This window comes from Leuciscus leuciscus (genome assembly GCF_965113295.1).
Source record: "Leuciscus leuciscus genome assembly, chromosome: 24".
In the NCBI taxonomy this organism is placed as follows: domain Eukaryota; kingdom Metazoa; phylum Chordata; class Actinopteri; order Cypriniformes; family Leuciscidae; genus Leuciscus; species Leuciscus leuciscus.
In genome coordinates, this window is record NC_138723.1 from 22,646,137 (window position 1) to 22,718,225 (window position 72,089).

Sequence of the window (72,089 nt, forward strand, 5' to 3'; positions counted from 1 at the left end):
AGCCGCGCTGTCATTGACACAGAGTCTAAGTCTGTCCCCAGAAAGGACATTTTCTGGCTGGGAGACAGCGAGCTCTTGTTCCAGTTGATTTGGAGACCTAAATCCTGTAAATGGTTGAGTAATAAAGCTTTGTGGGCCATCAGCTCTGCCTCTGACTGCGCTAGAATTAGCCAGTCGTCCAAATAGTTCAAAATTCGCACCCCTTGATGTCTCAGGGGAGCGAGCGCTGCGTCCATGCACTTTGTGCGCTCATGGAGGCGCGCGCGCTCTGCACACACATAACACAATTTGTGTTTATTGATGGGTTCTCTGCACACAGAACGCATTTTGTGTTTATTGACGGGGGCTCTGAGTAAGTGTGTGTCACAGAGCGACCCGTGTTTGTGTGTAGGGGTGAGCACTGTAAAGCGGGCACCTTTTCTACATTTAAAACACACGCGGCGTGAGCCGGTTTTATTGATGTGGGCCGTGAATGAGTGTGCAACACTGAACGGGCCGTGCTTATGTGTAGGAGTGAGCACTGGGAAGTGGGCACAGAACCTACATTTATAACACCATCGGCGTGAGCCGGACAAACAGACATAATGCTCTTTTTGAGATTTATTTGGATGGCCGTAAAAACAGCCTTTGGGCACAGGCGAGCGTGTTGTGTAACGGGCTCGTTGGCTGTGAAATACACATCTCCAGTCGCCTCTGCTGAGGGAACTGAGAAAGCGAAGCGTGCTGATTTTGATGGCGGTCCGGCCGCGGCGAGACTCAACCATCTCCGTCTTCCTAGTGTGGTCAGGAAGACTTTGAGGGCTCAGGTTTCAGTGGTATCTTGGGCCTGGGTCCCCGGGGGGGAGGCGGCCTGTGGCGGCTTAAAGAGCGCGAGCGCTGCTGAGACTCTCTCAGCTGACGACGCTGTGAAGCTGGCGGCGGAGGTGGAGGAGGCGGCGGCGGCGGCGCTGATTTCCGGCTGGGCGGCTGCTTTGAGCGACCCGTAGCGGAACTAGAGCGCTTCTGTAAGAAGTGCTGCATGGCTTGTGAGGTTTTCTGCACCTCAGAATACCGCTCCGCGAAGCCCTTAACTGCCAGGCGACACAAGCTCGTCGAGGAAAGTGGCTCTGTCGGACTCTTTCATGTCGGACAAGGTTAACCACAAGTGTCTCTCGGTGACAGTGAGAGACGCCATGTTCCTCCCGATGGCTTGAGCAGCGGACTTGGTGGCTCGTAGCACTAAGTCCGTGGCGCTCCTGAGGTCCGTGAAATTCTCAGGGTTCGGGGCCGCCTCGTCCATAGTGCGGAGAAGGTTAGCCTGAAAAACCTGGAGCACGGCCATAGAGTGAAGCGCTTAAGCGGCTTGACCGGCGGCGGTGTAGGCGCGACCGATCAGAGCCGAAGTTGTCCTGCAGGCTTTCGAGGGCAGCGAGGGCTTGGACTGCCATCCATGATATTGATGTTGGTCTCGGGTCGGGTTCGGGCTGAAAAATTGCAGACGTTTTCGGGCTGGGGCCGGATTAGAGCTTGAACACCACGGGCCAGGTCTCGGTTAGGGCTGGATTTTTTGCCCCGTGCAGGGCTCTAAGCAGTATGCTAGCTGGAGCCGTTTACCTCCAGTCTTTGTGCTAAGCTAGGCTAGCGGTGGGTGCGTCAGACAGAGTTATGGCACGCACGGAGATGAAAAGGATGTGTATGGACTTATCTAACTCTAGGGGATACGGTGAATAAGCTAAAGTCTCAAAAAGTCGGCATCTTCCTTTAAATGTGTGGGGTTTTTTTTCTTTTTTTTGTCTATGTTGTTGATTACTAGCTTGATCACGGGTGCTAGGAAACCATGACGTATCTGTCTCACTATATAATATAAAAGGCAGCATTTCTGTCATTTATTTATCTGGATGAGAGGAACATCTCAGATGGATTATCATATGGCATTTTAATGTACTCTAATTGTTTTTTTTAAAATAGTTTTTAATTAACCCTTGTGTGGTGTTCGGGTCGTTTTGACCCGGAGAGAATTTTCTTTTACCCAAAAATAGTTAATGTTATCGCTTTGGACTGAAACTTAGTGACTTTATTCACAGATGGTATAACTACTTCTCAAATGTTTTTTAACAATTTTCTTACTTTTTTAGGGGGGATTTTGTCACCTTGTTACACTTGTGGTCTTCCCGGTCAAAAATGACCGGCCTACAAAAAATTGCTTATAAATCACTTGTTATGCAATATTATCACCCAATATTGGATTCAATCTTTTTGTCAACTTGTTCTCTTTCAATTAGGACTGGTTTTATATTTCTATTTGCATCTGATTAATCGTAGGCTTCATTTATTTGACAGTAGGCATCTCATTTTTTGAGTAAAAAAAACATTATTTTTTTTATAATTTTGGACTTTTTAAATAAAATCTGAAGAAAATTGGCACTGTTGATCACACTAGTCTACTTTAATATTTCACCAGGAATTTTGTTTTGAAAAACTTTTATTTTGTACAAAATGACACATTGTCACACTTGTGGTCTTCCCGGTCAAAAATGACCGGCCTACAAAAAATTGCTTATAAATCACTCTTTATGCAATATTATCACCCAATATTGGATTCAATCTTTTTGTCCACTTGTTCTCTTTCAATTAGGACTGGTTTTATATTTCTATATGCATTTGATTAATTGTAGGCCTCATTTATTTGACAGTAGGCATCTCAATTTTTGAGTAAAAAAAACATTATTTTTGAATAAATTTGGAAAAATCTAATCAAATCTGAAGAAAATTGGTACTGTTGATCACACTAGTGTACTTAAATTTTTCACCAGGAATTTTGTTTTGAAAAACTTTTATTTTGTACAATATGGCACAAAGTTACACTTGTGTTACACTGTTGCCTTTGGCTTGCTCAGTTGGGGATATTTTGGGGATATTTAATTTAATTTTATCAATCAATAAATTCCTCTTGAAACAAACTTTGTTGTATTATTTTAATTTAATACTGTGAAGCTGCTTTGATACAATCTGTATTGTGAAAAGCGCTATACAAATAAACTTGACGACTTGACTTGTGGTGTTCCACTGGGCCATTAAGGGCCATTGTGGGCCATTGTTTCAATGGGCCATTGAAAGTGAATGGGAGAGACCAATGCAAACAATGAATGGAACAACACAAAATATGTATCATTTTAAAGCTTAGAATCTCAGCTTTTTAATGTATCTAATCACTTTGATCAACTCCTAACGAGAGCTGAGTTATTACTCTAAAACAGAGTGTTAACAACCTGTGCCACCTAGCTGCGAAATAAATAATCATAATTTTTTTTCAAAACTATTACCTTGATCAACTTAAAATAGGTGTCATTTGAAATCTTAGAGTCTGAAATTTACAATGAATGTAGCCAATTTGATAAACTCCTAAGTAGTGCTGAGTTATTTGCTGATAAATAGAAAAAAAACAAATTCATAATTTATAAACTACTTTTTTGTACTACATTCAGCAATATGTCAAATACATCATACAGCTCAGATAGTCCTCTGTCATATGTCATTTGAAAGGTCTCAATGAGTAGAATACAGCAAGCATAATTGTTTCAGGCTTTTTACTAAACTTGAGTGAGGTTTTTATAAAAGAAGCCCTTCAAGAGACCCATTTTTAAACCATATATGGATGATGGAATTTTAGACACATTTCTGCTCGTAACGTCATGAAACATGCTCCGATTGTGGAAAATAACACGTCATTATTTACAGCAGATGCTTACAATTAAAATGAGTCCAAACTCAACCTAATCCATCACTCAGAACTAAAGATATTCCTCATGGAGTTCGAACACAAAAAATACCACAGACACACAGACTCACATAGTCAAGCAAGGTAGCTTAGACTTGGCCTTTTTACTTGTATCTTCATGAAACCTACATCGATCATGAAAAATGACACATCGTTATTTACAGCAGGAGCTCACGATTAAAAAGAGCCCAAACTCAATATATTCCATCAATAAGATCTAAAGATATTCCTAACACAAAAAATACCACAGACACACCTAGCCAAGTATATACTCATGAAGCTCTCATGTTTGGTTTTCGCTCATAACTTCACGAAGCATGCACAGATCGTAGAAAAATGTACATCATTATTTTCAGTTGACTATCACAATTAAAAAGAGTCAACATAATCCATCACTCAGATCTAAAGATATTCCTAATGGAGTTGTAACACACGAACCCCCACATGCGCTCACAGAGCCTTGACTATAGATGTAGCCTAGCACTTATGTCGCGTTTTAACTCATAACTCAATGAAGCATGCATAAATTGTGGTAAATGGCACATCATTATTTACATGAGATTATTAAGATTAAAAAGAGCCCAAACTCACCATAATCCATCACATGCACATATGTGTACATAAACAATGAACATGCCCCTGAAAACTTTTCAGTCTTTCCCATTCACTTTCAATGGCCCATTGAAACAATGGCCCTCAATGGCCCAGTGGAACACCACAAGTGTAACTCTGTGCCATTTTGTACAAAATAAAAGTTTTTCAAAACAAAATTCCTGGTGAAATATTAAAGTAGACTAGTGTGATCAACAGTGCCAATTTTCTTCAGACTTTATTTAATATTTCCAAAATTATTCAAAAATAATGTTTTTTTTACTCAAAAAATGAGATGCCTACTGTCAAATAAATGAGGCCTACGATTAATCAGATGCAAATAGAAATATAAAACCAGTCCTAATTGAAAGAAAACAAGTTGACAAAAAGATTGAATCCAAAATTGGGTGATAATATTGTATAACGACTGATTTATAAGCAATTTTTTGTAGGCCGGTCATTTTTGACCGGGAAGACCACAAGTGTGACAAAATGCCATTTTGTACAAAATAAAAGTTTTTCAAAACAAATTTCCTGGTGAAAAAATTAAAGTAGACTAGTGTGATAAACAGTGCCAATTTTCTTCAGATTTTATTTAAAATTTCCAAAATTATTCAAAAATAATGTTTTTTTAACTCAAAAAATGAGATGCCTACTGTCAAATAAATGAGGCCTACGATTAATCAGATGCAAATAGAAATATAAAACCAGTCCTAATTGAAAGAAAACAAGTTGACAAAAAGATTGAATCCAAAATTGGGTGATAATATTGTATAACGAGTGATTTATAAGCAATTTTTTGTAGGCCGGTCATTTTTGACCGGGAAGACCACAAGTGTGACAATGTGCCATTTTGTACAAAATAAAAGTTTTTCAAAACAAATTTCCTGGTGAAAAATTAAAGTAGACTAGTGTGATAAACAGTGCCAATTTTCTTCAGATTTTATTTAATATTTCCAAAATGATTCAAAAATAATGTTTTTTTTACTCAAAAAATGAGATCCCTACTGTCAAATAAATGAGGCCTACGATAAATTAGATGCAAATAGAAATATAAAACCAGTCCCAATTGAAAGAGAACAAGTTGACAAAAAGATTGAATCCAATATTGGGTGAAAATATAGTATAATGAGAGATTTATAAGCTATTTTTTATAGTCCGGTCATTTTTGACCGGGAAGATCCCGGGGGTTTTAGGGTTCTGAACACCACACAAGGGTTAAGGACCTAAAGAAGTAAAGGGCAATAAACATTTTACATAATATCTTCATTTTTCTTTTCAAGAATGCATGAAACTCTTTTTATATTTTTGTTAAAACTATACTTCAACATTCAGAGTTTTCATCACCTTGTCGATACAGATGCTGTCTGCATCTTTCTGCCATTTTCCTTCACTGGAGCTTTTTTAATGTGCATTTATGAGTACATTGAGGATCTAATTGATTTATTTTTTTCATCTATACAAACTATATTTTAAAATATTTGTGTCTTTATGTTATAGGAATTGGGTGACTTAAATGGCAAAAGAAAACTACACTGTGAATAATGTAGACAGCTTCATAATCACTGGATTTGATCACCTGCAGAACCAAAAGCTACTCGGATTAATCATCTTAATAACTTACATGCTCATATTGCTTGGGAACGGCATCAATCTGTGTATCATCTTGACTGACAGACATTTACACAAACCAATGTACATATTTATCTGTAATCTAGCTGTCGTTGACATAATGTACACCTCTACCTGCAGCACAACCATGATCTCAGTGCTGCTGGCTGAGATTAAAACTGTGTCATACTACTCTTGTATCTCAAGGATGTTCTTCTATCATCTTGGTGATTTCACGGTATGCATGGCTCTGACATTAATGGCAATTGACCGACTTCTTGCAATTAGACTTCCTTTAAGGTATCACAGCATTGTAACAAATTCACGAACGTTTCTGCTAATTTTTCTGACTTGGCTCATTACTATCACTCTAATGGGTGTTTTGACTTCTGTGGCAGACAATCTCCCATACTGTCAGCCTGTTATCAGATATGTCTTCTGTGAATATTCTTCCATGATTAGAGCTGCTTGTGTCAATCCTGAACCATATTTTTTCTTGCCTGCAATGTTAAGTCTGTGGCCAATTTGTGGACAATTTCCCTTTATAATGTGCACTTATGCTGTGTTGGCATATAGTGTGACCAAACTCTCCAACAACTCAAGCAAAAAGCAAATGATCAACACTTGTTTGAGTCACCTCATTGTTCTGCTCAGTTTTTTTGCACCAAAGCTAGTCTCTATCTTACTAACTCGAATAGGAGTTGTGCTAAATTTAATAGAGCGAAACGCAATTTTGATTGTATCTTCTCTTGTTCCTCCCTTAATTAATCCCACTGTTTATTGCACCAGGACTAAAGAAATCAGGAAACGATTATCAGATGTAGTTTTGCGCAAAAGAATTGTACCAAACCACTTAAAGGTTTTATCATAATATTATTATATTAATACAATTATTTATTATTGTGTTAATTATCATGGATGATTGTAAAAATGTTGGTGATGCATGTTTTGTTCACATTAGAGACATGAAATAAAGTAGATATGTTGCTATCCTGTCTGTTTTCAAAATAAAGAAAAAGAAAATAGGAAAAACTATTTGGAGATTTGTCAATATTTTTACACTTCTAAAGCTGTGCATCATAAAACAGTGTTTGTATGAGGAAGATATATTGAAATTTAAGTTGTTAATAGGGGGGGAAAAATCATACCTGATCTCTTGCAATAAGTTAAATGAATAACGTTAAATTGAGAAAACTCTTTGAGTAATTGAGTAATAACTGGAAGGTTGCTATTACTTAATGGTTTAGCTATTAAGTGTTTTTGTGTGTGTTCATTTTTTTGTTTTGTTTTTTGTTTTTTTGCAACTGGCTAAGATATCATGCATTACAATCTGGAACCATCAATCCACACACCAGTATGACAATACCAAATAATTTTAAGAATTTTTTTTCTTTATATTTTTCCACATAAATTCAAAGAGGAGTAACTAGTCTAAGCCATTTAAACAATGAGGGCCTGTTCATGACCTTTGACCTTATTCAGTCAAAATACAACATACCAAATCATATAATATTTATCTAAAATTCAAATGATCCAATAACTCATATTCATAATAATTTATAGAACACACATTACAACATATAAACTTCAGCGCATGGGTGACATTAAAAATAACAGTTGTCCACATTGCATGTCCTGATTTTGCCGAGTTACACACGTTCCTGGGTCAACATATTTTGTTGATCCTGGAACAACATTCCTGTCCATAAATTTAATCCTAACCATATCCCTACCCCAAACTTTTACCCAACCCATGAGTTATCCCTAATCAGAGGGAAATGATAGGTGAATAACATTGATGTAGCACCTAACCCTGGTTGTAAGCATAAACTATAAACTATAAACTTGTCCCCCAAATCTAATTTGTTGATTGGATTGTTTTTTCCAGGATTGACAAAGATGTTGATCCAGTAATATGCTGCACTTGGTGAAATCAGGATCTGTGTCCACATTGCCCAAACTCCACTGATGATTATTTCATGCAATTTCCATTTGCTTTGTCCATTTGTTCAATACGTTTGATCGGAGGTCATGTGCAGGCTGTCTGTCAGGCATCATTAAGTCCAAAGTATACTTTGATTGGTACGCATAAACAAGGGTGTAATTGACAGTAAATTGACAAAAATAAGGCGGTGCGCGTACAAATCTGCTGACGAAATTTGCACACTGTACGCGCTCCGCCTTATTTTTGTCAATTTACTTTGTACGTGCAAGTCGCACATGCGCATTGAATTTATTTGAAACGAATTAGTTGTTCCACATGGTGGCAACACTGGCCCGGGCCATTGTATCACAGTAGAAAACGAAACTAAAGAGATGGAACACCAACAACAAAATATCAGAGACTGCAACAGTTTACAACAGTAAATGTTTATATATAAAAGCCTAAATTCTTCTTGCCTCTGGTTCTTCTGAGAATGAGGGTTTTCATGAAGTAAAGCCTCATGAAACCTCAACCAAAAACGCCCATTGTCCTATGTTCTTCTCGCTATGGGACGAGGACGCGCTCGTTGGAATGGACGCACTAGCCCAACGTGCTGCTCTACGCATTCCCTCCCCTTTGCCTGATAATTCCTACTCTGGCCAAGGTGAGAGATCAGATGGTGATCAATGTGATTTTAATAGAGTTCAAGTGAAGCACAGAGCTTTGTGCATCTGAACTAATAATATCGTCCTCTTTAGCCTACTACTAGTTATAGCATGAAATAATTATGAATACATATTAGGAGGTATGTTGAAAGATACAGTACAGTACAGTAAGATTACTGAAATGTCTGGTGTTTTAACAGCAGAAAGACCAATAAAACAGCTTGTAAACACGTTACATTTACCTAAGAAAAGCAATTTCCTGTTGTTAGCAGTATAGCTGGCTATAAAATTAATACTAGAACAGAGCATTTTGATATATACACTTTATTAATGGTTCTCAACTTGTTTGGCCATGGTACCCAAATTTTCCCATGTCATTAAGCTGTAACCCAATTTTTTTTAATTGTATGTACAATTGAAGAGTGCTCACTACAAGCAAAATATAATGGCTGTCAGGACAGGAAAGTTATTTTTATTTCGTAACAACGTAAGAAAATAATGTTAGAATACCTGACAACATCTCATTTGATGCAATCCACCAGTCCACCCTTTACATAACTTGAAATATACTGTCAGCTTATGTAGATTACTTTGCTTACCATAATTTAACTTCCACTTCCTTCTAATTAGTTGTCTTTTTCTTTCCTGCTTTTTCTGTGTCATTGTGTTTTATTTCTATTCTATGGTGTTCTGAACCAACTTCCCAGTTTCACAACTGCTAGGTAACAACGAGGTACAAGCTGTCAGTCATCTCATTTAGATTCATGACTTACAGGCATTTAATGACTTGCTGGAAACTCATTGAACCTGCATCCCACAACATGATTCGTGTGACCAGAGCAAGAGCAATGAGGAGTAAGGAGTGAATGAGGAGTGACGAGGAGTGAATCTGGAACAAGAGGAATTATTACAACCTGGGCCAATTTTTTGTACACCATTCTTGGCTCTGTCCGCATATGGATGTCTGAGGAGGAAGTCAAGGCTCATCAACCCAATGAGTACCAGGACTACCCAGACACACAAGTGGTGATCGACTGCACGGAACTGCATTGCCAAACTCCATCCTCTCTCCTGCTTCAAAGTGAAGTCTTCTCCAAATCAAGTCCCACTGCACCTTCAAGGGGTTCATCGGCACGGTACCACATGGTGTGGTCACATGGATTACATGGTTAAATCCCTGTAAACAGGATCTGTCAGTGACAAGGAGCTTTTTAAGCAGTCTGGGATTGTGTCTCTGTTGAAACCTGAAATGGCAATAATGGTCGACAAAGGTTTTCTTGTTGATGACTGTGTGCTTTGCAAAGTCTACAGACCTGCTTTCCTGTCAAAAAGGAAATAGATGACGGCTGATGAGGTGAGGAAGACACAGTCCATTGCTCGGCTGAGGGTCCACGTCGAGCGTCTCATCCGCAGGGTGAAGGAACACAAGCTGTTCGACACAAGTCATCCCTCTTTCCATCACAGGGAGCATCAACCAGCTGTACACAGTTCCTTGCCTCCTTGTAAAATACCAGAATGGCCCCTTAGTAAAAGCATGGGCAAAGGATTAAAGACAAGATAACATTGGTTGGGGATTGATGAATTTGGATTTATTTTTGTTCAAATATAAATAATATAAACGTGTATATAAATAACTTTGTACATTTGCACTGCAGGACTGTAAATATAAATAACTTTGTACATTTGCACTGCATGAATGTAAACATGTAAATATAAATAACTTTGATACAGTGTTAAACATTATGTACAGTGATGTTGTGTAATAAATACAATTCATATTGATAGAAGGTGACATGTTAGTCACGCTGATCTTATTTTGATGTGTCTGTCTTTATCGTACAAAACCTGATGTATTCTTCTTTTATGGTGATATTCTCTGAGAATTGCTCGAGTAATCTCCCGGCCGTGATTAAAGCATTTAAAGGACATTTGCTGAAGTCTGTCTGTTTATTATTGCTGCGCAGCAAGCTAGTTAGGGGACGTCGATTGTAGACGAGACCCAGGTAGACTTAGGTCAGGTGCAAAATAGAGAAAAATATACTACAATCTGTAGGCATCTTGGCAAGTAAAAGTAAAGAAAGAAATTGTCAACTTTCTCTTGAAAGGTCTGAAACATTTTGATGTCTCTGTATATGCACTGGATCATCATGTCATCCTGTGCATAAACGAAAAAATCACACCAGTCCAAATTACATGGAAACCCTTAGCATCTCATCTCTAATGCATTACTCACTGAGGACCTCTCCTCTCAAAACACATAATCATCAAACTGTAAAAAAAAGAAAGAAAATAAGATTATGTAAGATGTATGTAAATTGTGTAAGAATATAGGCTAGTGTTTCTACAAGCCAAATCATTCATTTAGAAATGAACATAATTTCTTGCTTATGGTCTTGTGATTTGCCAGATTATTGTCTTGTACCAGTTTTTAATAATTCTTGATTTTGAAAGCATGATTAGTTGTGTTACAATGTAATCAGACTTTTGTGATACAGATTAAATAAACTGTATATTGAGCTATATTAAAATTGCTGAATGTTCAGTAATTTGTAACAGTGAAAGTAAAACAAGTAGCTTCTGCTCATTGTAATTGCTTTGCTTATTAAAAATATGCCACAGTGCTTCCACCTTATTAATATACACAAGAGCCCTCTTAATTATGTTTAACTTCTGGCATTCTCTCTACGAAAATGATCAGCCTAGCAAGGTTTTGACAGAGTCGGAGTAACGGTGTCGCCCGCGCACTCGCAGTAGTGGCAAAGAGCGTTGAGTTGAATGGCAGGTGACGAGAACCAATCAGATTGGATAAAATAACATGTATCCAATTCTGATTCGCCAGGGACGCAGCAACCTGCGTCCGGAGGAGAATCTTTCAGAAACCAATTAGAGACCAGCTTCAGGTCACATGCTGCCCGAAAATTTAAAGACTCCATAGACATCCATTTGTCCGGCGTCCCTCTCACATGAAACCTATTGAAAAACATAATAAAGAAAATAGTTAACCGATTAAAGCCAGTTTTTATTAAATGCTGAGGCTCTTACTATACTTACATTGTATGAGTAAACTATTTTATTTCTTATTTTTATTTCATTTTTATATCATTTTTGTATACATGTATATTTCTGGAATTTTGATGGGGGCGGCGCCCCAGCGCCCTCTATTGACAAGCCGCTACTGATTTTGAGTAGTATGAATAATATAAATATAAATATCACCTGAGTTAGAGAATATTGCACTAGACAGTGGGAGTATTGCACTTACAGGCATATGCCTTGGGGGGCATGTTAAGTGTTCAGAAGGGAAATGGCCTGTGGAAAGAAACTGTTCCTTCTGAGCAGATAATGTTCTGTTATCTGAGCAGATAATGTTCCCTGTAGTGTTTGAGATCCCATTACACAAATGTTGTAATAAAATCAGTAAATTATGCCACTGCTGGGACAGAGGGACAACAGACTTAACAAATGTTTGTTAACATTGTTTATGTTGACACTCTTCAGACAAACAGTGACTGTTTATTGCACCGTTACATGGAAACCCTTAGCATCTCATCTCTAATGCATTACTCACTGAGGACCTCTCCTCTCAAAACACATAATAATCAAACTGTAATAAAAAGAAAAAAGATTATGTAAGATGTATGTAAATTGTGTAAGAATATAGGCTAGTGTTTCTACAAGCCAAATCATTCATTTAGAAATGAACATCAGCTCTTGCTTATGGTCTTGTGATTTGCCAGATCATTGTCTTGTACCAGTTTTTAATAATTCTTGATTTTGAAAGCATGATTAGTTGTGTTGCAATGTAATCAGACTTTTGAAAATGGCCACTTATTTGTGATACAGATTAAATAAACTGTATATTGAGCTATATTAAAATTGCTGAATGTTCAATCATTTGTAACAATGAAAGTAGTAGCTTCTGCTCATAGTGATTGCTTTGCTTATTAAAAATAGGCCACAAAATGTGGAAGACCTTATTAATATACACAAGAGCCCTCTTAATTATCCATTAATAGCTGAGCAGATAATGTTCCCTGTAGTGTTTGAGATCCCATTACACAAATGTTGTATTAAAATCAGTAAATGGTGTCACTGCTGGGACTGAGGGACAACAGACTTAATTTACGTTTGTTAACATTGTTTATGCTTCACAAAGGTAGACATATGTATCTACAAACAGTTTTGTTTAACCTTCTGATGCATAATGATTTGACCATTTCTTATTATTCTATATGACTGTCCTCTTTATATGTCAGTTAGTCAAGTATGACAATTTCAAAATGGCTCCTCCTAAGTCCCTCTAAAATATCTAATGTTATCTTTAAAGGCCCCCTGAAATCAAAATTGAAGTTGTTTTTTAGCTTTTAGTATGAATATGTTAGCCTTAGGTTATGAATAAGCATTGTTCCAAAACAATGACAAAATTTGCATTTAGGAGATATAAGCATTCAAAACTTACAGTCCCTCACTTCCACTAAAATGGATCTTGGATTTTTATGACATCACTGCGGACTTCAGCTTCTCATCACATCTTCTATCCAATCAAATGCTCTCTAGAATCTAAAGTAGCCCACCCCCTATGCTACAAATACCACCTGGCCAAAGTGACCGTTGACATGTCACAAAGCAATATGGGTTGGAGACATAGGCATCCTCACCACTTTCTGAAACATCTTGCGGCACGGATGTACCTAATACAAATAAGTAAAACATCTCCAGATAACTAACAGGGCATTCGTTTTATTCGTTTTTGTTATATAAAAGAGGCGGTCTAACGCTGAAATGTGTTGTTTTTTAAATCAAGCTGCTATAATGTTGGGTCTGAGTTCACCTTTGTCGAGTCCGGGTCGAGTCCAAGTCCTTAACCAATCAAGTCCGATTTGTTTGGGAGCGCCGCACGCTCAGTCAGCCCTCAAGGGGGCTGAATATGAGCAATGCTGTGAGACAGTTGAGAACACTGCGTTCCCGCCGATCGCTCTTTGAGGAGGGCGCCTCGGCTCGCGTTCCTCGTGGCTCACGTCCCACTTCTGCCGAGGTAGAGTGGCGGCTTGAGTCGTGGGGTTCGCAAATGGATCTGGCAGAGGGGTTAGAGACGGGCTTCGTCCCCTTTCTCTGTCTTCACCTGCCAGGTCCAGTGTCTCATCTCGTGGTTTGGAAGCACGCTTTGCGGTTACATCCACCCCGAGTTAGGCACTGGTACTGCAATTATCCAGTTCTGAGGAGCTGAATGTTGCAGTTATCAAAACAGACTCGCCACTTCATGTGAAGCAAACAGCATTTTGAATCGAGTTGATTATGGGTCTGCAATTTATTTATTATGCGGAGGAAACTGAGCTCAAGGAGTTCCCCTTCTCTCTTTTTCCTATTATCACAACTAAAATGTGTGTTTGCAAGCTATGATTCTTGAATTCTTGATATGAATATTCAGCCTGTAATTCAGACTATGAGATACTTGTCTGATTGTTATTGGCTGCATTTGAATTTGAGAAATTAAATGGAATATCTTTCTGGCCTTTTCGCTGCATACAATACTATGCACTTTCTAAAATCCATGTTCATGGTAAGGGCACACGCCGAGGGCTTCGAAGTATGCCAAGAAGTATGCCAAGAAGCCCTGACGCCAGTGGTGTCGGGCTTCTGAGGGTACACCCCTCCATGGGAAAGACGGTTTCCACCTCATTATACAGTGCCCGTCTCCCCTCGGTGCCCTCAGGTGGCCGGTCGGCCAACCGGGACTTCATGCCGGGATGCAGAGGGTCCCAGTGAGTTTTTACCTGAGGGTTGCTCGCTCCCTCCAAGGAGGGCTCTAGAGCAGCCAGGCCAGTTGTTCCCTGCCAGTGCGCCACTTCAGGGCACTGTGCCTGCTGTTTGAAATACACAGGCCAGTCTCGAGAAACTGGTATCCTAGTAGATCTTCTGGCAGATTGAAAATATCTGCCAAATATATCTTGCTGGGTCCTGCAGGCGGGGTCCTACCCACAGGGTTATGGAACTAAAAATAAAAGCTCTTCTACAAAAGGAGGCTATAGAATGGGTTCCTCCGCCCAACAGGGAGTCATACAGATACAATACAGCCGGTACTTCATGGTCCCAAGGAAGGATGGTGGGGGTTACGTCTGATTTTAGATCTGCGCTGTAGATCTAAAAAAAAAAACTCAGCTCAACAAAAAAAATCAAGATGCTTACTCTCAAGCAAGTCATGTCACAAATCAGGTCCGAGGACTGATTTGTCACGTTAGATCTAAAGGATAGTTCCAGATATCCATCCTTCCACAACACAGGAAGTTCCTGAGGTTCGCTTTTGGAGGCGAAGCATACCAATATCGTGTTCTTCCTTTCGTAGGCCAGCCACTGTAAAACAGTTTAAAAAACTGTTAGGTCTGATGGCAGCAGTGTTCAACATTATACCTGCCATCAGGTATAACATACAACATGCCCTCAGTGGGTAAGACGGTTTCCACCTCATTATACGGTGCCCGTCTCCCATGACAACATGCCATGAACAACATGCCTGTTGTACATGAGACCGTTAGAGTAGTGCCTCAGGACCAAGGGGTTCTCCCAGAGGGAAAACCCGTTCCGCATGATCAAGGTCACGTGGCAATGCCTTCATGCCTTAGTTATGTAGAAAAGAACCTCGGTTCCTGGGCCCAAGGGCCCGTGCTGGGAGCTCCTTGTCGTCGTGTCACGCTAATTTTGGATGCTTCCCTCACGGGTTGGGGGGCGATCATGAGTAGTCACCCAGCCCAAGGTCTGTGGCAGGACCATCATTTCTCATGGCATATTAACCCCCTGGGGTCGGGCGGTATCGCCGGAGATACCAGCTCGCTTTTTTTTTTTATCAGTTCAAAAGAGATTAATTTTGCTCTGTTGACTTTGATATTACAAACACGTTTCATACATCAATCGATTCTGTTAAATGTGTATTATTTTTGTGTATACTCACAATAAAAACAAAGTGTTTTGCTTTTTGCCAAATAAAGAAAAATAAACACGAAGCAAGTTCTGCCTTCTCTCTGTCAGTGTAGTCCATTCTGAAACGCGTCCGAAAATGAACCATAACTGAGCGAATACTCAGTCAAACAGGCATACAGACACACAGGCATGAAGCTTGAATTCTCTTCTTTTAAAGGTCCCGTTGCATGCGATTCCATGTTTCAAACTTTAGTTAGTGTGTAATGTTGCTGTTAGAGCATAAATAATATCTGTAAAATTATAAAGCTCAAAGTTCAATGCCAAGCGAGATATTTTATTTAACAGAAGTTGACTACAAAAAACGGCTCGATTGGACTACACCCCTCTACATCCTGCATTAGTGACATCACCAGAACCGTTTCTTGACTAACCTCCGCCCACAGGAATGCTCCCTCAACTCTACTGGCTACTTGCACACTTCTTATAACTTAGCCTACTGTGTTTACTCAGCTCTTACGGGGATTTTCTGAAGTAAAACTGACGCTTCATCTTTTGTGTGGTGTACAATAAACTTTATTAAACTCATCAGTACATGTTTGATCATCATTCAGACAGCAGACTTGTAGGCTATTAATAAATAATGGATACATAGCCTACAAGCAGATGACAAATAAGTTATAATAACCGTAATTAAACTACTAAACCATACCTGTTTCATCTCTATACAGCACTCTGACTCTGTAGGCATTATTGTCCGACTCGAAATGAACGCCGTTACAGAGAGTTTCTGATATTATCATCATTCCGTGAGATGAATTTTTCCTGACAGACTGAGCACGAGCTCATGAAGCTCCGCCCCCTGTGTCGTCCAGCAGCACCTCATTTGCATTTAAAGGGGACACACTGAAACGGCTCGTTTTTCTGAGCCCCAAAAAATGTCAATTTAAACATGCTGTAAAAAATGATCTGTTGGGTATTTTGAGCTCAAACTTCACATACACACTCTGGGGACATCAGAGACTTATTTTACATCTTGTGAAAAGGGGCATAGAACGGGACCTTTAAATGAAGTAATTTATATAAAAAACAAATATTCTCAGTTCATGTAATCTGTAAGAAAAGAGCGAGATGTCAGTCGTTCTCATCTCAGCTCATTACGTTTTAATCTGCCCCGCCCACGGAGAGCGCGCGCCATTCAAACGCAAATTACTGAGGCAATCCACGCAAGCCTGTGAACGCCCCCATATCAGCTCGAGAAAACACAAGTTTAATAGATCATTGTACTTGTTTACACCGTCTCGCAGTGCTGTGAGGAATAATAATAATGGAAAATGTACCTCAGAAGTGCTGGTATTTCGAGGAGTAACGGATGGAATACTGTAGTAAGTTTTTTTTCATTCTCAAGTAAATCGCGTTTCTGTCTGTGTGTGAATGAATGAACGGCAGAGATGCGCTGTTTACCACAACTCGCAAAAAGACGGTTTAAATTTGAATTGCGTTTCTGTGTGTGAATGAATGATCTGCTTTTAGCAAACTATTTTGCTATACTGAGTAAAAATCGACTGAAATATGTTGAAATAAAATGTATTTGTATAAGCAACGTATTAAACTGCAAATTAACATTTATATTCCTTATAATAAAAACAAAAGACCTATGTTACAGACAAATGAAAGACAACATTTCGTTGATTAGTTTTGGATAGATTACACATTTTTACTGTAAAATATCTGCCACCTCAAATAAGCTTTTGTTTGCCAATTTTTGCTAATATGTTAAATATAGTATGTTTTGTCAATGTAGGCTATATTCGAAGTAATGAATCCTTAACTTTGAAATATGTGTGATAAAATGTATACTTTAGTTTTTACAAAGAAAGATTACACTTCAATTGTTGTTGTAATTGTAACCTTTTTAATAAAAAATATATATTTACAAGGTAGATGTAAACAAATTTTAAAAGGTAAATATAAACCTTTTCTTTAAATAATTTTTATTGTGTTTTATTATTGACAAATTTGGGGAGAGGATACATATTCCAAAACTGAAAATACATTATGAGAATTAACTGCACAATTACTAGACATGTTTTCCTGGATATTATACAATTTGCAAGCACAATTTGTGAAAAAAAAATAAATAATTGACATGCTTCCAACTGTGAACCAATTTGGTAGAATATATATATATATATATATATATATATATATATATATATATATATATATTGCTCTTGCATTCTTTCTTGTGGCTATAGGTGACACACCTGAATGAATGGCTCATTAAGTATGCGGGCCCCATTGTCTCCTCAGGTGTGAATCACTAAATATGCATGATGCTGTTGAATCGTTGACGCCCCTTGCGCATATTGCCTTTACAAACAAAAAGTGTTTTACAAGATTTAAATCAATGTATTGTGTTATGTAAATGATTAGGTAGGATGATTTTCACATCATTTTGAAGAAAAAACTCTAGACAACGACATCCATTAGTCAACAGCCATTTAGTATGTGTTTTGTGGCCTTATTTCAGAAACTTTAGTTTTTAGTTTTTTTCAATAACCATGCATAAACATTATTCTCTCAAAAATACAAACATGTACATGCATGTTGCTCACATATTATGGTAGCCCTGTTTGTGCTAAATAGAGTGTAATTATACCTTTGCCATTCATATGTTTATAAGCAACTGAAAAAAGCACAAATGTCAGGGCATGTCAGAACATCTCAAGGACCCCAAAATCCCTCAGACCCCAGAGGGTTAACTGTCTAGAATTGTTGATGGGGGTTCCAGGCTCTGAAACACTTCCTTCCAGACCATCATGTGCTTGATCGGTCAGACAACACATCGGTGGTCTCCTATATAAACCATCAGGGGGGTCTGCGATCGCGCCCCTTATACAAGCTGGCTCACCAGATCCTCCTGTGGACCCAGGGGAAGCTACTTTCGTTGAGAGCGATATATATCCCAGGGTACTTAAATCAGGGGACAGACATCCTGTCGAGGCAGGGGCTGAGGCCCGGGGAGTGGAGCTCCTTTGGGAGAACTTTGGTCGAGCTGAGGCCGACCTGTTCGCATCCCAAGAGACTACATATTGTCCACTGTGGTTCTCACTCAGCCATCCAGCCCCTCTGGGGTTGGACGCTATGTTGCAGACATGGCCGAGGTCATGTCTGTACGCATTTCCCCTGATTGCTCTGCTCCCAGGAGTTCTGGAAAGGGTTTCGCCAGAATAGGGTCAGTATACTGTTAGTAGCCCCGTTCTGGCTGGCGCGGGTATAGTTTGCAGACCTAGTGTCTCTCCTCGACGGCTCTCCTCCTACTCTCTCAGACGAGTGGGTCGATCCTTCACCCCTGCCCAGATCTGTGGAAACTGTGGGCTTGACCTCTGAGGGGGCCCAGCTCATAAGTTCTGGTCTCTCAACCGAGGTTGTTGAGACCATTCTCCACTCCAGAGCTCCATCCACAAGGAAAACTTGAAGTGGAAACTTCTCACTTCCTGGTATGGGGAGCACCAGCTGGACCCAGTCAACTGCACAGTGGGTGCAGTGCTGGAGTTCCTGCAGGAGCGCTTCTCCGCAGGGTTATCCCCCTTCACACTGAAGGTGTACGTGGCGGTACTAGCTGCCTACCACGTCCCTTTGAGTTGAGTATCTTTAGGGAGACACCCATTAATAACTTGTTTCCTTTGTAGCACTTTGAGGCTGAGGCCAGGAGTCTGCACGAGGGTGCCGACATGGGACTTGGCTGTTGTACTAAAAGGCCTCTCCCTAGCTCCATTCAAGCCCATTGAGGAAGTTTCTGAGAATATCTCCCTAAGACTCTCTTCCTCCTCGCTATTTCGCCTCTCAAGAGAATTGGAGACATATCTCCCTCGTGCATGGAATTTGCTCCTGGTATGGTAAAGGGTTTTCTTCACCCTAAGACCAGGTTACGTTCCTAAGGTTCCTACTAATACTGTAAGACCTAGAGTACTGCAGGCATTCTGTCCTCCTCCGGATGTCAGAAACGTTATCTGCTCTGCCCAGATAAGGCCTTAGAATGCTTACGTCCATAGAATTGTGGAGAAATAACACTGTGCTTTGGGGTACCCGCAAAGGGGTGCCCGGCATCTAAGAAGAGGTTGAGAAAGTGGGTGGTTGAGGCCATCTTACTTGCTTATGAGTCGGCTAGTCAGCCTTCACCTTTAGCTGTATGGGCCCACTATGGCTGCTTCCAAAGTATTACTGTCAGCAGTTTCCCTCCAAGATGTTTGTGATGTGGCAGGCTAGACCCCATCCATTCGCGAGGCTTTACTACCTGGACCTCGACTCCAATCCAGGGGCGCAGGTGCTTTCGCCTAGATGTGTGCATTGATTTCACACAGACGGACACTTGCTCTTATGGCGGCGTGGGTATTAGCATTCCCACAGCGTTTCAACGCAGTTTGGGTTCCCTTGAAAGAGAACGTCGCGGTTACGTATGTAACCCTAGTTCCCTGAAGAGGGAACAAGACGTTGCGTCACCCTGCCATACTCCTGGCCTGCCTGTGATCAACTTCAGCCTATCAGTAGCTGACGCTGTTTGGTTCAGGTGTGCTTTATAGTTTCCTGGTCGATGACGTCACATGATGTTCCTTCGCGTTTCATACATGCTTCATGACGCAATCACGCAGATGCATTCCCACAGTGTTTCAACCCCTCTTCAGGGAAATGAAAGCTTTAGCATTAAGTTCTGCCAGGAAGACTTAATTGTTACGTCACTCTACCTTTTCATCTATCCAATCACATTCCAACACTTGTGGTATAAAAGTTCGGTACTTACTCATGTTTGAGTTCGCAGATGCTGACGCTTCAATTCACCACCATCCTCCCCACCTCCTCCGAATCGAATCCTTCCCTCCATCCTCCTCACCACCACCACCAGGATGGTCCCTTCCATACCTCACAGGGGTCGGCTGCGCCCCTGCCTTGATCTTCAGGCAGGATATGCAGAGTCCGGACCCTCAGATTGCGAGCTACGGACGGGGCCTACGCCAAAGAACTTTATTGCTTGCTGGGTTGCTAATAAATGGATAATTGTCACAGTATTTGTTCTCCCGAGTCTTTCTGGTAGAACTAGTGTTACATATGTAACCGAGATGTTCAAATTCACTGAATGGTTTGGTTTGTTTGTCAGACAAAAATGGCAGTATATCTGAAACTATCTTTCCTGTAGCTCAGTGGTAAGAGCATTGCATTAACAACGCAAGGTTGTGGGTTCGATCCCAGGGGATTGCACATACCTATGTATAAATGTATAGGATAATGCAATGTAAGTCGCTTTGGATAAAAGCGTCTGCCAAATGCATAAATGTAAAATCTGCATTATGATTGGTCAGATCGCCTGTCAATCAAACTCCTGCGAAAGGTCTCAACACTGAGCTCTTAAATAAATGTTTTAATCTTTACAAAAGGATTGCATGTATAGTTGCAGTCATACATTTATCTACTGAACATTATTCAGAATCTGCAAGGTTATACTCAAGAATTCAATTCAACACGATGCATTAAGAGCCAGGGGTACTTTTGAGAAAGATGATGTACACATTGTTCTTATTTTCTTTTACATGTTAATATCTTATTTAGCCTCTGAAGGGCAGTACTAAATTAATAAATACATTTTTCAACAAAATAAGAACAATTTACACCAATCATCCCATTCAAAAGTTTACACCCCCTGGCTCTTAATGGAATGTTTCCTTCTTGAGCATCACTGAATGTTTGCAGCTTTTGTAATAGTTGTGTACGAGTCCCTCAGTTGTCACCAGTGTGAAAAGATGGATCTCAAAATCCTACAATCACTGCTAGTAAGGAGTCAAATATGCAAAAGATGCTGGAAAAGCAAAGAATGTGCAGGAGCTGGAGGATTTGTCTGAACACCATTGGGCAGTTTAACTGTTCGGGACAAACAAGAGACTCATGATCAACCACCCAAAAAAAAAAGAAAGATCATTCAGGTAATGACTAGGGATGCACCGATCCGATACTCAGTATCACTGCCGTTCTTTGCCGGATCGGGAATCGGTTAGACGAGGCCGATCCAAATCCGATATTGTTCGTATACTATTCTGTGTTATTGTTAAGCCCCACAAAAGGCACAAAAACATCATGGGCCCTATCTTGCACCCAGCGCAATTGACTTTGTACACCGACGCATGTATCATTCCTATTTTGCACCCGCGCAAAGCAGACTTTTCCCTCCTCAGACGCATGTCGGTAAGTTAGGAAATACACTTGCGCTCCCGGGGGCGGTTCAGCGCAAAGAGGAGGCGTGTTCCGGCGCAAACGTTCCTTCATGCTTTTTTGCAGGTTTAGAAAACAATTGCGACACTAACCAGGAAAAAATAGTTTAAAGTCAGTGGCGCGTTGCGCATGTTATTCATATGCTATTTTAAGGGCGCATGCTTGGCCATAATCAATGTAGCGTGTGCACAACGCGAACTTTGATTCTCTCATCTACACAGAAGCAGCAGTTTTCATTTTTGCAAATCATACATTATTACGATAGATAGATAGATAGATAGATAGATAGATAGATAGATAGATAGATAGATAGATAGATAGATAGATAGATAGATAGATAGATAGATAGGCAAGGCAAGGCAAGTTTATTTATATAGCACATTTCATACACAATGGCAATTCAAAGTGCTTTACATAGAAGAAATTAAAATAATAAAAATAAATAATTATTAAAACAGTTTAGAAAAATTAAATAAAATACAGTACAGTACAGTACAGTACAAACAGTCGGACAAACAGCGGCACAGTGCTCATTCAGTAAATGCATAGCTAAACAGAAGTGTTTTGAGTCTTGATTTGAATGTGACCACTGTAGGAGCACATCTGATCTCTTCTGGAAGCTGGTTCCAGCTGCGGCTGGCATAATAGCTAAAAGCGGACTCGCCATGCTTAGAGTGAACTCTTGGTATTTCTAGCTGATATGATCCTAATGATCTGAGTGATCTGTTGGGTTTATATTCAGTGACCATATCTGCAATGTATTGAGGTCCTAGGCCATTGAATGATTTATATACCAGTAATAATACTTTAAAAGCAATCCTAAATCTAACTGGGAGCCAGTGTAAAGACCTGAGGACTGGTGTGATATGTTCATATTTCCTGGTTCTGCTCAGAATCCTGGCGGCAGCGTTCTGTATGAGCTGCAACTGTCTTATGGTCTTTTTGGGAAGGCCAGTGAGGAGTCCATTACAATAATCCACCCTGCTGGTGATGAAAGCATGCACAAGTTTCTCTAAGTCTTGTCTGGAAACAAAGCATCTAATTCTTGCAATATTTTTCAGATGATAGTATTCTGATTTAGTTATTGCTTTGACATGACTACTGAAACTAAGGTCTGACTCTAGTGTCACACCAAGATTCCTGACTTGATGTTTAGTTGTTTGACCCCTAGAGTGAAGGTATGCGTTCACCTTGAGAACTTCATCTTTGTTTCCAAACGTAATGACTTCGGTTTTGTCTTTGTTTAACTGAAGAAAGTTTTGACATCCAACTGTTGACTTCATCAATGCATCGGCACAGGGAGTCAATGACTACGTTTACATGCAGCCAATAACCCGTTCAAAACCGGGATATTAGCAATAACCCGGTCGCGCACGGCCATGTAAACACCGGCAAAAACCCAGATATGCTCATATCCCGGTTTTTAAAAACCCGGATATTATACCTGGGGTACCCCCTTTCTAACCCGAATATTTGGTCATGTAAACGCGTATCGGCATATCCCCATCAAAAGGGACATTGATTTGTGTTCTGCGCATGTTCTATTCGCAAGGAATCTTGGTCTTTTGAGTAGGGACGGCGCATACAGAAACCCGCGTGCAGTATACCGGAAGTAAACAAGAAGTAGAGGTAAACATGGCGAGACGCAGCACAGCACCACACTTTTGGAGCGAGGAGGAAAGCGCAAACAAAGGCGATCGCTATCTGCCCCGAACTATTCATTATCCGCATGCTGCTGCTGTTGTTGTTGTCTTTGGATACAGGAAAAAGAATCGGAAATGACGCATATTGCGTCTTAAGGAAGTCCGTACGTCCAGACGCTAACCGCGCGTCGCCGTTTACATCGGGATATTGTAAATTCCATGTATACAGGGGTAACTCTCTCTGCTCACGCATGTAAACGCGTTATTCCGAATGTTTCAGAAACCCAAATAGTGACCCTAACCCGACCATAACCCGGATATTGGCTGCATGTAAACGTAGTCAATGGGGCTGTAATCGTTAGGCGATAGGGCTAAGTACAGCTGTGTGTCGTCTGCATAGCTGTGGTAAGCAATTTGGTTCTTTCTCATTATTTGGCTCATTGGGAGCATATACAGGTTGAACAAGAGTGGCGCAAGAATTGAGCCTTGAGGGACTCCGCATGTCATGGATGTCCACTCAGACTTATGGTCTCCTATACTCACATAATAACTTCTCCCATCTAAGTATGACCTGAACCATTTTAGGACTATCCCAGAAAGCCCCACCCAGTTTTCCAGCCTGTCAAGAAGTATGTTATGATTGACAGTGTCAAATGCAGCACTGAGGTCGAGTAGTACCAGCACTGATAATTTGCCTGAATCAGTATTTAAGCGAATATCGTTTATTATCTTTATGAGCGCTGTCTCTGTGCTGTGATGCGGTCGGAAACCAGATTGAAAATTGTCAAAGTATCCATTCGAGCATAAGAATTTGTTCAGCTGGTTGAAGACAACTTTTTCAATGATCTTGCCTATGAAAGGAAGATTTGAGATCGGTCTGTAGTTGCTTAATATGGTCTTATCCAGATTGCTCTTTTTCAGGAGGGGCTTGACAACTGCAGTTTTCAGGGAGTTTGGAAAACTCCCAGAGAGAAGTGAGGCATTTACCACTTCTAGAAGATCTGCTTCTAAACTGTTTAACACGTGTGGCAGTATAGATGTTTGGCTTCAGGCTACTATTGGTTGCTTCAGGTCTATTTATTAAGCCTATCACAGCTAAAGGTGGAGCATATATACCTGCCCTGTATTGAGTCACGTCACGGAGCTTCTTCCTTGCTTTTCTGGTTCCGCATGCTGTGAAGAGGCATGCGGGAAAACTGTTTGTGTGTGTTCCCATGGCATGTAGGAGAACGAGTATTGTTTCCCATGGTTGATGTGTCTGCAGCCTCTTCACAGGTAGGAACGCGGTTGTTTGTAGCGTCTATCCTTCCCTTAAAGGGCAGTGGGTAAATTGAAATGCCTTGTGTTCCATGTTACAGCGTGCGCGTTGATTTGGCACTTCGGACTGCCGTGACTGGGATTCCTCGCACCCCAAGTATGCAGGTTATTTGTATATGTGCGTCATGCTCTGATATGTCTTTTAATTAAAGTTGTTGTTTCAGAAGTGCAACGTATTCTGCCGAGTAGCGGGGAGGATTCCGTTGCTGGGGTTACCCGACGTTCGCTCGTTGATTACGGAGCGCTGCTGTTTTGCTGCTGTCTCAACTAGATCTTAAAACGAAAGGATTTGCGTCAATTTCATTCCACTCTGGCTGCGGCCGAACAAGAAACTGTTAGTGCTTTAATTGCGTATGCAGGTTGACAGGAGGAATATCGCCGCCCTGCAGTTTTAGTGTGTGTGTGTATGCGTGTATGTTTACAAGGAGAGTGTTGTGTCTTGTTTGGTAATTGTTTTCTTTCAAATGTTAATTGTTTAGCTCATTTTTGTATTTTCCTTTTTGTTATTTTGTATTAGTGTTTCGACTGTGAACTGTTTTGTCATTTGATGTCATTAGGGGTTGAGTGTCCAAAAGCAAAAAGGGGTGGGGCTTGCCTTGTGGATTATCTTGTGCTGTGCTGTGGATGTGCACCGGTGTGAAGGTGATACTGATGTGGTTATTGCTTTGGTTTTTCTTTTGCATTTTTGGTGTTACTTACTGAGTAATGTGGTGCTCATTGAGTCTCCCCCTGCTGGCCTCACTCAGTCCTGTTGTCTGATTATTTTTGAGTGCTTTTCTTTTGTCTAAGTGTATTTATTTTGTATTGATGTTGTGAGGTTTGTCCTATTTAGCACTGTAGTTTTATTTTGAACATTTTTCTTGTACTGTCTTTGTCTTGAAATATTTATTACATTTGTGTCCTTTAATAAAAAAAGAGTAATTTATTCATCCACGTCTCTTTTCCTATTATGGGAATAAATCTGTGCAGCCTATTTATTAGGTTGGTTTTCCTGGGTTGAGAATTCCCAGGTGGCGTAGTCATTACATTAGCTCTTTAGTAAAACTCCTCCTCATGCCACACACACTTTTGAAAAAAGATGTGGGAAGTGTGTCATGGGCGCATGTTGATGTTTTAAGGTGCTGTACGGTTTTTTCCAAAATTTTGCCATCAATTTCTTTGAAATCAGACAAAGTGACTACTTTCTCAGGTGGTCTGATCTGTCTGACCCCAGCGCAACTCTAGGATGTGCTGATCACCTTTCTGATATTATTGATTTTCTCAGAGAAAAAAGAAGCAAACACACTGCACTTGTTGTCTGAGAGCATTTCACTGGGAATCTGGCTTGGGGGGTTTGTCAGTCTCTCTACAGTAGCAAAAAGAGTGCGTGTGTTGTTTAAATTGCAGTTTATAATATTTGAGAAGAAAGTCTGTCTAGCTTTGCCTAGTTCCATAATGAAAGCATGAAGGCTGTCTTTGTAGATGTTATAACGGACTACAAGTTTTGTTTTCCGCCACATGCGCTCTGCTTTTCTGCATTGTCTTTTCATATTTTGCACTGCTGTTGAGTTTCTCCAAGGTGCTTTTTGTCTGCCACTCTTCTTCCTGACTTTCACAGGAGCAATATCATCAATTGCACTTTTAACTTTTGAGTTAAAAGAATCAAGGAGAAAATCAACAGAGTCAGCAGAAATGCTTGGTGTTAAAGATATAGCCTTCATAAATAGTACACTAGTGTTCTCATTTAAGCATCTCTTCTTGACAGACACAGATCTAGCTTCAATGGCAGGAGAGATCTATATATCAAAGAAAATACAGAAATGATCAGACAGTGCTACAGTACATCCTTAATAACAATCGATGAAATGTTTAGACCCTTACTGATAAGTAAATCTAGAGTGTGTCCGCGATTGTGTGTGGGTCCATGTACATGCTGAGTCAGATCAAAAGTTTTTAAAACAGTTTTGATTTCTTTTGCCATATTGGTTTCTGCATTATCTATGTGAATGTTAAAATCTCCAGCAATGGCAAAACAGTCAAACTCTGAGGTAATTGTTGATAACAGTTCTGTAAAGTCCTCAGCAAAGGCTGGAGAGTATTTTGGAGGCCTGTAAATAATGATGAGTAAAATGCGTGGAGCACCTTTTAACACAATACCCAGATATTCAAAAGACGTGTAATTCCCAAATGATATTTGCTTACATTGATAGATATCTTTAAAAAGAGCAGCTAGACCCCCACCTCTCTTTACAGCTCTGCAGACACTCATGAAAGTAAAGTTAGGAGGGGATGTTTCATTTAGGACTGTTGCACTGCAGCTGTCTTCTAGCCAGGTTTCATTTAGAAGCATAAAATCCAGGTTGTTTGTGGTTATTAAGTCATTGACTAGAAGTGATTTATTTTTAAGTGAGCGGATGTTTAAAAGAGCTAACTTAACAGTCTTACTTTTTTTCCCTACACCAATCTTAGTTAGACGTGCAATAGGCACCAGATTAGTTGAGTTTGCTGTACGGCTATTGAAGGCCTTAGACTTTCTATCTTGTAATAGAACAGCAATAGAGAAAGATACAGGCACACTGGGTTCCCGCTTGTTCTGTAAACATTTGAGAAAGTTACTGTTATCATAGCGGGGACCCGACACATATCACTGAGAGCTGGTATCAGTTGTTTTTGGTTCACCTCGAGCAGATGGAGGAGGGTGTGGGCCCTGGCGTTGTGGCAGAGGCCGACAAGCTCTCACAGGAGGGGGAAGGCGAGCTGCAACCACAGGCTTTGGTGGAAGCGGTGCCTGCCGTTTTTTGGTTGATATCTAGGGGCTTGCAGCCATGTATTAAGCCCAAGCAACCGTGAAAACCTGTTTGTTCCTCTTGCTGGGAGTGGTCCACTGATGAATGTCTGAACTTTCAGTCTTGTAAGTGTTTCAAAAAGTTCATTGAAATCCTTCTTAAGGAGTTCTGACTGCTCTTTATGTATATCATTCTTCCCCACATGAATGATGAGTCGATTTGCAGTCTTATGTTTCATCAGAATGTTCTGAAGTTCCCTGTTTATATCAGAAGTTGTTGCTTGTGGAAGGCAGCATGTAGTTGTATCCCTGCTGCTAATGTTTCTGATTATGGAGTCCCCCACTATCAGAGTCCTCGGCTCGGCTGCGCTCTGAGCTGAGTGCCGCTGTCTGCTCGACCTTGAGCACCAGTTAGCATCAGTGTTAGCTACTGGCTGATACAGTCTGTGTTCGATCACATTTATCACGTTTGGGGATTCCTCATTTACATTCATTAGTACTTCAAATCTGTTCTCGAGATGTATAGGTGTTGGTAGGAGACCAGTGTTTGCAATCCTTGTCAGAGCTGTATCTGGGGTAGAGGATGCTACTGCGGCAATATGTGATGCTCGTGACAATCTGATGTCTTGAGTGCCTTTGGGTCTCGCTCCCTGTTTGTGCCATCGATTTGTAAGTCGATCGGCTTGTTTCTCTACCTGTCAAGGAGCACTAGTTTCATGGGACTCACCGGCTATATGCTGAGGGTGTCCATGATGAAGCTCTGTTGTGTGTTCCGTCTGGTTTGGTGGTCTCGTAAGTAACTTTGTTTCAATAACTGCAATCCTTTGTAAAAGTCTGTGGCAGTTAGTGCAGCAAGTAGATTCCAGAAGAGGATTTTCTCTCTTATCCTTGTAGGCAGTTGTGTTTTCCTTTCCCCGGAATGTAAGCTGGTCGGGTAGAAGAATTCTGCGTTTTTGTAGTAATCCAAACTTTGTCGTTTGAGCACTGATTTGCTGAAGTTAAAATTAGGTGATAAAAGGAGCTAAAATATAAAAGCGATAGAGCAAAGCGCGGAGCAGGAAGCAAGAGTGTCCGAACGGTAGCTGAGCAGGAAGTAATGTAGATAGATAGATAGTGTGGCGAGTGCGACTTTTCTACCTATTCAAGGTCTTAAATTTTAATGAAGACACCGACTACGCCACCCGGGGAGTTTCGCCCCGGGAAATAGAATTAGACTAGTTTGATGACTCAAGTAAACATAATATTTCCAGAAAGCACACAGGTTCGATTCATGCACGAAGCCAGAGACGTAGTTCCAGTAAAACAATTTTATTTGTACCATTAAAATCAAATATAAAGTATCATTCACAAGAAATAAAGAAAAAAATAAAGAAAATGGGAGTGCTGAGGCCTTACCAGTGGAGGAAACCGGGTCAAAGTTGTGGGATCTCAGGGGTTAAGGATTCCCTGATCACACATATACACACAATAAAATAACCAAACTCCAAAACACACCAAAAAAGGGAAAACACAGCACACAGGAGGAGACACCACCACCGAGGACACCGATACCACCACTTCCGGCACTCAGCACTAAAAGAAGAACATTCAGTTAAAGACAGAAAAATAACCAATAAACCGTAAATCAATGAAAAAACAAAAAGAAAATCTTCTTTATAAATACTTAATCCAAAGAATATATAAACTAATCAAAAGTATTTGTCAAGACAGAAAAATAAACAAACCATCAATCGATGAAAACACAAAAAAAGGAAAATCTTCTTTATAGACACTTAAACCAAAGAATATATAAACTAATCAAAAGTATTTGTCAAGACAGAAAAATAAACAAACCATCAATCGATGAAAACACAAAAAAAGGAAAATCTTCTTTATAGACACTTAAACCAAAGAATATATAAACTAATCAAAAGTATTTGTCAAGACAGAAAAATAAACAAACCATCAATCGATGAAAACACACAAAAAAAGGAAAATCTTTATAGACACTTAAACCAAAGAAATATATATAAACTAATCAAAAGTATTTATCAAACAACAAAAGCCACACACACACACACTAATAAACACAGGCGAGCCACAGAATGGCACAGTTATCGTCTGTGTCAGTCACTGAGATACTAGTAAAATGTTGTGCGCGACGAATCCCTCGCTGTAAAGTGCATAGGTGCGTTCAGAACCCAGAGTGAGCTCGTATAGCTTTCAATGGTCCATAGTTAAGCAGAAATCAGTTGAAACAGCAATCCGTAGAGACAAAACAGCAGCGTGGCAGGAAGGGAGAAACTCATATAGACACCGGCGCCAGCAAGCGCTTCACGGTCCTGACGTATATAAACAAATCACATTCAATGACGATACATGAACAAACATATACATGCAATACCGACAGGCATACAAACATACCTGTCAGGGAGCTTCACATCTATAGACCGACCGTGTCGTTAGTACAGCTACACGAAGCCTACAATAAAACGGCCCATTACACTCAGTCACGCAAATATAAAAAAAAAGGAAGCAGATTCAACCTACCAGCAGCACAACGCAACCCGGTTCCGTTACAGGAAAGATCGGGTTTGAGACAGGAGAAACACTGCAAAAGACAATCGCACACTGCAATGCCAATTGCAACACTAACACGGTCTCTAGGCAATGAGAAAGTTAGCCACGCTGTATTACCTGTCCAATAACCGCGACTGCACCACGAACGCGAGAGGACCCACAGCGAAAGTGCGCCTCTGACGACAACAACATAGAGTGACACGAGGGCTCACCCTCTGCCCATATAGCATGCAGTTACGTCCTGATTGGTCCAGAGAGTGTGATTGACACAGCTGCAATCAATCAACCTGCTACAATCTACCCCAACCTTTGAATCGTCGCCCCGACGATTAAGCACACCACAGGTTTTAACCCCAGCTACGTCCATGGTCTCGAGAAGGCCAATACAGAATTAGCCAGGGAGTCCGGAAGGTCCACTGCACCATCTGCGGCCCCCCCCCACGGCCCTCGGGAGGCGATTGATATTAGAATGGTGGCCTGCTGTTGATCGGGCTGTCCGCCGAACTGCCACTTCGCCGGAATCAGGAAGGGTGGCCAATGGAACTGCGTCCGCGGTACCAGGAGCCCTGACGGTCTCCAAAACCGGGAATGCTGGGTTGGTTCGAGTTGGTTCTACCACAGGAGGCTCCGGTCCGAGAACTAGTACATCATTGTCACCAAAGCACTCCTCTTCCGACTCATAGTGATCTAAGGGGGATGACAGAGGGACAACGGGGCCACCAGAAGGGTCTGACCTAACCACAGCCTTCAGCAGGGCACGATTAACATACCTAAACTTAGTCGGATTATCCACCGGCGCTATGGTGTACACAGCTCCACCTTCGGCCGGTGCCCTCAGGACCCTGTATGACATAGGATCATACAGATCTTGGATCTTATGACGACCCCGGGTACTGAGGTTCCGCAACCACACCAGCTGCCCTACTTCCAAGGGATGATCTCGAACATGCTGATCATAATTCCTCTTGCGACGCTCAGCCGCACACCTTAACCTTTCCCCAGCCCCTTCAAAGGCTATCCGTAAGCGGGTCTGATGTTCCTGGATCCATTCATGGGTACTGCCACTACAAGGATCCTGTACTTGACCTAACAAGAAATCGACCGGGAGCCTGGGCTCTTGCCCAAACATCAACAGAAAAGGAGACTCCCCAGTGGCCTGGTGAGGGGTGGTGTTATATGAGTACAGCACCTGTGGCAGACAGGAACTCCAATCCCGCTTACGAGACACCGGAAAGGTGCGCAATAAGTTGTGCAGAGTGCGATTGAAGCGCTCGCACTGACCATTACCAGATGGATGGTACGGAGTGGTCCGAGACTTCTCAATACCATAGAGCCCACAGAGCTGCTGGATCAGAGCGCTCTCAAAGTTGCGACCCTGGTCTGAATGTAAACGAGCAGGAACACCAAACTTAGAGAACCATTCCGTCACCAGAACCTGAGCCACGGTAGAGGCTCTCTGGTCACGGGTGGGTACCGCAAGCGTGTACTTGCTAAAAACATCAGTCATGACAAGGACATTCTCCAACCCGTTATATGTCGGTTCCAACACTGTGAAATTCATAGCCACAATCTCATTTGGCCTTGAAGCCAATAGATGCCCCATAAAGCTACGAGCGGCTGGTTGGGTGTCCTTAGCCACTTGGCACCTCTCACAGGCCCGGCACCATTGTGCGACCGCAGAGGACATACCTGGCCAGTAACACCGCCGTCGTAAAAGCTCCAGTGTTCTTTCCACGCCCTGGTGACCATGGTCTTGGTGGACTTTGGTCAAAACCTCTTCCCTTAAGGAAGCTGGCAGAATTAACTGGAACACTACCTCAAGGCCATCAGGGCGGAAGGTCTGACGATATAAGACCCCGTCCTTTTCCATCAAGCGGTCCCACTGGCGGAGCAATACCAAGGCAGGTTGTGAAACCGCCTTCCGCTCCTCACCATTGGGACGACATCCTTTCTGCCAGAAGACCAGGGCCTCTTTAATGACTGGGTCTGCCTGTTGTAGGCCACTAAGATCTAACAGAGTGTATTCTGGCAAGGAAACAACAGCAGCTTGAACTGCTTCAACTGGGACATGCTGTAAAGGGTCTGGGAGTAACATACCAGGAACCATAGTCTCTAGGTCCTGTCTACCAAAAGGATGTTGACGGGACAGGGCATCTGCATTTCTATTACTCCTCCCCGATCGATATTTGATTTCAAAATCGAAGGAGGCCAGCTGCGCTGCCCAGCGTTGCTCGGTAGCCCCAAGCTTCGCAGAGGACAAATGGCTAAGGGGATTGTTGTCCGTAAAGACAACGCATTTATGACCCAGCAGATACTCCCTGAATTTATCGGTCATGGCCCACTTGAGCGCCAAAAACTCCAGCTTCATGGAGCTGTAGTTTTGCATGTTGCGCTCAGTGGGCCTCAGACCTCGGCTGGCATAAGCCACCGGTCTAACCTTGCCCAACTGCTCCTGGGTGAGCACTGCCCCAAGTCCCTCATAACTTGCATCAACCTCAAGAATAAATGGCAATGAGAAATCGGCGTAAGCAAGCACTGGTGCCGTTACAAGTTTGATCTTAAGGGCCTCAAAATTGCACTGGCATTGCTCCGTCCAATGTCCTCCCACAGACAGTTCTGCTCTTCTCTTCAACTTGGTGCCCCCTAGTTGAGCTACCAGCCTATGCAGAGGGGCCGCCAGCTTGGCGAATCCCTCTACAAAACGGCGGTAATAACTAGCAAAACCGAGGAACGACCGCAACTCTGGGATAGTGGTAGGGGGTGGCCAATTTGCCACCACCTGCACCTTACTGGGGTCTGTGGAGACGCCTTTGTCCGAAATGACATGGCCCAAGTAGCGCACTTTCTGTTGGAAGAATGCACATTTGCTGAGCTTGGCCTTCAGGCCCTGTTGCTGAAGCCTTCCCAGCACTACCTCCAACCTCTCCAGATGCTGTTCAACCGTGGACGAGAAAACCACAATGTCGTCAAGATACAAGAGCAACGATTGGCACTGTTGGTCACCAAATATACGTTGCATCAGCCTCTGGAAAGTACTTGGAGCATTGCACAGCCCAAACGGCATTCGATTCCATTCGAAAAGACCAAATGGAGTACAGAATGCCGTCTTGGGTCGATCAGCCTCAGACACAGGGACCTGATTATAGCCGCTGGCCAAATCCAAAGTCGAAAACCAGCGGGCACCCGTCAAAGCATCCAGGGATTCATCGATGCGCGGAAGAGGAAAAGCATCCTTTCTCGTTTTGTTATTGAGTTGTCTGTAATCAACGCACATACGCATGCTTCCATCCTTTTTCTTCACTAACACAATGGGACTAGCATAGGGACTACTGCTCTCCCGAATTACCTGTGTCTCCAAAAGTTGGTTGATGTGATCTTTAACCAACTCATACTCCGAAGGAGGGATACGCCTATGGCGTTGCCGAACAGGAGTTTCGTCCAAAAGCGGGATGTCATGAGCAATCAGATCTGTACAGCCCAAGTCACTATTATGAGTAGCAAAGACAGGGATATATTCCTGTAAAAAGGACCGCACCCGGCCCTGCTCTTCCGCGGGTAATGAGGACAAGTCCATGATCTCGATCTGGTCTTGTACCCCGGAAGAAACAGCTTGAGACCTCACTGTGGCAACCACAGATGGCACCTCGGTGACCCCAGTAGGCAAGCTGACCACACGAACCTTATCCAGGGTACCCACCACAGTGCGCGGGTACAGCATCACATCGATGGCCCCAACATTCACAATAGGGATGTAGGCAGTACCTCCAGCCACCTGAACCAGGGCTGGGGAGGCCAACAGTCCAGCCGGTAAACCGAAGTCCAGGGGTTCGAACAGTACCGGACGACCAGAGTACTCCTCTGAACAGGTCGCAGCGATGATCTTCATTGTGCCACCAGGGATGCGGCAGGACTTACTACCTCGAACCTTCACCCTACCTGGAACATCCCGAGGGGCCTGCTCACTGGCCTGGTGACATCGCTGCAATGCCTTCACCACAGGCTCCGGAGCCCCAGATACCGAGGGTAAGTTGAACAAGGCCAACCCATACTGGCCGAACAGCTCTCTGTAGCACCTGCGGATGATATTCATTCCCATCACACCAGGGACATGGAGTGGCATATCACCGGCGGGGTCTTTAACCACCAGCACCCCGCACCTTGTCATTAACTTACTACAAAGTTTAACATCCAACTCCAGGTAGCCGATATAAGGGATGGCCAACCCATTGGCTGCTCGGAGCTGCAGCCAGTGACACGACTGAAGTCTCTCTCCACCCCACGGCTCAAAATGCTGAAGGAAAAAGCTCTCTGTAACGGTAGACACCATGGATCCAGTGTCCACCAAGCAAGGGACGTCAACCCCTCCCATCATCACGTTCAAATGTGGACAAGAGGAAATCAACATAGGCCCTCTTTCCAAAACACTTGGAATAACTTCCGAGCCAATGACTGCCCCCCCCGAATTGTGACTCTGCAATTCAGCGGGCGCTAGTTTTCCGAAGACGGAAAATAACGCAACTGCCTACCAGGCGGTTGGGAGGCGGGCAAAACAGACGAAGTGTTAGGTGGAGCACGTATCCCCTCGCACTCCCTGGCAAAGTGACCCGGTTGCTGACAGCGCCGACATATTACAGGGCCTTTATAAAATGGCCGGTTGCGTGGCTGGGAATTCTGTAAGAGAGAAATACTTTGAGTAAGCTGGTTTAACTGCTCTTGCTGTAACTTCAACATTTCTCTCATCTCACTCAACTCAGACGCCTGAATGGTGGTACCCAAGCCCTGAGGACCACCCTGGACTCCGAACTGCATGCCCAAGGCAGAGGGGACAGAATTACTTCGGCCGCGAGCAAGTCCAGGCGACCCCTCGCGCTCCCAACGAATAGCCTCGCTCCTAACCTCGAGCAGAGCCGCAGTGGGCTTCCGCCGCACCAACTGTTTTAACTCACGGCGAAGAGCACCCTCAAGTACGTGTTCCACAAACTGATCGTGCAGAAGTACTTCGGAATTTGGCACGCCACTCGGGGCGTTCTGCTTTACGGATGCCATAAGACTCATCAGGGCAAGCGAAAACTCTTGCAGTGTTTCTCCTTCCTGCTGCCGTCTAGAAAAGAATGCCTCCTGAAGGGCCACATAGGACTCATAACAACCATACAATTCTTGCAATGCCGCTATAATTTTAGCCGGGTCACCTCGCTCTATACTGGGTCGATGCTTTATCTCTTCACGCGCTTCGCCCTCCAAATGGTCGAACAAAAAAAAGGCCTGATCGGAAACAGACAGGTAACGTGCCCTCATACATGCCTGAACCTCGTCAAGCCACTCTGTAAGCCCTATACCTGACCTACCCCGAAACGTGGGACACTTTCGATCTCGAGGTACAACAATCAGTCGCTCAGTAACAGGGACATTAACCGTAGGTATAGGAGGGGCCGCAGCGCTAGGGCCAGCAGCATTAACATTCTGCTCCAGACGCATCTTCTCATTATCCGATCTTAACTGGATGACTAGCTCCCTCAACTCCTGTAGCTCCTCACCCATAACTTAAACCCCACTGGTACAATGGAGCCGCAAAGGATAACCACAGTTCGTCACACGCCGCAAAACGAGTGAAGCCAGCTGCTGTTTTGTCTCTAAACACCAAAAGAAAACAAGATTAAACACAATAATCCACTGTACAAATAATTACACAAACAGGAATACAAGAACAAACGTCAATGGCTTTCCAAAAATGCATGAAAACCCTGCCGACTACGCCAGATTGTGGCGAGTGCGACTTTTCTACCTATTCAAGGTCTTAAATTTTAATGAAGACACCGACTACGCCACCCGGGGAGTTTCGCCCCGGGAAATAGAATTAGACTAGTTTGATGACTCAAGTAAACATAATATTTCCAGAAAGCACACAGGTTCGATTCATGCACGAAGCCAGAGACGTAGTTCCAGTAAAACAATTTTATTTGTACCATTAAAATCAAATATAAAGTATCATTCACAAGAAATAAAGAAAAAAATAAAGAAAATGGGAGTGCTGAGGCCTTACCAGTGGAGGAAACCGGGTCAAAGTTGTGGGATCTCAGGGGTTAAGGATTCCCTGATCACACATATACACACAATAAAATAACCAAACTCCAAAACACACCAAAAAAGGGAAAACACAGCACACAGGAGGAGACACCACCACCGAGGACACCGATACCACCACTTCCGGCACTCAGCACTAAAAGAAGAACATTCAGTTAAAGACAGAAAAATAACCAATAAACCGTAAATCAATGAAAAAACAAAAAGAAAATCTTCTTTATAAATACTTAATCCAAAGAATATATAAACTAATCAAAAGTATTTGTCAAGACAGAAAAATAAACAAACCATCAATCGATGAAAACACAAAAAAAGGAAAATCTTCTTTATAGACACTTAAACCAAAGAATATATAAACTAATCAAAAGTATTTGTCAAGACAGAAAAATAAACAAACCATCAATCGATGAAAACACACAAAAAAAGGAAAATCTTTATAGACACTTAAACCAAAGAAATATATATAAACTAATCAAAAGTATTTATCAAACAACAAAAGCCACACACACACACACTAATAAACACAGGCGAGCCACAGAATGGCACAGTTATCGTCTGTGTCAGTCACTGAGATACTAGTAAAATGTTGTGCGCGACGAATCCCTCGCTGTAAAGTGCATAGGTGCGTTCAGAACCCAGAGTGAGCTCGTATAGCTTTCAATGGTCCATAGTTAAGCAGAAATCAGTTGAAACAGCAATCCGTAGAGACAAAACAGCAGCGTGGCAGGAAGAGAGAAACTCATATAGACACCGGCGCCAGCAAGCGCTTCACGGTCCTGACGTATATAAACAAATCACATTCAATGACGATACATGAACAAACATATACATGCAATACCGACAGGCATACAAACATACCTGTCAGGGAGCTTCACATCTATAGACCGACCGTGTCGTTAGTACAGCTACACGAAGCCTACAATAAAACGGCCCATTACACTCAGTCACGCAAATATCAAAAAAAAGGAAGCAGATTCAACCTACCAGCAGCACAACGCAACCCGGTTCCGTTACAGGAAAGATCGGGTTTGAGACAGGAGAAACACTGCAAAAGACAATCGCACACTGCAATGCCAATTGCAACACTAACACGGTCTCTAGGCAATGAGAAAGTTAGCCACGCTGTATTACCTGTCCAATAACCGCGACTGCACCACGAACGCGAGAGGACCCACAGCGAAAGTGCGCCTCTGACGACAACAACATAGAGTGACACGAGGGCTCACCCTCTGCCCATATAGCATGCAGTTACGTCCTGATTGGTCCAGAGAGTGTGATTGACACAGCTGCAATCAATCAACCTGCTACAATAGTTTATTATAAAAGCATACATCTAGCTTACACATTTACCCAAATGATCATACGCCTGTTTAACCGAAGCTAATTTAGGTGGGTTTCTCCCATCCCCAACGTCATTTCTCTGTCTTTTACGGCCCTGATGAGAACGTCGGTCTCCTCGGCTGTGAAATCCGCCGTTATAATAGGAATCCGCTATAGAACAAGAGTGCCTGCTCTTAAAGGGAATGTGAGATGTCGCTCTGAATGGTTTATTTCACGTTACGCCCAAACCACACCTATGAATAATGAAACTACTTCAGACCAACCCATTTTAGATTTGCGTCGGGCGCAAGAGTCATTTATCCCGCCGGTATAATAGCAACAGCGCCCAAGACCCGCCCACAAAGTTACTTGCGTTTTGCGCTTGATACTTGTGTTTCAGATCGTTAAAATAGGGCCCACTGTATAATACACTATGCACCAATATGTCTTTCCTTGCTTTGAACTTTTCAATGCAGACTTGAGGAACAAAACAAATCACAAAACAAAACACACAAACGTGTCCTTGCTTGATAAACAACCAGTCCACAGTATAATGCCAAATAGCAGCGTTCTGCATCTATAAACCCACACAGTAAACCAACACAATGGCATACACAGACATTCCACTCTGCATAAACTCATTTCAGGGAGGTAGCACCATAATATAATGTAATGTAATGTAATGTAATGTAATATAATTCACTGTGAGTTTTGCCTCGTCATTAGAGTAGCTCCTTAAACTGGCTATATGTATGAATTTTCATGTATTAATCACTCTTTTTTATAGCAAATGTGTGAACAGCTTGTAACGAACTTAAAAAAACTAGACCTTTCCCAACTTATTAGGGTATCTAGGTATGAAGGCCCGTAGACTGATTTTCATGTGAAGGAGTCAGGACGTTTTTTCCGGGAAAATCAAAAGGATGTGTCGTTTATGCGCGCTACCGAGAACCTCTCTTCCGTTCAATGAAATAAACGCTTATATAATGCAGAAAGAGCTATTATGTAGTGCAGTGATTCTCATCCGGTGGGCTGCGGCCCTCTAGTGGGCGTCGGAGCGCCATCTGGTGGGTCGTGTAGGCAGTGGTAAGCTACCCCCAAATTAATTTTTGTTTTTTTAATTGACAAATCTTGTTATTTTCTAATTATCTGATTTTTCTTATGAATTTATATGATCAAAAACACTCAAGTCAAGTAATGATGCATTATCTAAAAGCTAATTTATGATTAAATATCGCAACACAAATCAAGTCACAATGTCAAATTGAACGTTTGTTCGATCAGATGCGGTAACATTACGTTACTGTTATATGGATTGTTTTATGAGAAGAAACGCAGATGTGGGAGACAGACCTGTGCAAGCAAAAGCTGCGAAGTGTGTGGTGAGAAAATACGACACTGAATACATTAAATTAGTTTTTTATAAGGGCAGGTACTGAGACTAAAGAGGGTCTCACACCGGACGAGAAGCGCAGCACCACGTCGCGTCTAGGGGCCTGTTTACACCTGTGTTTTACACTTCATGTGTTTTTACTGATCAGATAGATATCTGATTATCAAAACGATTCCATTTACACCTGGTCTCATAAATGTGTTTTCACAAAACGGATATAAATCCGATCTTCAATTCCCGCACTATATGCAGATTTAATGGAGTTCACGTCACCGAAATGAGCAGATAGGCTATGAGCTGCATTTTATTGATCATTAGCTAATTTCAAAATCAAAGACCACAATAGGAGACAACGGCAATGGCACATGGTAAGATCATTTAGTTTCTTTACTTTTAATGAAGATGATTGTGTGTTAAGCGTCTGCGACTTTCTTTCACTTTAATTTGCGATAGTTGCAATGTTATGATTGTATTGAAGTAGCTACAATTAAATATAATCGTTGCTGAGTCTGCAGTCTGAACACTTTACCTCAGGACGTACATTAACTGAATTAATTGAGTACCTCACCTGAAAATCCATTAATTTTAAAATTCAGCATCCACGCAGCTGATTTCTGTAAAAGAATATAAAACAAAATGTATCTTGCAGCACAGGGTGCAGTATATATACATTAAAGGTCCAATATGTAATATTTTTTGACCACAAGAGGGCGCAGTTTCCAACAATAACAAAGGCGAAGCTTGATGACGCTATGAAGGAGGTGACGATGGGAGATGTCTTTTTTAATGCGTTTTCACCATCTAGCGATGTATCTAAATGGAATTAATGAATCATGAACACGGATGAGGTAATTTATTCGTTTTTGTATTACCTGTATGTCTGATCGTATTATTTTATGTCATCATAAATAATGAACTGCAAGGAACGTGAAATGTTATGCTATATTATCCCGTTACAACTTACAGCTATTTGTCAAATGATTTGTTGGGTTGTACAGGCATGTGGTGTAATTCATATCTATTAAAATCATCTTTACTGTAACTATTACGTTACTTGTACAATAAAAAAAATAATTGATTTCCTTACCTGTCTATCAATACACTCGCGAGAGCAGAGTCTCTGTCAAGTCCAAGATTGTCGCGCAGCTCTCTCCATCTCGAAAACGCCTGGCCGATATTTATCCTGGGTTTATTCCGCCGTTTGTCACACAGTCTGCGTGTATCCGAATATGGACGCTTTCTTTTTGTTGGCACTTCAATACTCGCCAAAGAGTAATCGTGATCCATAACAATGATAACCATACAGTCTATGGCTATAACGCTATAACCACCACTTCCGCATTTGATCAAGTGATATTCCGGTGTGGTGGAATATCACATGGTCCACACCGGGAAAAAAGGATAGTGCGGAAAATGCGTCACTGAGAGGAGACATTTCTTTTCCGGGACGGACAGTTATTTAAAATCGGAATTTCTCTGAAATAAAAAATCTTTGGAGACTTTAGAGATATTGTAAGTACACAACTGGAGGAAATATATCACACTGTGCAAGTTATTTTCGGAAATTTTATTACAAAATTGTTACATATTGGACCTTTAACAACGATTTGAGACATATATAATGTAAATTTAATATAAACTATGTAAATGGCGCTCTGTGGTGCGGCAGGATTTTGAACAGGGTCCAAATGAATAGAGTGAATGTTCCCCTCTTGTGTGTCTGACCTGTTGTTACAGGTATGTTAGCCTGTCATTGTTACAAGAATGGTTACTGAGTAAGCCTGCCGAGTCTTTTTTATACAAGGACAGTTTTCATCTATATAGCTGACTTACCTAGTCTGCTACAGTGGCATAACAGATTAACAGCAGAGTATGTCATTGTACTTTTTGAATTTTCTGTTATTCTGTGTTCATACTATCATATTTGAAAAGGTGGTCCTTGAAATGTTTTTAAACAGTCATTGGTGGGCCATGAGTTGCAAAAGGTTGAGAACCCCTGATGTAGTGTAATGTCAATGTGTCATGCAAAGAAAAGGGATTCATATAAACTATAGTTTCACATATAGTCTATTGTCTCAAATATACTTTTTATCAAAATATCAGAACCGTAATTTTAACTACCTCATCTGTCAACATGATCACAGTGAATAGGAGAGTTGGTGCAAACATATCGGCATTGCCGTAGGGAACATATGGGCTGCCTAGTACTGGGGCTGACCTTCTGGGCATTCTCATGAGTGCTAGACCTAGTGTCTGACCCCTCCGCCTTCCCCGAAGCGTTTCTAGATCAGCTGGACCATCTGGGGGTAGAGTCGTCATTCTCCTGGGAGAGTGGGTAGTCGTGAGAGCTCGTAGGCTGCACGATTGAGTTCGCATGGGATGTGAACGGCACAAAGTGACCTCAGATGCTTCTGACTCCAAAGGAGGAGATGGCAAACGAGTTGCAACTTGCAACGGGAGTGTAGACCACCCTTATGGTTGATGTACGCAAAGGCCGTAGTGTTGTCCGTCCGGACCAGTACGTTCTTGCCTTGTAACAGAAATTTGAAGTGGCGCTGAGCAAGCCATACTTCCAGCAACTCGAGGTAGTTGAAGTCCTGTCCAGGAGCCAGATGCTGCACGCCCGTTGCACATGGAGCCCCAGCCTGTGGTAGAGGCATCTGTTGAGACAACAACATGCCTGTACAGTTGTTCTAGGGGGACTCCTGCCCATAGAAACGCAAGGTCTGACAACGGCTGAAGGTTTGGCGACAGGCCGGGGTGATTGTCAACCAGTGCGTGCCGTGTTGCCATGCCCATCTCGGGACTCGGCCGTGAAGCCAGTGCTGAAGCGGCCTCATTTGAAGCAATCCGAGTGGTGTAATTGCAGATGCCATATGCCCCAGGAGCTTCTGAAACAGCATGTTCGTTTGTGAGACGTGCTGTTAGGTTGACCGAATCCAACACCATACCAAGAAAAGAGATCCTCTTCACGGGGGAGATTTTGCTCTTTTCCCAGTTGACCCGAAGCCCAAGATGGCTGAGGTGCCTGAACACCATGTCCCTGTGTTCGCACAACTGCTCTCGCGAGTGGGCCAGTATGAGCCAGTCGTCAAGATAGTTGATAATGCAAACACTGTGTTCTATCATGGGAACAAGGGCCGCCTCCACGACCTTCATAAAGACGTGAAGCAACAGGGTCAGCCCGAAGGGGAGGACTTTGTACTGATATGCTCAACCATCGAACGCAAATTGCAGGAATGGTCTGTGTCGAGGGAGAATCGAGCCATGAAAGTATATGTCCTTTAGTTCAATCGTCGGCAAACCAATCTTGGGGTTGAATGCATTCGAAAATGCGTCTCTGCATCAACATTTTGAACGGGAGCTTGTGAAGGGCCTGATTCAAAATGCGCAGGTCCAAGATCAGTCGAAACCCAATGCCTTTCTTAGGAACAATGAAGAAAGGGCTATAAAATCCTGCCTTCATATCGGCTGGAGGGACCGGCGGTTTCTGCCTGTAAGACAGGAGCATCCTTGTCCAACACTGAGGTGAACTGAATGCCCCTAAACTTGTGCGAAGCCGGGCGAACTGAATCACATAGCTGAGTCTGATGGTGCGGATGAGCAGGCCCCCAGAGACCGTAAAAGTGGGGTCATCGGAACCACAGATGTACCCGCAGTGGGGCAGCGAGGTGGAGTACAGGGACCTGATCCAGAAGGTACAGCGTCCCGGATTGGGGTCTGAGCGTGCGGCGCGACACTTACCTGGCTCTATGGTTGGGCAGGGGGTGCATGAGGAGGCATCGCCACACACCGCTGCCCGCTGGCGATAGAAGAGGGGGATGAGAGTATTGGAATTGTAGTCACTTGTTTTAGTGGTGAGAGAGTATTTTTATTGAAGAAAGTTCTCAAATGCAAAAAGACATGATGAATTGAAAATATACTTTGACCCTCCATGGTATGCCGTTGCCATATGGCAACAAATCATTTCTACTCATTTTCTTGTTATTCAGAAAATTATACAATATATTGCACTATGGGAATTAAAAATGCAGGCCTTAGGGTGGCTAATGATGTGCTGTTTTTAAGTCACATGACATTTGAATGTCCCTCCAAAACGTATCGGTTACTTATGTAACCCTCGTTCCCTGAAGGAGGGAACGGAGACGTAGTCGACGTGTCGACTGATTGGGATCACGCTAGGGAGCCTGTCATCTTCGAGTATTGTAAAAACGAGCCAATGGACATTGCCGTGCATGAATCGCATCACACGCCCCACCCCGCAGCGCGGGTATAAATACAGAAGTGGATGCACACACTAGTTGTTTTTCGCCGAGGAGCCGTGTGGACCCCGGTCAGCGGTGGTACAGCAATAGTGGCTAGGGGACTACGTCTCCGTTCCCTCCTTCAGGGAACGAGGGTTACATAAGTAACATATGGACTGAGCAACTAGCGGGCAGTACAACATATGGCATGTCACTGAGGTGGCTCCAGCCAAAAACAGGGGGGAGAGATGCAACCAGTCAGTGACGGCAGAGCAGGCTCTGCCAAGGGAAGACATGGGCTCGCCGCAGGGAGACAACCCATGGAAGAATACCCAAATGGGACCACCGTAGGGATCACAACATATGGACCCCACCTAACACAAGTTACACAAGCTGAATTTTCTGTTATTCTGTGTTCATACTATCATATTTGAAAAGGTGGTCCTTGAAATGTTTTTAAACAGTCATTGGTGGGCCATGAGTTGCAAAAGGTTGAGAACCCCTGATGTAGTGTAATGTCAATGTGTCATGCAAAGAAAAGGGATTCATATAAACTATAGTTTCACATATAGTCTATTGTCTCAAATATACTTTTTATCAAAATATCAGAACCGTAATTTTAACTACCTCATCTGTCAACATGATCACAGTGAATAGGAGAGTTGGTGCAAACATATCGGCATTGCCGTAGGGAACATATGGGCTGCCTAGTACTGGGGCTGACCTTCTGGGCATTCTCATGAGTGCTAGACCTAGTGTCTGACCCCTCCGCCTTCCCCGAAGCGTTTCTAGATCAGCTGGACCATCTGGGGGTAGAGTCGTCATTCTCCTGGGAGAGTGGGTAGTCGTGAGAGCTCGTAGGCTGCACGATTGAGTTCGCATGGGATGTGAACGGCACAAAGTGACCTCAGATGCTTCTGACTCCAAAGGAGGAGATGGCAAACGAGTTGCAACTTGCAACGGGAGTGTAGACCACCCTTATGGTTGATGTACGCAAAGGCCGTAGTGTTGTCCGTCCGGACCAGTACGTTCTTGCCTTGTAACAGAAATTTGAAGTGGCGCTGAGCAAGCCATACTTCCAGCAACTCGAGGTAGTTGAAGTCCTGTCCAGGAGCCAGATGCTGCACGCCCGTTGCACATGGAGCCCCAGCCTGTGGTAGAGGCATCTGTTGAGACAACAACATGCCTGTACAGTTGTTCTAGGGGGACTCCTGCCCATAGAAACGCAAGGTCTGACAACGGCTGAAGGTTTGGCGACAGGCCGGGGTGATTGTCAACCAGTGCGTGCCGTGTTGCCATGCCCATCTCGGGACTCGGCCGTGAAGCCAGTGCTGAAGCGGCCTCATTTGAAGCAATCCGAGTGGTGTAATTGCAGATGCCATATGCCCCAGGAGCTTCTGAAACAGCATGTTCGTTTGTGAGACGTGCTGTTAGGTTGACCGAATCCAACACCATACCAAGAAAAGAGATCCTCTTCACGGGGGAGATTTTGCTCTTTTCCCAGTTGACCCGAAGCCCAAGATGGCTGAGGTGCCTGAACACCATGTCCCTGTGTTCGCACAACTGCTCTCGCGAGTGGGCCAGTATGAGCCAGTCGTCAAGATAGTTGATAATGCAAACACTGTGTTCTATCATGGGAACAAGGGCCGCCTCCACGACCTTCATAAAGACGTGAAGCAACAGGGTCAGCCCGAAGGGGAGGACTTTGTACTGATATGCTCAACCATCGAACGCAAATTGCAGGAATGGTCTGTGTCGAGGGAGAATCGAGCCATGAAAGTATATGTCCTTTAGTTCAATCGTCGGCAAATCAATCTTGGGGTTGAATGCATTCGAAAATGCGTCTCTGCATCAACATTTTGAACGGGAGCTTGTGAAGGGCCTGATTCAAAATGCGCAGGTCCAAGATCAGTCGAAACCCACTGCCTTTCTTAGGAACAATGAAGAAAGGGCTATAAAACCCTGCCTTCATATCGGCTGGAGGGACCGGCGGTTTCTGCCTGTAAGACAGGAGCATCCTTGTCCAACACTGAGGTGAACTGAATGCCCCTAAACTTGTGCGAAGCCGGGCGAACTGAATCACATAGCTGAGTCTGATGGTGCGGATGAGCAGGCCCCCAGAGACCGTAAAAGTGGGGTCATCGGAACCACAGATGTACCCGCAGTGGGGCAGCGAGGTGGAGTACAGGGACCTGATCCAGAAGGTACAGCGTCCCGGATTGGGGTCTGAGCGTGCGGCGCGACACTTACCTGGCTCTATGGTTGGGCAGGGGGTGCATGAGGAGGCATCGCCACACACCGCTGCCCGCTGGCGATAGAAGAGGGGGATGAGAGTATTGGAATTGTAGTCACTTGTTTTAGTGGTGAGAGAGTATTTTTATTGAAGAAAGTTCTCAAATGCAAAAAGACATGATGAATTGAAAATATACTTTGACCCTCCATGGTATGCCGTTGCCATATGGCAACAAATCATTTCTACTCATTTTCTTGTTATTCAGAAAATTATACAATATATTGCACTATGGGAATTAAAAATGCAGGCCTTAGGGTGGCTAATGATGTGCTGTTTTTAAGTCACATGACATTTGAATGTCCCTCCAAAACGTATCGGTTACTTATGTAACCCTCGTTCCCTGAAGGAGGGAACGGAGACGTAGTCGACGTGTCGACTGATTGGGATCACGCTAGGGAGCCTGTCATCTTCGAGTATTGTAAAAACGAGCCAATGGACATTGCCGTGCATGAATCGCATCACACGCCCCACCCCGCAGCGCGGGTATAAATACAGAAGTGGATGCACACACTAGTTGTTTTTCGCCGAGGAGCCGTGTTGACCCCGGTCAGCGGTGGTACAGCAACAGTGGCTAGGGGACTACGTCTCCGTTCCCTCCTTCAGGGAACGAGGGTTACATAAGTAACATATGGACTGAGCAACTAGCGGGCAGTACAACATATGGCATGTCACTGAGGTGGCTCCAGCCAAAAACAGGGGGGAGAGATGCAACCAGTCAGTGACGGCAGAGCAGGCTCTGCCAAGGGAAGACATGGGCTCGCCGCAGGGAGACAACCCATGGAAGAATACCCAAATGGGACCACCGTAGGGATCACAACATATGGACCCCACCTAACACAAGTTACACAAGCATACAAGTGATAGGTATAGTATCGGACGCTCCGCCACGTCCAACACCGACGGGGTGAGGAAGAACTCAACAGGGTTCGGAAGAAGGAACTCAACTGGAGCAAAAAGCGCACTTATCCAGTCCATAGGAGGGGAATGGCGCAGCAAGCCGACACTACGAACCAGGCTAAGGTGAAGCTGGCTTTGTGAGAAGGGAACCCACTAAGCAACCGGCTCAACATATATGCTGCTTTCTTAGCGAATGTGCTGGTGTCGCCCAGCCCACAACTCTTAATCTGTCAGCAGGGCACTTGTGTCAACACCCAGGAAGGAGCTACACTCTCTTTATGGAGGAGCTCACTACCCAGGTGGGCACGGTGCACCTTGGAATTTCACTAAGATGATGGCCACACTAATTTTGTTAGTAGGCCAACCTCCGCATGGAAACCGCCTTCCCTTCAGCTGGTTTCCGCATAACAGACAAGAGCTGGAGAGGTCCTGAGACTTTGCATTCTGTCCTAAGTGGGAGGAACAGAGAAAAGTCAGGGCTGGGTCTGCCTCCTCCGGGGCAGCGCTTGCAGGTTCACCACCTGGTCCCGTTTTAATGGAGAGGTAGGAACCTTGGGCACAATCCAGGCCGGGGTCTCAATTAATGAGAGTTAGCCAGCCCGAAACCAGGCACGATTTGTTGACCGAAAATGTGTGCAGGTCCCCTACCTTCTCGATAGAGTAAGCAAGTAGGAGAACTGTATCTTTAAAAACAGATTTTTAACTCAACTACCTGTAGTACTCAGGAGAGGTCTCAGAGTGCAGTAGCACTGGAGATAGGTCCCAATAAGGTATTGAGGGCGCGCAATGAAGATTTCATCTCCTTGCACCGCTCAGGAACCTGACGATCAAGTCGTACTTCCTATATCTCAACTGCTTCCTGATGTGCTTTAAGGGCAACATCATTTTGAGGGTGGAATGGAACAGCCACACTCTGAACCATCTTCTGCAGGAAGGAAGCACAGAAGTGATTGAATACTCTTGGGGATCTTCTCGTGAGAAGAACACCAACAATGAACAGGTTCTACATCAGATCGTAAGCAAGCCTCTTTTCTTTAGAGGGAGCTCTTGCAGAAGATAAGGTATCTAAGCTCTTTCAGAGGTAGATAGCTGAACCACCACAATAGAACCTGGATTTCTCCAGCCCGGTGCAGGTGCTAGCGGTGCCCCATTCCTGAGAATCTCAGAGGAAGAGTCAAGAAGGCTGTCTAGGGAACGAGGTCCTAGTTGGGCCATTATGGGGCAACTAAATAACTCTGACCTGACTTAGCACAGTGATGTGCAAGAAGGCTCACTGTGGTTTTTATTAATGTACTTTGCGTAGACCCTGGCGTCAGCTGTGAGCCAGTGTCTCCATCTTTAAGGGAGTAAACAACTAGCAAGGGAACAAATCAGAGCGGCAACAGATGTAACTGTGCGGCCCGAAGATATCCGGACAGCTGAAACGCCTGGGGATGGAGTCTCCACTCTCTTCGGCAACAAACTGTCGTGAGGCAACCTGGTCGGCACGATTGAGAAGGCCGGAATTTTTAAAGTGAAAGAAGCGACCTCAGAAGCTTCTGAACCCATAGGAGGAGGTGGCGAGCGAGTTAAGAGATGCAAGGGAAGCGTATGAGCAGCGGTCGCTGAACTGGGCAGTACATCTTGCTGAGCAGCTCACTATAGTTTGAGTACGATGAAGAACAGGCCTACTTAGAACCTCTTTTCATATCAGCAGGAGGAACGGCTTGATCGCAACCTTCACCAGTAGGAAGCGATGACCGCACACACAGCAGCCCAATCTGAACACAGAAGTGTAACAAACAGCGCTGCACATGGGCGGATGCCAGACGAACTGAATCGTCTTAGCCGAGTCTGATGATACACAAACCGGCTGAGTCGGTCGGGAGCACTTTTCAGTGCTACAACGGACCGACACAGGGGGCCCAATGCATCAGAGACATACTCAGAGTGAGGCAGTGTGTTAGAGACAGGGACCCAACTCGGAAGGCCTGAAGGCGGCCTGAAGCAGGGTCTGAGTTGTAAACACTATTAATCTCATTTCTCTTCTCAAGAGGGATTTTTTTGCTGCATCTTTGCTAAGTAATTTATTTTTTTTTTTTTCACAAGTCAACTTTGTCTACATAGTTTGGCAACACTGTACATATGGCAACACTGTACCTGTAACGTAACTGCTCCGAGACACAAGGTTGAGGATCCAAACACAGTTTAATGGGTTAATACACAGACATACACAAAGGCTAGGCAAAGGTCGAAACACAGATGAGTAGTCCAAACAAAGATAATGTCCAGGGCTAAGGCAAAAACAAGGATATCCAGGGAACATAAATAACAAAGATCCGGGGAACAAGGCTAAAAAATGCAGTACTTACAGATTCACAAGACCTAGTCCTAAACACAGGCAAGAGGTCACAAACACTGAGTATCAGTCCAAACAATAACAGGGTCACAGGGGCACAGGAAAAAAGGAAAGTCCAAGGACAGACAGAGATCAAAACCAAGAACACGGGAATAACAGACAGGATCAGGAGGATAAGGATCTCAAGTCAGGGGGCAAAGACTATTCACCTAATGTGTGACATTTTAAAAGACGTTAATTGTGATATTTACATTGTTGAGGTGACATAGAATCATTGAAGCAATTTTGTAGAATTTCTAATCAGGATTTCCATTAAAAGTTCTTTAAGTCAATTTAATCAATGTGGGGTCCAAGAGCAAAAGGGTTCTGCAGGAGAATATTCCATCATGAGGTGGCAGATTTTAAGCAGAGACACAGCAATGCAAAAATATGAGATGATGATTAGTATTATTGGAGTACCAATCCATATGAATAGGATGGACAAAGGTTATATGCGCAGATGAAGCTGACATTGTGATACCTGATAATGAATTGTTGAAATGCTTTCCAAATATTTTTTTTTTTTACAATTATTGTAAACATCATGAAGAAATCTACATTGAAAAAAACAACAATGAAAAATCACAACTATTAATATTATTAAATGAAACTTATTATGAAACAATAGATTTAGTTCCGAGATGGGAAAATGAATCTTCTTTTCAGAAGTCTTTTCACAGACACCATGAACTCCTCTGTCTTGAATGTGTAGATTATAGGGTTAAGCATTGGAGGAAGCACATAGGTCAGAGAAAGATTAATGATCCTTGTGTTAGTGTTTATAAAGGACCAAAATGCATATGTAAATGTGATAGGTACATAGAATATAGCCACTAATATTAAATGAGCAGTACATGTCTTGGTGGCTCTTTGACGGTCTTGTGGAGTTGTGATTCTGAACAATGTCGCAGCTATGCATGTATATGAAAAGATAACAAAAAATACTGGGAACCCAATGATTATTGCCGGAAACAAACTGGCAATCACAGTACTTGGGAAATTATTGTTACAGGCAGAGCGATATATTGGCCCATGATCACAGTAGAAACTGTTAACAGTGACAATAACTTTGCAGAAAGAAAGTCTGCTTATGAAAATTGCTCCAATGATTGCTAGCAACAGTGCAAGTGTCCATGAAGCACCAATTATAACAAGCATTGATCTATGGGTCACAATCATATGATACCTCAGTGGTACACAAATGGCTACTAATCTGTCAAAAGACAAAATAGTTAGAGTGAGTGACTGCATTACGCAAAATAATAAAACAGAGAACATATTGCACAAACACAATCCATACGGTATCAACTGATTCCCAAACAAAAATGTGTCCAGTTGCTGAGAGATTACAGCGGTACTTTCACAAATGTCGGTCAGTGATAAATTAAAGACAGCGATATATTTAGGAGTGTGAAGATTTCTGTCTGTAATTATAACAAACAAGAGGCAGGAGTTTCCAAGCACAGTAATGATGTAGACAAAAAACAGAAATATATAGTAGTATCTCATGTAAAGTATACCAGAAAAACCACTGATATAGAAATAAGACGGAATGGAAATATTTTCATTTTCAGTGAAATCTTGATTCATGTTGATTTTACTCACTGATCCTGCCTTCATGCTGTCTGGGTAGAGAAACACAAATTGGGTTAAAATTGATTTTCATGTAATGCAATTATAATACAGTGTATATATATATATATATATATATATATATATATATATATATATATATATATATATATATATATATATATATATATATATATATATATATATATATATTTTTTTTTTTTTTTTTTTTTAAATCTACATTATAATTAAGACTTTAAATTGGATCCCAACCAAAAAGGCCAGACAAGCATATAAGACATTCTACATTCTAAAAACATGCATGCACATTTAAAATCTGAATCTTACATTGGTACATTCGATTCACATTTGTTATAAAATAAGCAAGATTTAAAGAGAAAGCTACAGTGCTATTCAGGTATGATATATCCACAGAAAGGTAAAGAGCAGCTCAGTAGGGCCCTGGAAAGTTGCTTATATACTGTCAAAAGACTCTGAGCTGTTACATACTTACCTACAGTATATATGCCACTGATTGTGATATGAATGCCAGGTCTCTTCGGACTTGTCAGCTGACCAATCATGGCTTTGATATAGCATAATCATCTACGCCACATACAGCTACTGATCCATAGAGAGGAGAAACTGTTGTACTTCTGCTTCTAATTATTTTGACAAAAAGGCAATGCTCGTATTTGCAGGTTTTTCATTTCAAGAGTACGCTTTCACCTTTCACTCTAATTGTTTATTCCAAATAAAAGAGACATCATTTTGGAAACTCTAGCCTCTGGAGAGATTCTTTACTATCTACAACCTGGAAAATTTGAAGGGCAGCCTTTGCCCTCAAAAAGAATGGAAATTACAGCTACAGTACATGTTGTTTGTGAGAAAGTGAAGAAGTCATGATCAAAACTTTTTAAATAGTACATTATAGTATAGTAATTTATATACTGTTCTGTGGCTATATGTCATAAGTTATGCAGCCAAAAGTCAAAATGTGTATATTTGTCAGCTGATGACAGAATTTATTAGCTAACAGCTGGTTTATTCATAATATTTTGTTTGTGTTGAGGTCATTTAAATTACATGAAAGTAAGTTCATGACTTTTTTTTTTACCCACTGCAAAGTCTGCCCTCAAATGTGTGTGTTGAGGATGTGTAGTAATCAACAAGTGTTGCATCATCTAACTAGGTGAGAAACGTGTTAATTATCCTACTAATAGCACTGTGTTCGATCAGGTAAATCTGTGGAGAGGTTCATATGGAACCTAAGAAATTGAATTCTAGTGTCTCAAAGCTCATTAGTGTGAAGCAACAGTGAAAAAAACAAGTGGAGCATTTCTTGCAGTGCACCCACAAGAAAACAAACACAGAGGGGTCCGAGGTCACATGGAATTTAACAGAAAAAATACCAGAAAACAAAGTTAATTCTCAGTCTTAATTCTTATGTCCACAAGCTGCAAAATACCCTACATCATTTAATGTTGGTGCATTATAATGGATGCACTAAAAAAATTGTTACAGCAACATGGATTACACTTGAAACATTAATTTCCTATTAGATGCCCCACTTTTAGTTACCAACTAAATTAATGTTAACGTAATCCATGTTTCTGTAACTGAAATTTTTAAGTGCCTCCATTATAACGCATCAACTATAAATGATTGTCACACTATATGGGGTAGGTTTTCACATGGAACCTGCCATTAAATAACCTATTATATGCTTTTTTTAATTAACTTAATTAAAATAGTTTATGTTTGAAACACACAAATATATCAAGCCATTGTGATGGCCAACGGAATTAACTAATAAATTATATAAAACTATAACATAAATGTGATGATTTGCCTCAATAAAAATATATATAGATATCATAATTAATAAATTCTATAAAATTACAACATAAAACAAGTGACAACTTCCCCCAACTCTGACATTTATGTAAACTATCACTTTCCTAAGAAAATGGTTCAACTTAAAATGCAATGGACTCTAAAGATGTGTCTCCTGTTTTCCTGTGTGAGAAACGGTCTCCCAATATCATACCTCATTATAATACTTACAATTTCTGGATAAATGTGCACTTTAAAATCATAGGTTAATGCATTATGATATTCTTGAGGAATTTTCCTTAAATGTGTGGGGTTTTTTTGTTTTGTTTTACCACAAACTATATGTGGTAAAATTGTCTATGTTGTTGATTACTAGCTTGATCACGGGTGCTAGGAAACCATGACGTATCTGTCTCACAATATAATATAAAAGGCAGCATTTCTGTCATTTATTTATCTGGATGAGAGGAACATCTCAGATGGATTATCATATGGCATTTTAATGTACTCTAATTGTTTTTTGTTTTTGTTTTTTAATTAAGGACCTAAAGAAGTAAAGGGCAATAAATCATTTTACATAATATCTTCTTTTTTCTTTTCAAGAATGCATGAAACTCTTTTTATATTTTTGTTAAAACTATACTTCAACATTCAGAGTTTTCATCACCTTGTCGATACAGATGCTGTCTGCATCTTTCTGCCATTTTCCTTCACAGGAGCTTTTTTTATGTGCATTTATGAGTACATTGAGGATCTAATTGATTTAATTTTTTCATCTATACAAACTGTATTTTAAAATATTTGTGTCTGTATGTTATAGGAATTGGGTGACTTAAAATGGCAAATGAAAACTACACTGTGAATAATGTAGACGGATTTATAATCACTGGATTTGATCACCTGCAGAACAAAAAGCTCCTTGGATTCCTCATCTTAATAACCTACATGCTCATATTGCTTGGGAACAGCATCAATCTGTGTATCATCTTGACTGACAGACATTTACACAAACCAATGTACATATTAATCTGTAATCTAGCTGTTGTTGACATAATGTACACCTCTACGTGCAGCACAACCATGATCTCAGTGCTGCTAGCTGAGATTAAAACTGTGTCATACTACTCTTGTATCTCAAGGATGTTCTTGTATCATCTTGGTGATTTCACGGTATGCATGGCTCTGACATTAATGGCATTAGACCGACTTTTTGCAATTAGACTTCCTTTAAGGTATCACAGCATTGTAACAAATTCAAGAACGTTTCTGCTAATTTTTCTGACTTGGCTCATTACTATCACAATAGTGGGTGTTTTGACTCTTGTGGCAGACAATCTCCCATACTGTCAGCCTATTATCAGATATGTGTTCTGTGATCATCCATCCATGATCAGAGCTGCTTGTGTCAATCCTGAACCATATTTTTTCTTGCCTGCAATGTTAGCTCTGTGGCCAATGTGTGGACAATTTCCCTTTATAATATGCAGTTATGCTGTGTTGGCATATAGTGTGACCAAACTCTCCAACAACTCAAGCAGAAAGCAAATGATTAACACTTGTTTGAGTCACCTCATTGTTCTGATCAGTTTTTTTGCACCAAAGCTAGTCTCTATTTTACTAACTCGAATAGGAGTTGTGCTAAATTTAACAGAGCGAAATGGAATTTTGATTGTAGCCTCTCTTGTTCCTGCCTTAATAAACCCCACTGTTTATTGCATCAGGACTAAGGAGATCAGGAAACGATTAGCAGATATATTTTTGCACAAAAAAATAGTACCAAATCATTTAAAGTCAATATCAATAGCTATGTCATCTTAATTCTGATAGTAATGATGTTGCTATTGGTTGTTTTGATAATGTGTTTTGTGATGCTTTTGCTGTTACTCGTGTTAGATAAGCCAAAGCATAGACATGCTGATGTTGAATTGTTTGTTTTCAAATAGAGTAAATGAAAAATAGGGGAAATATTTGGAGCTCTGATTATTTTTTAAATGACAGTATTGGCAGAAACTTAAAATGAAATGTTAAATAGGAAGACTTTCTATGCATTGACAAAGAGTTGTTAAACAAAACTGTTTATAGATACATTGTATATCCCATCTTTGTATGTGAAGCATGAATAATACTATGTATGTGAAGCATTAATAATAACAATAATCATAATAAATGTGAAGCATGAATAATACTATGTATGTGAAGTATTAATAATAACAATAATCATAATAAACAAAATAATTCTGTTGTCCCTTAGTCCAAACATTTCAATGACTAATTCTATTAAAACATTTGTGCACTGGGATCTAAACCACTTATCTGATCAGATATTAATGGATGATTATGTGGACCCTTGTGTAAGGAAAAAAACATTGTAGATATGTCCCAATATTGGGCAAGCTTAGCTAGCTAACTAAATGTAGCTAGCTATAAGACACAAATGAATCTTCAGAACTACAACCTACATGGAAAAAGCAGCTTGCTATTTGGATACTATAGGCCTATAGTTCAGTTATTGGAACTAGCCACCAGGTCCCTCGAGAACAAAATGTGCTCCTATAACTAAAATCATTCTAAGTTCCTGTGGTGTGAAAAAAAAGTGGGTACTTCTGAGAAAGAAGGTCCTTCCTCAGGGGGATTTGCCCATCTCAGAGAAGAGGGAGCCTCGGTCAGGGAGTATCACAGAAGATAATAGGAGGATTCTTGAGAGGCGAACAGGTCTACCTGTGACTCCAAATCAGCTGGACCGTCTGGGGATGAGTCACGTGCGGCGCAGAGCCGCAGGAGTCACGTGACAAGAGTGATGTGTGATGACGGGACATTCTAAAATGCTTAACATGAAGAACGCTTAACTTTGCTTTATATAATGCATAGTAATAAAGCATTCCATGTACAGAAAAGCAGATGAGTCAAGAATATGAATGCAACCCGTTTAATTACACGTTAAGCGTTTTCCAAAAACCATTATAAAGAAAACGCTTAATGTGGCTTAAGTAGTGATATTAAAAGACCAAACTCAGTAAAAACCATACTAATAAAGCATAAAAGCAGATGAGCCCATATGACGAAAGAAAGCAAATTTGTGTTCAGGGTGCAAGGTTGTGAGGGATAGCTTGTTATAGTTCTCCCTCTGTGTTTAAGGCCATCTAAGTATGAGTAGGCAGATTTGGCTTTTGCAAATAACGAATTTAGTCTTTTTTTTATAACTGTTTGTCCATTAAGCCTCATTAAGCTTTATCTTGGTTATATGGGAGGAAAACACTTAGCCTAACGTGTAATTAAATGCGTTGCATTCATAGGTAACACTTTATTTTACAGTGTCCTTGTTACATTAGATGTACTTACCATACTAATAACAGTAAATTATGCATAATTCCATACAACTAACCCTTAACCAAATCCTAATCCTACCCTAACCCTATAGTAAGTACATGTAGTTACTTAAAGGAGAACTCCGGTCAATTTTAACATTGAGCTAATTTTTTTGTAAATTTGGAGTGCTGTCAATACAGAGAACAACGACAAAAATCGGTGATGCCTACACCGTGTTATCCTCTTTTTAAAATTTGCACTCTGTTGACTTCAATGGGGCATATTTTAAACCTGCTTTTACCCTCTTAACATCCTTGATGTGTCATTACAAGTGCCCAGCCAATGTGAGTGATTCCTTTAGAGTTAACACGGGTGAATCTGACTGCAGTAGATGTGAAAGATATGAAGAAAAATGAATTTAATTCGGCCAGCGCTCATACCTGTATTTACACCCTATTTTCGGTTGAAGTCCAAAGTAGTCTATTGTCGAGTTCACGTGCGTGATCATAGGTAACTAAACATATGCGCGTGAACTCGACAATCGACTACTTTGGACTTCAACCGAAAACAGGATATAAATACAGGTATGAGCGCTGGCCGATTAACTTCATTTTTCTTCATATCTTTCATATCTACTGCAGTCAGATTCACCCGTGTTAATGTGGCGGGGCGGTGTAATTTTTGAAACACAAGAGCAAGTTTTTATTCCCTAATAAAGAAAGTCCGACTACGCCACCCTAGGGATTAGCCCCAGGGAAAATACTCAAACAATGAGCAAAGCACACAGGTTCGGTTCCCTCATAGAATTAGGCAAGAGACGTGAGTAATACAAAAATACAAATGTTTATTAATAGAAAGATACTTTTAAAATGTTGGACACTGAAACCCACTTTAAACTAAACAATAAGAAAAACATACAGAAACAGAAACTAAATACCGGCAGGCCTGAGGCTCCCAACGGCAGGAAGCAACGTGGAATTTGATTTTACGGAGCACACTTCCACACACACACACACACACACCTGTGTCACTTAATCACACACTCAACAGTGTACACTGCACACGATAAAGGACCACCACCAGGAGGAGGAAGAGCAATCCACCCGTGGGACCCCAGCGCCTGCAAAAATAAAGATAAGAAACTATAACAATGTTCATAAAAATGACCAGATGGACATCAATAAAGCAAATCCTCACAACAATAAATGTCAATGACAAAAATAAAGAGAAAAACCATTCAAGCGCAGAAAAGTCAATTAGTTGGTCACCTGATTAATACAAGACAATTTTAGCTCAGTGGAGGTTCACACACACACACACACACACACACACACACACACACACACAAATAGCATTGTACTAATAGATAGTTGATCACATGAACCAAGCAATTAACTGGCTTGATTAAATATTACACGCAGTTAAATGGCTTTACAATAATAAAGATGAAAATGAAAATAAAATAAAAATCAAGTTAACTAAACAAACTATACTTCCAAAAGATTAGAAGTAAGTTAACAGGAAACAAAAAAAAAGAGGTTTCAAATCAAACAAAGACACAGAGGGCAGCTAGCTCCCCTACAAGTGGAAGGAACCAACTAGTCCCCCACACAATCCAGGAATATGAAACGGGTCAAATATAACGCCACGATAAGAACCAAACGAGCAGTCCCCTTCTCTTTAGTGATGATCGCGTCAGCGCGGCCGTATTAACCGCCGCACTTTAATAGTGCGAAGACAGTAGCAACAATCACGGCATAGAACGAGAGGGAGAATCCTATAACAAACAAACGGAGATGTTACCAATCATAATACTATCCCCACTCCCAGTCATAGTAACGTATAAACACTTACCATCAGGAGATCACGCTAGATAGCACGCTTAATAGACACGGATTGGTCAGTCATGCCCACCGGTTACGCAATGGAATACAGGGAATCACGCCTATTTGATATCCGAAAAGAATGTTAACCCCACACAGCCATTTCAGCACCATATCACAAGCTCTTAACAATAAACATTACCTGTGAGGTGAACAGTCATCGGACCCACTAAGCAGCACAAAGGGCACCGCACCAAAGCTGCACTAATTGATAAAAATGATTTAAAAAGTTATACATAGGAAAATTCCACAAAATGATCACCCATTAAAACACAGCTCGCTTACCTACAACCACCGTCGACACTAGCAAAACAAACGGGGAAATCGGACGTGATGCATCCCAGGTAACAGCCAATCAGACTTAAATGCAAGGTACTACTCGCTGATAGGATGACGCTGCTGTCAATCACCTGATACCGTTACATTCCACCACCAGTTTCTGCAACGTCGCCCCGACGGTGAACCACACAAAACCCCACCTAGGAACTCAGTTCCAAGGCCGAAACACAGTACTCACTGCACTACTCACTATACTGGACACTGAACCAGTTCCCACTGCCCGAGGGAGATGGTGCCTATTAGAGTGTTGACCTGCAGTACTTCTTCCAGTTCTTCTCGCTATACCCTCACCTACTTCCAGGAAATTAGAAGGTACTACCGCCAGAGGTAAATCCACCTCAACCGCAGTACCCTCTGTTACCCTGCCGGTCTCCACAATTTGCAGGTCACCCGCTGTCTGAGGGGGGGAAGGAACAATGTCCTGTAGCCTCGACCTACCTCTAACTTGTGGTGTCTCTGGCACCAAGACAAACAAATCCTCCTCACACCCTTCTTCCAAAGGCGACACCGATTCAGCCACCGGACTATCAACCAACCCAATCGGCAGATCCTGACAGATCCGAGGCTTCAGCAGCGATCGATGCACATGCTTCACTTTTCCCAGATCTATAATAGGAGCAATGGTATATACCGACCCACCTTCCTTAGGTGCCCTCATTACCTGGTACACCACTGAGCTCCACAGGTCCTGGATTTTACATCTACCCCTCACACTATGATTGCGGAGGTATACCAGCTGACCCTCCTTCAGTGGTGCTTCCTTAACCCGCTGGTCATGCCGGGCCTTTCGCCGACCGGCTGCAGCACCCAAGCGTTCACAAGCACCCTCAAACGCCACCTGCAATCGATCCTGCTGCTCTAGAATCCACCTATTAACCCCGCCAGCTAATGGCTCTTGGACTCTGCCCAGTAAGAAGTCGACCGGAAGTCTGGGTTCCTGCCCAAACATTAGGAAAAATGGGGATTCCCCAGTTGCCTGATGAGGAGTTGTGTTATACGCAAAGAGTACCTGGGTAAGGCAAAATGGCCAATCACCCTTCTTGGAAGGTGGCAACGTGCGCAACAGATCATGCAATGTTCTGTTAAAGCGCTCACACTGGCCGTTTCCAGCCGGGTGATATGGGGTGGTACGTGACTTCTCGACTCCATACAGAGAACAAAGCTGTTGAATAAGGACAGATTCGAAATTCCGACCTTGGTCGGAGTGGATGCGCCCTGGCACACCGAATTTACAAAACCACTCCACTACAAGAACCTGAGCTACAGTCTCTGCCCGTTGGTCTCTAGTGGGTACTGCCAAGGTGTATTTGGTGAAAATATCGGTCATGACCAACACATTCTCAATGCCAGACCTTGAGGGCTCCAACACTGTAAAGTCCAAGGCCACAATGTCGTTCGGCCGTGCAGCCAACAAGTGCCCCATAAAACTACCAGGGGCAGTAGGAACACCTTTAGCACACTGGCACCGCTCACACTCATGACACCAGCGGTCGATATCTGCCGACATCCCAGGCCAGTAGCATCGCTGGCGCACTAGCTGGAATGTACGCTCTACCCCCTGGTGCCCGTGCTGTTGGTGAAGCTGAGTCAAGACATAGTGTTTCATATCTGCCGGCAACAACACCTGGAAGATTTCCTCTCCCCCATCTGAGCGAAACACACGCCGGTAGAGCACTCCATCAGTCTCCACTAGGCGATCCCATTGCCGGAGCTGAATAATTGCCAACCTGGAGAGTTTCTTGCGCTCTTCATGAGTTGGGGGCAACTTACGCCTCCAGAACTCCAACAACTCTCCTATGACTGGGTCTGCTAACTGCTGAGCACCCATGTCGTCATTTGAAGTATCAGGAAATGAGGTCACCTGGTTGACCAAAGTCACCAATCTACCTTGGGCAGCTTGCTGCACCGCCACTGGAACGGCCATCCCTGAACACAACTGGGGCACTGCTCCCATACCCGAAAAGTTTTGACGGGACAAGGCGTCAGCATTTCGATTGCTTCTCCCTGACCTATACTTGATCTCAAAATCAAACGAAGCCAATTGGGCAGCCCAGCGCTGCTCCATGGCACCCAATTTTGCGGAAGTCAGGTAGCTAAGGGGGTTGTTGTCAGTAAACACCACAGATTTCTGGCCCAGCAAGTACTCTCTAAACTTTTCAGTCATGGCCCACTTGAGCGCCAAAAACTCCAGTTTCATGGAGCTGTAGTTAGATGTATTGCGCTCAGTGGGCCTAAGACTGCGACTGCCATAAGCTATTGGCCGCACCTTGCCTTCTTGCTCCTGTGAAAGGACTGCCCCTAGGCCTTCATGACTGGCATCTACCTCTAAAATGAAAGGTAGTGAAAAGTCAGCGTAGGCAAGCACTGGCGCTGTGGTTAACTTACCTTTCAACCCCTCAAAGCCACACTGACAATCCGAGGACCAAGCTTCGGCAAACTCCTGAACACCCCGCTTCGGGCGCTTTGGACTTGACAGCTGAGCCACCAACCTGTGAAGGGGGGCAGCCAACTTGGCAAACCCCTCCACAAACCGTCGGTAGTAGCTAGCAAAACCCAAAAAGGAACGCAATTCTGCAACACTGGTGGGACAAGGCCATTGTGCAACTGCCTCCACCTTACCGGGGTCAGTAGACACCCCTTCTGAAGAGATGACATGCCCCAAATAATGCACTTTCTTTTGAAAGAAAGCACACTTCGATAGTTTGGCTTTCAATCCTTCAGTCTGCAAGCGGCTCAGAACAACCTCCATCCGAGCAAGATGTTGATCAACCGAGGAGGAAAAGACAATAATATCATCAAGGTATAAAAGGAGGGACTGGCACTGCTGCTCCCCAAACAACCGCTCCATCAATCGTTGGAAGGTGCTTGGGGCATTACACAACCCAAATGGCATCCTGTTCCACTCAAATAGGCCAAACGGGGTGCAAAAAGCCATTTTAGATTTGTCGCCCTCAGCTACAGGTACCTGATTGTACCCGCTGGCCAGGTCCATGGTAGAAAACCAACGGGCCCCGGCCAGCGAGTCCAAAGTCTCCTCAATACGTGGTAGAGGGAACGCATCCTTCCTAGTCTTTGAATTTAAGCGACGGTAGTCCACACACATGCGCAGACTACCATCCTTCTTTTTGACCAAGACGATAGGTGAAGCATAAGGACTACAGCTCTCTCTAATTACCTGAGTTTCCAACAATTGATTGATATGTGCCTTTACCACCTCATACTCGGAAGGAGGGATGCGCCGAAATCGCTGCCTAACAGGGATGTCATCCAACAAGGGGATCTCATGGGATAGCAGATTAGTACATCCCAAATCCCCATCGTTCATAGAGAACACAGGCACATACTTCTCCAGTAATGCCCTGACCTTACCCTGTTCTTCTTCTGACAACACCGATAAATCGAACATAGCTATCTGTTCCTGTACGGTAGGGGAGGCCTGCACAACCTGTGTATTTACCTGGGCCGTGACAGTCTTAACTTCTGTGACCTCTGGGGGCAAACTAATCACATCAACCTTATTCACTGTGCCAATGACGGTGCTAGCGTACAGCACTACATCTACAGTACCAACATTAACTATGGGCACATAGACTGTACCACCGTCCACCCTTAAAAGAGAAGGAGAAGCCAGCAAACCTGCCGGTAGACCAGAAACTGGTGGTTCAAACAGTACTGTAACGCTCGAATATGTCATTGAACAGGTTGCAGCAACAAATTTCATGGTGCCACCTGAGATGCGACACGCCCGACGCCCCCGCACTTTAACTCGCCCCCCACAATCCGAAACCGACTGAACGTCAACCTGATGGCAATATTGTAAAGCCTGAAGAACAGAATTAGGGGCCTGTGATACCACGGGTAGTTTGAAAAGCACTGTGCCATGCTGGCCAAAGAGCTCCTGGTAGCAGCGGCTCAGGATGTTCATACCCAACACCCCAGGAACAGCTGCACACACACCACCAGGAGGATCTCGGACCACCAGCACACCACAACCCAAAACCACTCTCCCACAGAGCTCCACGTCCAATTCCAAATACCCAACATAAGGAATTGAAAGGCCGTTGGCTGCTCGAAGTTGTAACCAATGACACGCTCTAAGCTGTTCCTGACCCCACAACCCAAAATTAGCCACAAAACAACTTTCAGTAATGGTCGACACCATGGAACCGGTGTCCACCAGACAAGGTACCTTAACCCCTCCCATCAGTACAACGAGCTGAGGGCAAGAAGACATAAAGCGTGACATAAAATCAAAATCGGATACATTTTTGGAGCCTATCCCTTTCCCAACCAAATTGTGGCCCTGCAACTCAGTGGGAACTAGTTTTCCGACGGCTGCACGGACGATGGCTGTCCACCTCTCATTAAAGCAGAATTCACACGGGCTGATGGTGGAACGGATATCCGCACCCCATCATAATCACTGGCAAAATGGCCAGGTTGCTGACACCTTCTGCAAATTAAATTAGCCTTAAATGGTCGTGAACGTGGCTGGGGTTTTTGCAACTGAGCCATACCTTGGGTTAACTGATTCAATTGTTGTTGCTGCTTTCGGAGTATTTCCCGTAGTTCACTCATTTCTGACATTGCTGAACCACTGTTATTACCGTGCTGATGTCCCTGCACCCCATATTGAATGCCATAAGCGGATGGAACAGACTGACTTCGACTACGCACCCCACCAGGCATGCCTTCTCTTTCCCAACGAAGAGCTTCACTGCGAATGTCAAACAAAGTGGCAGTGGGTTGGCGATGCACCAATTGCTTAAGTTCACGTCGAAGAGCGCAATCATTGACGTATTCAACGAACTGATCTCTTAGCAAAATTTCAGCGTTAGGCATACCATGAGGCGACTGATTTTTTACTTTTTCCAGAAGACTCATCAGAGCCAAGGAGAATTCCACCAATGTCTCCCCCTCCTGCTGTCTTCTGGAAAAGAACGACTCCTGGAGCGCCACATAAGACTTTGTGCAACCATACAAATCACGCAATACCTGAATAATTTGATTCGGATCCTCCCTCTCGTTCCTAGATCGATAACGGATTTCTTCCCTCGCCTCTCCCTCCAGATGATCAAACAAGAAAAATGCCTGATCAGCGGTAGACAGATGGCGGAGTCGCATACAGGCCTGGGCTTCCTCCACCCACTCATTGATGCCAATGCCCGACCGGCCACTAAACTTTAAACACTTACGATCCCGAGGAACGAAAACAAACTGCTCCGCTGTCGAAGCACCAGCACCAATACGTGGGGTGGACTTGGCTGTGCAACCAACACTGGCTCTTGCCGCAGCCTTTCATTATCAGCTTTTAGTTGAGCTACTAAATCTCTCAACTCACGTAATTCATCCTCCATTTTGTGTAACTGCACAAGCACTTACCACAAATATAGAATAAGATTGACTTGTGCCGATCCACTACAAAGAGCGACTGCTATTGTCTGGTTCCTACCAAAAAACAAAGAAAGAGAGAAAAAAACAAAAAGACAAAGACAAACAAAATACCCACGTCTCTGTACTATACAAAAGGGATCCTGCCGACTACGCCAGGATGTGGTGGGGCGGTGTAATTTTTGAAACACAAGAGCAAGTTTTTATTCCCTAATAAAGAAAGTCCGACTACGCCACCCTAGGGATTAGCCCCAGGGAAAATACTCAAACAATGAGCAAAGCACACAGGTTCGGTTCCCTCATAGAATTAGGCAAGAGACGTGAGTAATACAAAAATACAAATGTTTATTAATAGAAAGATACTTTTAAAATGTTGGACACTGAAACCCACTTTAAACTAAACAATAAGAAAAACATACAGAAACAGAAACTAAATACCGGCAGGCCTGAGGCTCCCAACGGCAGGAAGCAACGTGGAATTTGATTTTACGGAGCACACTTCCACACACACACACACACACACACACACACACACACACACACACACCTGTGTCACTTAATCACACAATCACACACTCAACAGTGTACACTGCACACGATAAAGGACCACCACCAGGAGGAGGAAGAGCAATCCACGGTGTAGGCAACACCGATTTTTGTCGTTGTTCTCTGTATTGACAGCACTCCAAATTTACAAAAAAATTAGCTCAATGTTAAACTTTACCGGAGTTCTCCTTTAATATTACTCAGTATTTAAATATATAATTACACTGTAACAATGACACCTTAAAATAAAGTGTAACCCATTCATATTCTGGGCTCATCTGCTTTTCTGTATACAGTTTGCTTTATTAGTATGGTGTTTGGTATGTTAATATCACTGTCTTACAACATTAAGCCACGCTAAGCATTTTAGAATTAGCTACAACCGTTGACATCTTGGTTGGCCCTTGTCTGTGATTATATTGTGTTTACCAAACCGCTTTTACAAAATATGATACTAGAATTTAAACAGTGACACCAACATTAAAAACCACCACTAAAGAAAATATTTTTGTGATTTTAAATATTCTTAATCATGGTTGCTAGGAAACGTCTCAGTTGCATATGGTCGACATCGACTGAATGGGATCACGCTAGGGAGCCTGTCATCTTCGAGTACTATTGAACGAGCCAATGCAATTGGCGTGCATGATTCGCATCACACACTCCACCACCGCAGCGCAGGTATAAATACGGAAGTGGATGCACGCACTAGTTGCTTTTCGCTGAGGAGCCGAGAGTAACTCGGAGTCAGCGGTGGTCCAGCTATAGTGGCTAAGGGACTATGTCTACGTTCCCTTCAGGGAACGAGGGTTACATACGCAACCGAGACGTTCCCTTTTGACTAAATGGGATCTACTATGGAAAGTGCCACTAGAGCTGCTACCTTCCAGTGCCTGGACGAAAACCTCCTGACCCCCCGCAATTTTGAGGCGGAGAAGGGCCAGGCTTAGGTCAGGGAAGTCAACTGCTGTTCCACAGGACCACTGAGAAAGCGTACCCTATCAACGGAAGGAAGGGACGCTGCGGACATCACATTATACCCAAAGGGAGGTGACATGTGGAAAATACACATATGGACTGAGCGGATGACCGGCTGTACAACATATGGAATGTCACTGGGATGACTCCAGCCTATAACAGGGGGGAGGATCAACCGGACAGTGACGGGAAGACACGGGCTCGCCGCAGGAAGCCGTACCGTGGAAGAATACACATATGGGATCGTCGTAGGGATCACAACATATAGACCCAGCCTAACACAGGTTGCACCAGTGCATACGAGTGATAGGCCTGGCTTCGGACATCCGCCACGTCCGTTGCTCAAGGGTATGGAGGAACTCGTCAGGGTTCGGCTAATAAAGGGAACTCACTGGAGTAAGAATTGTGCACGTATCCAGTCCATAGGAGGGGAATGGCGCAGCAAGCCGACACTTTGAACCGTGCTTACAGTGAAACTGGCTTCATGTGAAGGGAGCCCACGGGAAGCAACGGTTCGACACATAGGCTAGTTCTCTAGCGAACGTGTATAGGTGTCGCCCTGCCCCCAACTCTATTTAACATCTGTTCAGCAAGGCACTCTGTGTCAACGCCTAGGAGGGAGCAATACCCTTGCTTAGGAGGAGCTCACCGCCCAGGTAGGCACGTGCATCTTGGGATCAAGATGAAGGCAACCACATGTACTGGGCCAACCACTGCTTGGAAACAGCCTTCCCTTCTGCTGGTTTCTGTAACAGACAGAGCTGGTCTAAGGTCTAGGCTTTGCATTCTGATCACGTAAAACCGCACTGGAGCGGACGGGCAGAGAAAAGCCAGTGCTGGGTCTGCCTCCTCCGGGTCCCGTAGGAGAGGTAGGAACCTTGGGCACATATTCAGGCCGGGGTCTCAGGTGTCATGAGAGTTAGCCGGCCCGAACTCCAGGCACAATTCGTTGACCGAAAATGCGGGCAAGTGCCTAGAGACCAAACAAGCAGGAGAAATGTAAGCTTAGCGTTAAGTTCTGCCAGGAAGACTCAATCAGCGCGTCATGAATTAACTCACTTCTAACCAATCATGTGTTAACACTCTCAGTATAAAAGAATGGTACTTACATCCGTCTGAGTTCGCAGATACTGACGGCGCCAATTACCTTTCCATTCAGTTCGCCGAAACCGACGCCGGCGTTCACTCATTCGCGTATCGTTGATTAGATCTCAGCAACTTTCGCGGTGCGCGAGTGCGACACACTTGTGTAGGAAACAAGCGCGCGGCAGCTTGAAATCTCATGCGAGATGATCTCCACACAGGGTTTTTCAAGTTCCACTTTCAAGGTTTTACATTGGTAGGCGCTTTCAGCGGCCACTGTTTACATGTCCCCATTACTTTGATTAAACTTCATTCAGGTAAGTATATTAACTTGCTACTCTACTGTTCCCTTCATCAGCGGTATAGTTCAAATGGCGACTGTGGTGACGTGGTAGTTTTCTTATAAAAATAAAAAAAATAAAAAAACTGCCGATTTATACTGCAGTCCGCAACGCAACACTGTAACGCTTTAAAAAGTAGGGTCGGATAGCTCGCTGGTTGTAGCAAGTGTATATGCAAAGACTTACGTAACTGATATCCCACAGCGCAGTGAAATCTATTTTCAGCGTCGTTGATCCCACGCACTCATGGGCAGTTGCAAAATACTAACAACTGGGTTGCTGAATAAAATTAAAACAAGCTTAAAAGCAACTGAGATGTTAAATCGGCTTTATATGCATATGCCATATATTACAGCTCGCGCTCCTCATCTGCTCACTCACCATTGTGAGAGTGCCTTCCATCTTAAAGGAGCAGTAGCCTAGGCCTACCGATTCAACTTGTTTTACGCTCTTTTCTGATTCGGCATTTATGGAGATGTTTCTGTCAATCACTTCCCGACCGCCGGAAATATCTCGACTTATAACTGGATGATTGCAGACTTCAACCAATCAATAGGGGGAATATTATTTTACTTGTATCTCAGCTCGTTTTTCGTAATATAACTATCTATTTTTCAAACATAAAACAACAGCAATTAATGCCGTTAAAATATATATAAAAAAAATATATATATATAAAAAAAAAAAAAATGTGAAAATGATACATGTAAATATATGACCATTATCATAAAGAAAGAAGCTGACCTTAAAGGAAGGTTGGTATAGTATAGTAGACATGGTTATGAAGGGTATGTTGCATGAGTATATAATATAAAGGAAGCAAATGATACATTTACAGTGCTGATAAATCTCTAAAGCTGTTCCAAACTATATATACATTTTTTTTTTTTCTTCATATCATCAAGATCTTTTCATACCTGCATTTAAGTTCTTCAGTAACAGAAATATGGTACAATCGCTGCAACACAAATGTTCTCAGCGACTACTTTAATCCACCAATATGTGTCATAGAAATATTTACGTAATAGGTATTTGATATTAAATGTATAAAGAAGGCAGACTAAGGATGCTCAGGTCAAAGGTCACCAGTGATGGGAATAACGGCGTTATAAATAAACGGCGTTACTAACGGCGTTATTTTTTTCAGTAACGAGTAATCTAACTAATTACTGCTTCCTCCATTGCAACGCCGTTACCGTTACTGTCAATAAAAATGCGGCGTTACTTTAATTGAGCTCACTGAAGCGGTTTTCATCCGAGTAGGCTCTCTCTCAGCCATAGGAGCTGCAAAGTTTTTTCTCTGGTGTGTGAGTGTTTATGAGGCGCGGGACTCGACAAAAACGAGGCGAATGCCGCGAGCGTGCTCGACAGTGCACGAGAGAGACCGAGTGTGTCCGAGAACGCGCTCGACAGTGCGCGAGAGAGACCGAGTGTGTCCGAGAACGCGCTCGACAGTGCGGGAGAGAGAACGAGTGTGTCCGAGAACGCGCTCGACAGTGCACGAGAGAGACCGAGTGTGTCCGAGAACGCGCTCGACAGTGCGCGAGAGAGACCGGGTGTGTCCGAGAACGCGCTCGACAGTGCGCGACAGTGACCGAATGTATCAGAGCATAAATACTTTATTTATAAATAAATTACACATATCAGCATTAGAATAATCTCTGTAACATATTGGTATCATATGCAATGTTTTAATTAGTTTATATAACATAAACTCCAAAATAACCTGCAGGGAACGTTCAAACATGTTTGAAGGTTGTGAGCACGTGCGGCAAACACGACTAGAATTTGGCTAAAATAACCTCTGATGATGACGTTCTCTGTAGGTTATAAAAATAAACCCCCAAAAGATTATATTGTATTATTATTATTTATGTTGATACATTGTTCAGTATTATATTGAAAGCACTTTTTGTTAAACTTACTATTGTGAGGAAGAAAATACTTCAAGTAGGCTATACAGAATGTCTACCAGTTGTAAAGGTGTGTGAGTTTTATCATGTTAATTATATGCACTAGTGTATGTGTATGTATATTTTTATTAGGCTACTATTTATTTATTTTTGGTACATTTCTTAAGAAGCATAATTTATTTTTAGACTTATTTGTTGGCCAGTTGTGGTCTGTGCAATAAATATTAAAAGTTCTAAACCATCTATTGTTTTATTGTTGCACTATAGTAATGATAATATTTTAATATTTAAGTTAATAGGTGTCTCTCACATTGTCCCACAGCAACATTAAAATAGTGTAGATTAGTGTACAATGTTTTATAATAATAAGATGTTCTATTTAGTGTCAATTTCATTTTGATATTGGGGGTATCCAATAAATTTCTTATATTTAAACTTTTTTTTTTTTTTTTAAGTAACGCAATAGTTACTTTCCCTGGTAATTAGTTACTTTTGTAATGATGTAATTCAGTTACTAACGCAGTTACTTTTTGTGAGAAGTAACTAGTAACTATAACTAATTACTTTTTTTAAGTAACTTGCCCAACACTGAAGGTCACAGACTTTGCCAAAATGTGATTAACACAGTAGACCTAATAGTTATGTTTAAATTTTATCATTCAAACCAATCACAAAAAAAAAAAAAAAAAAAAAAAAAAAAAAAAAATTAAATAAAAAAAAAAAAAAAAAATTATAATAATAATAATAATAATATCAGTCAAGAAGACTCAAGTGAAATTATATTCACTCATCTGTATGATTTAAATGTTCACGGATTTTTCTATTCAAGGGACTCCCTTTGTTGCCATGGCCAGCGATCTCTTGGACGGGAATAAAACTTCACTCATACAAGAGCAACTCGAGAGTAATGTCAGGTGTACGCTGCGCAGCTGAGAAATAGATTCTATGCTCAAAAGTCAACAACAGAATATCAAGTGTGATTGATGTTGTATCATATCGGTATGCCGTCACCCTACTTCAGGTAAGTATTGTACTAAGATTAATACGATTAGGAATTAGGCTTCAAAAAAAAAAAAAAAAAAAAAAAAAACACTTATCGAGCCTGCTCAGGCTCAGAAATGAACGAGTTCATTCACGCTTTACAGAAATTATCCTATAGTGGCTGCTAACATCCTTTTGGGTTCATCAACATAAGTGGTGGCAAAACGTATGTTGTATGTGCTAACGAAGACCGGTTACATCGAGGCAGATCTTGTTAGACGATCATGCTATTCCTGAGATGTTTATCTGGCAATCAGTAGTCTCCAATTTCATGATTAAGGTCACGTGAGCACATTCCTGACCACTGCAATGCTATAGATACACACTTTAGTCTTCAGGTGGCTCTGCCCTTCAGCAACCCTGCCTCCTCTAACAGTGATCATGTAAATTAGTCGCTCTGCTCAATCCAGCTAGACCATATATCACTGAAGGTGTGGCTCCCTACACCTTAAAAGCTTATATTTCTGCAGTATTTGTTTATAATGTTTCGGTTTTCTTTTCAGATTCCTTTATTTCTGATGGCGCTGCGCTTAGGACGTGCTACTTACAGAAGAGAATATGTGCTATTCCTTTATTTCCCATCCTCATCACGGCCGGTTGTTCCTTCCAAGTCTACAATTACGAAATCAATGTCTGGTGGGTCTCCAGTGTCCCCAGGGTGTGTGTGAGGGGTTTGACTTGGAATGCTCCAAAGATATTTTCTTCTATTATGCTGGAATTGTCATTTGAGTGTGAGTAAAGTGCATTGTTTTTGTCTGTCCCTTTGGACGCAGTCAGGCTGCTGCTCCCTGGCACAGGGGGTGGAGTTTCAACAGCTCGTTTTGCAGCTCCGATTACTCACAGACATTTTCAAAACTTTTAGCTTCGTCAAACCTACTCAGAAATGGAGAGACTCAGAAGCATCAACATGTAGACACCATTTCCGGATGGTTAGTCGATGAATTTATGCAGCTTATGCGTAGTAATCTTCTAGTCATTCACTATCTCATCCTGTCTCGATAGGCTATAAATCATATTCTGGGAGCTGGATTTATGTAACTTTAGGGTTTGCAATGCCACTTATCCGGAAGGAATGCCGCTCAGTCCCTCTCAGCGTTGCTGTAGTCCTTACAATGCAATCTCTTTAAATTAAGTCCTCCATGCTCGACTTTGTGCATTGTAACTTTGCAATTGTTGAAATGCTTTAACAGCAACATTATCAGAAAGTGGAATTCATTTAACCCCCCTTTTAATTAACTTCCATTCGAAATGGTCTTCTCTTTCTATTTTCATATTCGATTGTAGCCATGTTTTAACAGCATTCATGGCTCATGCACCCAGGGGAATTTACTTCAGATCTAAACACTCCGATCTTGCCATGGTCTTTCTTTTTCTGATTTACGTTCTCACTTCATTTCTTTACTCTTTCTTAAGCACTCCAAATGACTAAAGTTCTGGTATCACATTAACAAATTCTAAAATTAGCAATAAATTTTGTCCCTTCTATCTGAGTAAATTCCTAAAATCCTCCCTAGTTTCTCAGATCACTCCCTCTATTTTCCTACCTAACGAAGCATCTCTCTCTAAAGTCTGGTTCAGGGCTCATCTAGTTTCAGTCCTCAAAAGCTACAGCTGTCTCCCTTTCAGCATACTGGTCATTCCTGCAGGATCGGGGCAGCCACTACAGCAGCCAAATGCGGCATTTCTACTTCAGCTATCAAGATGCTGGGCAGATGGTTTTCCTCTGCATTCAAGTCTTATTTAAGAAATGATTCTAAAATCATTCTGGAAGCTCAGCAAGCTCTTCAGTACCGATTCAGGTAAATCCTCATGCAAATACTGGTGGTGGTGTCATGTTTCAATTAATCTGTGCTGGAACTCTAGCTTGCATCACCCGATAAGCAGATAATGTGGTCTGTCTCCATGTGGCTATTGCAGCCTCGTTTCATGTGGCTGTCTGGTCTTGTCTCTCGTCTATGTGTGGTCCATCACGGCCTTGTGGCCGTTTGTGGACATGTCCTGAGTGGCTATCATAGCCGCGTTCTGTGTGGTCGATTTTGGCCGTGTAGCCTATCGTGGCCTTGTCCTTATGGCCCATTGTGGTCTTGTGGTCCATCGTGGCCTTGGTTTCGTGTGGCCTAGCGGCCTTGTCTTGTGAAACTTGTCTTTCGTGTGGCATTAGCGGCCGTTGTGGCTCCTAAGTGGTCTCGTCTCTGTGGTCTCCCATGGCCGTGTGGCCTATCGTGGCCTTGTCCTGCAAGGCCCATCGAGGTCTAGTGACCTCTAGAGGTCGTGGTTTCATGTGGCTTTATGGCCGTGTCTATGTTTAGCCTGTTTATGTGTGGCCTTTAGTGGCTTTGTGGCTTATTGCGGCCTTGTCCTATGTGTGGCCGTCTGTGGTCCATCGCAGCCTTCGTTTTGTGTGGTCTATCATGGCCGTGTGGCCTATCGTGGCCTTGTCCTGTGTGTGGCCCATCGGGGTCTGTGGTCCATCGAGGCCTCGGTTTTGTGTGGCTTAGTTGCCTTGTCTTATAGGCTTGTCTCTGTGTGGCATTAGCGGCCGTTGTGGCTCCTAAGCGGTCTCGTCTATGTGGTCTCCCATGGCCGTGTGGCCTACCGTGGCCTTGTCCTATTTGTGGCTATTATGGCCTTGTGGCTCATCGAGGCCTTGGTTTTATGTGGTCCAATGGCCGTCCGGTCTATCGTGGCCTGTCTCGTTTGTGGTCTTTTGTGTCTAATGGCCATCATGGCCAGCTATATGTGGTCTATCATGGCCGTGTAGCCTGCATGGCTTGTCTGCATATGCCCATTGAGGTATGTTGGTCCATCGCGGCCTTGTTATGTGTGGTCGAGCCGGCCTTGTGGTCAAGCATGACCTTGTGTTTATGTGCGGTCCATCGTGGCCTTGTGGTCAAGCATGACCTTGTGTTTATGTGCGGTCCATCGTGGCCTTGTGGTCAAGCATGACCTTGTGTTTATGTGCGGTCCATCGTGGCCTTGTGGTCAAGCATGACCTTGTGTTTACGTGCGGTCCATCGTGGCCTTGTGGTCAAGCTTGACCTTGTTTATGTGGTCTATCACGACCTGGCGCCTCAATGGCTTTTATGTGCAGCCTATCAGGGTCAAGTGGTCCATCGCTGCTTCGTCTCTATGTGGTCATCACGACCTTGTGCTTTATAGCTATTATGTGTGGTCTTTGGACCTTGTCTTTATGTTGTCTATCACATCATGTTTATGCACAGCAAATTTGGTATTATGGTCCATTGAGG

General features: G+C 42.6%; 3 protein-coding genes and 2 long non-coding RNA genes across 5 annotated transcripts; 2 read left to right on the top strand and 3 right to left on the bottom strand.

Annotated features, from left to right (window-relative positions):
* Positions 1-5,864: 5,864 nt before the first annotated feature.
* LOC309489706 (olfactory receptor 10G4-like) lies at positions 5,865-6,830 on the top strand (the record flags this gene model as incomplete). Its single annotated transcript, XM_082158563.1, has 1 exon — positions 5,865-6,830. The coding sequence occupies one exon, from the start codon at positions 5,865-5,867 to the stop codon at positions 6,828-6,830; it is 966 nt and encodes a 321-aa protein (XP_082014689.1).
* A 22,615-nt stretch (positions 6,831-29,445) lies between these two features.
* Positions 29,446-30,437, bottom strand: LOC309489683. Its single transcript, XR_014202479.1, has 3 exons — positions 29,978-30,437; positions 29,852-29,909; positions 29,446-29,769 (listed from the first exon to the last, which is right to left on the bottom strand). It is a non-coding gene; the product is annotated as an uncharacterized lncRNA (long non-coding RNA).
* A 6,401-nt stretch (positions 30,438-36,838) lies between these two features.
* On the bottom strand, positions 36,839-37,388 carry LOC309488713. Its single transcript, XR_014202245.1, has 3 exons — positions 37,073-37,388; positions 36,947-37,004; positions 36,839-36,864 (listed from the first exon to the last, which is right to left on the bottom strand). It is a non-coding gene; the product is annotated as an uncharacterized lncRNA (long non-coding RNA).
* Positions 37,389-49,242: 11,854 nt separating this feature from the next.
* Positions 49,243-50,202, bottom strand: LOC309488855 (olfactory receptor 7A40-like; the record flags this gene model as incomplete). The annotated part of the gene is made up of 1 exon (XM_082157271.1): positions 49,243-50,202. The coding sequence occupies one exon, from the start codon at positions 50,200-50,202 to the stop codon at positions 49,243-49,245; it is 960 nt and encodes a 319-aa protein (XP_082013397.1).
* A 2,655-nt stretch (positions 50,203-52,857) lies between these two features.
* Positions 52,858-53,838, top strand: LOC309489528 (olfactory receptor 10G4-like; the record flags this gene model as incomplete). The annotated part of the gene is made up of 1 exon (XM_082158332.1): positions 52,858-53,838. The coding sequence occupies one exon, from the start codon at positions 52,858-52,860 to the stop codon at positions 53,836-53,838; it is 981 nt and encodes a 326-aa protein (XP_082014458.1).
* Between the last annotated feature and the right edge of the window lie 18,251 nt (positions 53,839-72,089).